The sequence below is a fragment of the Rhinoderma darwinii genome, chromosome 8 (assembly GCF_050947455.1).
Source record: "Rhinoderma darwinii isolate aRhiDar2 chromosome 8, aRhiDar2.hap1, whole genome shotgun sequence".
In the NCBI taxonomy this organism is placed as follows: Eukaryota; Metazoa; Chordata; class Amphibia; order Anura; family Rhinodermatidae; genus Rhinoderma; species Rhinoderma darwinii.
Window position 1 is genome coordinate 67,285,905 of NC_134694.1, and position 72,089 is coordinate 67,357,993.

Genomic DNA, 72,089 nt, shown 5'->3' on the forward strand with positions numbered 1-72,089 from the left:
CGTAGTATAGTGCCTCCCCACACAGTATAATGCTTCCATAGTGGCCCCTACACAGCATGACCCCTTAGTGGACCCCACACAGTGTATTGCCCCATAGCTGCCCCAATACAGTATAATGTCCCATAGCTCCCTCATCAGTATAATGCCCCCATAGCTGCCCCATGCAGTATAATGCCCCCATAGCTGCTCCCATACATTATAATGCCCCAATAGCTGCCCCTATACAGTATAATGCCCCTATAGCTGCTCCAATACAGTAGAATGGCAACATAGCTGCCCCATACAGTATAATGCCCCCATAGCTGCCCCATACAGTATAATGCCCCCATAGCTGGCCCCCATACCCAGTATAATGCCCCCATACCCAGTATAATGCCCCAATAGCTGACTCCTATACCCAGTATAATGCCCGCATATTGCATACTAAAAAAATAATAAATTAGATACTCAACTATCTCCGTTCCCACAACAAGTGGCGGAGATTCCTCTGCTCCTCTGGTTTGTGCTCTGAGTGGCCTGGTGCAAACTGGCACGATGACGTCAATGTGTCTGCGCCGAGCCGCTCACGGACGGTATTACATAGTGAATGCTGAAGCAGGGAGCTAACGGCTCCCTGATCCAGCACTGGATATGTATTGTATTGCCATACTCTGGAGAACCAGCTTCACATTTTATGGGGTAAGATTCTCAAGCGACACAAGCTGGGCACAGCATATTGTGCAGGCATATCAGTGGAAAAATTGCAATTTTCACTTTGTATCATCCGAAGCGTATTCATTTCAGGGGTCTAAATTCTCACTACACACCTTGATAAATGCCTTTAGAGCTATAGTTTCTAAAATGGGGTCACTTTTGTTTTGGTACATCAGGGGTTTTGCAAATGCGACATGGTGTCCGCAAACCATTCCAGCAAAATATACGCTCCTAAAGTCAAATGGCGCTCCTTCCCTTCTGACCCCTACCATGTGTATAAACAGCAGTTTATGACCACATATGAGTTATTTCCATACTTTGGAGAAGTTGCTTTACAAATGTTGGGGTGCTTTTTTTCCTTTAGTCCATGTAAAATTAAAAGATTTTGAGCCAAAATTACATCTCTTTTTTTAAACTCGTTTCATTAACTCACAATATGATACAATATGTACATCAATAAAGAAAGAAGACACAACACTTCATGAGTACATTTACAGACAAAAGTGTAGGGGACCCCTTACCCAGTCAAACCGGGAACATACACAGAAGTCCCACTTCTACGTAGCAGTTGGGGAAATTAACAAACTTTTGTGTCTCTTATGTATTGCATATATGTGGGGATAGTGACTGCCTCCATTGCTTGATATCGCACTCCTCCCATTCTGCCCTGGGTGATTTTAATTAGTTTAATGCTGATTTCTACCATTCTCAAGAATATGTAGGCTTAGTCCCTGTGTCGGGGTGTATGTGCAGCGTAGGGACCCACCTTTATAGAGGTCGCCTTGTCGTGGCAGGTGGGCTCACACAATTTGATCAAAATGTGCGCTAAGAACCTCACTATTGTAAGTAGATTGAGCAGCAATGCATATTTATTTATAGTGTTTAGGTGGCATTGGTGTTCGCAGAGTGCTGTCACCATTTTCATGTGTGCTGTATAATTTTGCAGTCACAGGCGTTCTTGCACCTGTATACATGTTTTGTTTCATTTTGATGGAATGTGCTGATCAAACTTTTGTGTCTCTTATGTATGCCTGTTTACACATACTATTCATATCAACTTACACCCACCAGTAATCACTTACTTTTCCACCTTAAGCCTAGCACTTTTCCTATCAACTCATGATCATTCAACCATACCTTGTTCATCTCTCCACAAAGTCCTTCCATTTATCAACGTCCAACCAACTATCTTTTAACATGCCCAACCTTTCAAAACACTCTATCACAGTTTGTTGTAGCGTCCCTGCCTGTCCTATTTATCACGACTTCTTTGGCTGTATACCACGGGGCTCCGTCTGTCTCTCTGCAATCTGAGTTCTCCATCATTAGGACTTAACCGCAGAAGTCCTTGTGGTACTACCGGTACCTCCTACAGGATATTGCCGACAAATATCCAATCTTTCTGTCACCGATGGACAGTCTGTCACCTACGGACAGTGATGTCACTGACGGACACTTGTAGTACCCCTCGCCGAGTAAGACGTCCCTGACATTCGGCCACAGAGCCAGACTTGACATACTGGTCAAGTATTAGTAACGTAAAGTATTAGTAAAGTATTTACCACAACGGATATAACAGGTCGTGGGCAGCATTTTTTTTAAACCTAAAGATACCCTGGAGTATAGTCACATAACATGACTTCAGGGCTCTAATTCCTGCCATGTACTTCTTACTTAAGAGTGATTCTAATTTGGTTTCCAAAAGATAAATATATAAGGCTGAGATGATTCCCCTGGGTCCCTGAGAGACAAAGATTCCAATTGAAGGATAATTTTATATGGGGCTTGTCATACCTTGGGAAAGCGAGTCAGATTCTCTAGGATCGACCATAATGTGTCAGTTGCTAAATAAGAGGCTAAATAGTATTCCATACTAGTAGGGGGTGAGGAGTTTTGTCCAGACATGAAGAAAGCAGAGAGGAAATATAAGTAGAAGTCAGGTAAAGCCATGCCTCCCTGGGTATTGGGTCTTTGTAAAATACTCACACTCAATTTATGTCTGGAGTTCCCCCATATGAACTGCAATTTGGAGAAAAAGGATTTGGGAAGAGGGCTGAAGCATGTTCAAGGAGATATCAGCCTTTAGGATGGAGGATTATCTTAACCAAGTTAATGCAGCCAGGAGTGGACTGAGGTAGGGTCCCCACACTTTACATTTGGATTCTACATAATCAATAAGAGGATAGATATTCTTCTCATGAGATTTAATGCCAAATTTAGTGATTATATATATATATACCTAGATACTTAAAAACCTCAACCACTGGTAAATTACAATGGTCTGAGGGCCAGTCTGAGTCCCAAAGAGGCATCAGGGCAGGTTTGCTCCAGTTTATATGGAGTCCTGAGAATGGAGCAAACTCATCCAATAGCTGGACAACCCTATGCAAGGAAGTATCTGGGTTGGCCATAAATAATATAAGATCATCGACATATAGGCTAATACAATCTTCCCTATCTCCTAAGGCAATACCGTGGTATATGTGGTAAGGTCTCAGCCGAAGAGCCAAAGCTCAATTGCCCGAGCAAACAGTAATGTCTATAGGGGACATCCCTGTCGGATGCTCATTCCCAAATCAAAGAAAACAGAACACTGACCATTGATTAACATACTGGCCCTAGTTTTTTTTAATAAATAGTGTAAACCCATTTGAGAAATTGGGAGCCAAAGCCAAATCATTCCGGACCGCAAACAAATATGGGCACTCCACGGAATTGAAAGCCTTGGTCGCGTCCAATGAGGCCAAGGCCCATTGTTCCTCCGTAGTCTTTCCGACATGGGAAATAATTTGCACTCTGCGGATATTATCTGTGGTACTCTTGCCTGGCATGAAAGCAGATTGGTCCCAGTGGATTATGCTAAAATTGGCAGAATTAAGACGGTTAACCAAGATTTTTGTCAATATTTTATAATCCACATCTAAAAATCAAATGGGTACGTAAGAACCAAATTCCAAAGGAATCTTAACAGGTTTTAAGAGCACCATGATTGTAGCCTCATAAAGAGAGTCCAGGAGCATTGCTGATTCATGGGCTGCCATGAACATATTGAGGAGAGACCGGCCTAGTGGCTCAGAGTATATAGAATACACCTCTAGGGAAAACCGTCAGGACCCGGTGATTTCCCCTTTGCCATGTCTGAAATGGCTTGGTCAAGCTCTTTCAAAGAAATGTCAGACTCTAAGAGCTGTCTATCTGAGTCAGATATTTTGGGAAAGGAGATTTCATCCAGGTAGACCTCAAGGTCAGCCTGAATATTAATATATTGAGTGGAGTATAATTTATCATAAAACTCTCTAAACCTAACTCAAAGTAGGATTGTTTGGAGAAGAATTATTTCCTCTGGGCTTTTTCATGCAATAGCGTCAAATATGGATGATCCAATCACAGTCAGGCCTGCTTGTTGGTATCATTGGGGTCAACAGATAAATATGAAAGAGAAGCATTTAGGCAACTCAGAGACAAAAATATGTGTGTAAAATTAACTTGCAACCCATTGCCCAAATTCTCCATAGAACTTACCAAAATCCTGACCAAAGCCTTGGACAAAGGGATCATCAACAAAAAAATATATGAGGGTCTAATGACTGAGGATCCAAAAAACCCCACACTATATTTCTTGCCAAAGATTCATAAAAATCCAATCGAACCCCCGGGACGCCCGATCGTGTCAGGTATGGAAGGCGTATGTGAACCGATATGCAAATTTGTAGACCACTATTTTAAATCTTTAGTGATGGAACTACCATCATATGTAAAGGACATGACGGAGACTGGATGGGATCCAAATTGAGTCTGACATGTATCTAGTGACTGCAGACGTTGAGTCACGGTATACATGTATCAAACATCAGGATAGTCTGGGAGCGGTACGCTTCTTTCTGGGGACCAGCAACCTGGATGGTGACCTATGTGAACTAATCCTTGAACTTTTACAGTACATTTTGACTCATAATGCATTTGTGTTCAAGGATAGTTTTTACCTCCAGATGCAAGGCACTGCCATAGGTGCGGCGTGTGCGCCGTCCTATGCAAACCTGTTTCTCGGTATTTGGGAGAGGCAGGTTTTTCATGGGGATGACGCTCTCGCCGCTGACCATGTGCAGTGCTGGCTTCGTTATATTGACGACATTTTGTTTGTGTGGCAGGGCTCAGAATGTGACCTGAGGAGGTTCATGCAGCAATTGAATTTAAATCAGGTGAATGTCAATTTGACATACACCTTTCACAGACAGAAAATTGAATTTTTGGATATTATGATCTTTACGGATGAACGCGTATTCCTCCAAACCGATGTTTTCCGCAAATCCACTTCTATCAACTCACTGCTGCATGCTTCCTCCTCCCACACACCGTCTACAGTGAAAGCCATCCCGGTTGGTCAGTTCCTCAGGATGAGTCGGATCTGCTCCACTGACCATCTTTTTGAACAACAGTCTGCAGACCTTAAACATAGATTCGAAGCTAGGGGATACAGCAAGAGATCCATCAAAGCAGGTTATCATAGAGACAAAAATACACCCCGTACGTATCTTTTAAGATCTAAAATTCGCAGAACAGGAGACACGGCCATAAGATTTATTACTACCTTTAATAACCGATGGGAGGATATGCGGACAATTTTGGGGAAACATTGGTCTATCCTTAGATCCGAGCCAGTCTTTGCATCCCGTCTTGGTGAAAGACCAGTGATGACGGCCAAGAGAAGTAGAAATCTATGAGATCTCTTGGTAAGAAGTCATTACACGCCAAAAAGAGTGAATCACTTTGGATCATGGGGACAGAGGGTAGGGTGCTACCCATGCGGCAATTGTGTCGCATGTCCAAACATCAGCAGAGCGACAAACTTTGAAACAGTCGATGGCACTAGATCCTTTGACATCAGAGACTATATTTCGTGCAGCACTACGCATGTAATCTATTACGCTGTGTGCGGATGTCCTAAAGTCTACATTGGTTTGACATCTAGGGAGTTAAGAATACGTACAAGAGAACATGTGAGGGATATCGTTGGAGCTAGTGCCATAGATGATTTCACAGAGATGAAAACACTACCAAGGCATTGTAATTGTATCATGGATGCAATCCAAAATCCCTGAAAATCCGTGGCATTGAACGTGTACGTTGTGGCGTCAGAGGGGGTAATATGAAGAAGGTGTTGGCACAGAAAGAGTGCAGGTGGATTGTCCAATTGGGGTCCATGACACCATCTGGACTTAATGAGAAACTAAGTTTTGCACCCTATCTATGAATAAGCTCTACCACCCATTACCAGCTCTTTTTACTTTATATATATATATATATATATATATATATATATATATATATATATATATATATACATATATATATATATATATATATATATATATATATATATATATATATATATATATATATATTAATCCCTTTTTATTATTATATGTGTGTCTTGTACTAATTTAGTATTCTTTTAAAACAGGTATTTGTTGTACCAGTTGACCTTACTTTAAGTGCTTATGTACGTGAAACAATATTCCAGGAATCCGGATGGCTTTCTACAACACGAATGGGACAATATATGTCAAATATGGAAGATTTGAATATGTGATATGTCAGGTCTTCGCCATGTCAACCTCCCCCTCTTCTTTTTTGTCTTCTCCCCCTTTTTTTCTTCCCTTTTTTATTATCATTATTCACTTTTAATTCGTATGTGTTTCACATACGATCTTAAAAATATTTTTGTGGCTATTTCTAACGAAATATCCCTTTGTGTTCACTTATTATAATTCTATTTATTAACCCCTTAATGACCGCCGATACGTCTTTTTACGGCGGTCATTAGTGGGCTTTATTCTAGAGCGCCGCCAAACTACGTCGCTGCATTAGAATAAAGTAAACAGAGCAGGGAGCCGTGAAATCTCCCTGCTCTCAGCTGCCAGAAGCAGCTGAGGGCTGGGGGCGTCCCTGCTCTGCCGGGTGAGATCGATATTAGTATCGATCTCACCTGTTTAACCCTTCAGATGCGGTGCACAATAGCGAGCACCGCATCTGAATGGTTTTGGAGAGAGGGAGGGAGCTCCCTCTCATCTCACTGACACCCGGCGATAAAATCGCCGAGTGTCTGTGTCTTCTATGGCAGCCGGGGGTCTAATAAAGACCCCCAGGTCTGCCAGCAGCGAATGCCTGCTAGATCATGCCGCAGGCATGACCTAGCAGATGCCTGTCCGTTTTAAACGGACAGGCAGTAATAAACTGCAATACAAAAGTATTGCAGTGTATTATAATAGCGATCGGAGTATAGGGAAGTCCCCTAGTGGGACTAGTAAAAAAGTAAAAAAAGTTTAATAAAGTTAATTTAAAAAAAAAAGTGAAAAAAAAAAAATGAAAAACCCAGCTTTTCCCCTTACAAAATGCTTTACTATTAAAAAAAACTACAATAAAGCAAAAAAGTTACACATATTTGGTATCGCCGCGTCCGTAACGACCCCGACTATAAAGCTGTTACATTATTTAACCCGCACTTTGAACACCGTAAAAAAATAAAATAAAAAACAATGGAAAAATTGCTGTTTTCTGTTAATCCTGACTTAAAAAAAATGTGATAGAAAGTGATCAAAAAGTCGCATCTACTCTCAAATGGTACCAATAAAAACTGCAAGTCGTCCCGCAAAAAACAAGACCTTATACAGCTATGCCGACGCAAAAATAAAAAAGTTACAGCTCTTCGAATGTGACAATGGAAAAATGTAAAAAATGGCTTGGACATTAGGGCCCAGAATGCCAGCAGGGGGAAGGGGTTAATTAGCTTATGTGGGAGGCATATTTGTGTTTATATTTACATCCTCATATATATTTTATTTTTATATAATTTTTATTTTTTTATTTTCTTTTCTTTACCCTCAACTGGGTTTTATTTATAATATCATGCACTTATAATTCACTTTTGTTTCTTAACACGAGTTTTTTTTATGAATCTCTATATTTTGAATTCGATTTTAAACCAGATCATAGAGTAGTCCACTTTCACCATTTTTGTTTTTAATAATATATTATGGACCATACATTGATGTATGTTGTCCCTTTCACTGGTGGACATGCATAACATACAGTTTCCTGACATATTCCAAATACACTGACATTTGACACTTGCCGTATTCCTGTCTTTTCATCGTCCTATCGGGTGCGCGCTCCATATGCACGTGACCGGGACTGTTGATGTCCCCGTCCGAGCCTCCCATAGTGTGGTGCGCATGTCCGTAATCCCTAGTACGCGTCAGGAACCCGGACGTGCGCCGCAGCACTGGAGGCCGGATGTGGGGCATGCCACACTTCCGGTCGCGTCAATGGAAGTGCGCCATTACCGACGGACGTAGAAAAAATTATCCACTTTAATTGTTAACACCCGTTCATAGACTATTTAACACACATATGATTCAGATACCTCCATACCCCTTAAGGAAGCGATTATCGCGAAACGCGCGTCGGGGTCCACACACAGATATCCAGACCATCAGGACGACCATTATGGGTAAGACTATCTGAGTCACCAATTGTAAAGGTTTTTTTGGCTATAGAGAGGACATACTCTTGCTATCCTTTTTCAAATACTATAGCCTATACCCAATTACTTATGTTACATCAGATAATCTTTTGCCCTAATCATATGCCCCTAATATAGGGTTTTTAGATTAATATATATCACATACCTGGTCCTGGTTTTTACCTGTGTGTAATACATAGAGTCTCTCCCTTCCTGTTCCTTTTTAACATGTATGTTTCTATATGTATTTAATAAAGATTTGTTATTCCTTCACATTATTTGGCATTAGACTCTGTCTTCTATGTGTTTATATATATTAAGGAGTTGCCTTTCCAACATTCCTATCAATTCTACCACGCAGCAGCGCCCCCGCAAAGATCCAATTTTTTCTCCCTTATTTCCCTCAAACTAAGCGGTCCCCTCGGGGTACCGACTCGGATCTGGCAGCAGCACTGTGGTTTTATCTATACGCCTTAAAAACATCCTACCTAGGTGAGCATGATACATGCCCTCTTGTCTCACCCTCTACCCACTGATCTGCACAAGGTGGCGCCGTGTGTTTTTTCTCTTTCTCTCCAACATTTAGGGAGGTTGTTCAGTAGGGACGTAACCTAGCCCATTTACTATCCTTGTATCTGGAATTATTAAAATTAATGTATTAGAACTGTCAGTTATTCACGGACAGCAAGCCGATCAGGCTCCGGTCGGGGCCTAATCGGCTTCCGTAATGGCCGACAGGAGGCCATTATTAGGCCTCCTATTGCCATAGTAGCAGTCGCCAGCCTTGCCATCGCATGGCAGGCTGCCGATTTGCTACAAACCACTTTCATGCAGCGATCGCATTGGATCGCTGCATCGAAGGGGTTAATGGAAGGAATCGGAGAGAGCTCCGGTTCCTGCCGATACATCGGGCTGTCCGCTGTAACATACTGCTGATGACGACGGCTCAGCTTCTGAGCCGGAAGCTGAGCCAGCGCCATCTTGCCGATGGTACAGGAAGCCTTTTAGGCCCCGTCGCCGAGCGGGGCATAGGAGGCTTCCATTGCTGGCAGACCGGGGGGATCGGATGCTAGTTCTGGTCCTGGCCGATACCTCAGGGAGCCAGCTGTAACATACAGCTGGCACCCGGCGGTGATGGTGCGGGCTCTGTTCTTGTACGATGTAATGGTACTGCACTTTGCGGGAATCCCTTCCCGTTTGCGCCGTATATATACGGCGGATGTCGGGAAGGGTTAAATTTTTTATTTTCATGGCCCAATTCTAATAAAATTTATGAAATACCTGTAGGGTCACAATACGCACTGCACCCCTAGATGAATTTTTTCGTGGGTGTAATTTCAAACCTGACATGGTGCCTAAACTATATTCTAATAAAAAGAAGGCCCCAAAATCCACACGGTGCTCCATTATTTTTGAGGACTGTGTTGCAGTCCAATAGCACACTAGGGCCACATATGGGCTATTTCTAAAAACTTCAGAATCAGCGTAATAAATATTCAGTTGCATTTCCATAGTAACACCTGCTGTGTTACAGGAAATTAATAATAAAAATATTGAAAATTCAAATTGAATATCTGCAAAAAAACAACATTTTTAAATTTCACTTTCACATTGCTTTCATTCCTGTGAAACACCAAAAGGGTGAAGAAACTTTCTAAATGCTGTTTTGAATACTGTGAGGGGTGCAGTTTTTAAAATGGCGTGATTTATGGACGTTTCTAATATATAAGCTCCTCAAAGCCACTTCAGAACTGAACTGGTCCCTAAAAAATAGACTTTAGAAATTATCATGAAAATGTGAGAAATTTCTAGTAAACTTAAAGAGGCTCTGTCACTACATTATAAGTGGCCTATCTTGTACATGATGTGATCGGCGCTGTAATGTAGATTACAGCAGTGTTTTTTATTTAGAAAAACGATAATTTTTGACGGAGTTATGACCTATTTTAGCTTTATGCTAATGAGTTTCTCAATGGACAACTGGGCGTGTTTTACTATATGGCCAAGTGGGCGTTGTACAGAGGAGTGTATGATGCTGACCAATCAGTGACCAATCAGCGTCATACACTTCTCTCCATTCATTTACACAGCACATAGCGATATAGCTATATCGCTATGTGCAGCCACATAAACACACTATAACATTACTGCAGTGTCCTGACAATGAATATACATTACCTCAAGCCAGGACGTGATGTGTATTCAGACTCCTGTCACTTCTCTGTGATTTACAGCACAGCAGGCGTAGTCTCGCGAGATTACACTGTAAGCTGTCATTTGCAGCGAGATCTGTGTAAATCACAGAGAAGTGCAGAGAAGTGACAGGAGTCTGAATACACATCATGTCCTGGTTGGAGGTAATGTATATTCATTGTCAGGACACTGCAGTAACTTTATATTGTGTTTATGTGGCAACACATAGCGATATAGCTATATCGCTAGTGCTGTGTAAATGAATGGAGAGAAGTGTATGATGCTAATTGGTCACTGATTGGTCAGCGTCATACACTTCTCTCCACAACGGCCACTTGGCCAAAAAGTAAAACACGCCCAGTTGTCCATTAACCCCTTCCGTCTTTGGCCACTTTTGACCTTCCTGACAGAGCCTCATTTTTCAAATCTGACATGTTTCACTTTATGTGGTAATAACTCCGGAATGGTTTTACCTATCCAAGCGATTCTGAGACTGTTTTCTCGTGACACATTGGACTTTATGTTACTGGCAAAATTTGCCCGATACATTCAGTATTTAATTGGGAAAAACACCAAAATGTAGCAAAAAATTGCACAAATTAGCATTTTTCTCAATTTAAATGTATCTGCTTGTAAGACAGGCAGTTATACCACACAAAAATGTTGCTAACTAACATCCCCCATATGTCTACTTTAGATTGGCATCGTTTTTTGAACATCATTTTATTTTTCTAGGACGTTACAAGGCTTAGAACTTTAGCAGCAATTTCTCACATTTTAAAGAAAATGTCAAAAGGCTATTTTTACAGGGGCCAGTTCAGTTGTGAAGTGGCTTTGAGGTCCTTAGATATTAGAAACCCCCAATAAGTCACCCCATTTTAAAAACTGCATCCCTCAAAGTATTCAAAACAGCATTTAGAAAGTTTCTTAACCCTTTAGACATTGCGCAGGAATTAAGGCAAAGTAGAGGTGAAATTTACAAAGTTCATTATTTTTTTCCAGAAATTCATTTTGAATCCATTTTTTTTGTACCACAGAAGGTTTTACCCAAGAAATGCAACTCAATATTTATTGCCCAGGTTCTACAGTTTTAGGAAATATCCCACATGTGGCTCTAGTGCGCTACTGGACTGAAACACCGGCCTCAGAAGCAAAGGAGCACCTGGTGGATTTTGGGCCTCCTTTTTATTAGAATATATTTTAGGCACCATGTCAGCTTTGAACAGGTCTTGTGGAACTAAAACAGTGGAAACCCTCCAAAAGTGACCCCATTTGGGAAACTACACCCCTCGAGGAATTTATTTAGGGGTGTAGCAAGCATTTTGACCTGCCAGTTTTTTTTGCAAAAATTTTTGGAACTAGGCCATGAAAATGAAAATCGACATTTTTTCAAATAAAATGTAGGTTTAGCTATTTTTTTTTCATTTCCAAAAGAACTAAAGTAGAAAAAGCACAGCAACATTTCTAGAGCAATTTCTCCCGAGTAAAACAATACCCCACATGTGGTAATAAACGGCTGTTTGGACACACGGCAGGGCTTAGAAGGGAAAGAGCGCCATTTGGCTCTTGGAGCTCAAATTTAGCAGGAATGGTTTGCGGAGGCCATGTCACATTTGCAAAGCCCTTGAGGTGACAAAACAGTGGAAACCCCCAACAAGTGACCCCATTTTGGAAACTATACCCCTTGAGGAAATCTAGGGGTGTAGTGAGCATTTTGACCCCACAGGTTTCTTGCAGAAACTTTTGGAAGTAAGCTGTGAAAATGAAAATCTAAATTTTTTCAAATAAAATGTAGGTTTAGCTAATTTCTTTTCATTTCCACAAGTACTAAAGGAAAAAAAGCACCATAAAATTTGTAAAGAAATTTCACCCGAGTAAAACAGTACCCCACATGTGGTAATAAACGGCTGTTTGGACACACGGCGAGGCCATTTGGCTTTTGGAACTCAAATTTAGCAGGAATGGTTTGCGGTGGCCATGTCGCATTTGCAAAGCCCCTGAGGGGACAAAACAGTGGAAACCCCCAACAAGTGACCCCATTTTAGAAACTATACCCCATGAGGAAATTATCTAGGGGTACAGTGAACAGTTTGACCCCACAGGTGTTTTACAGAACTTATTGGAAGTAGGCCGTAAAAATGAAATCTACATTTTTTCAAAGAAAATGTAGGTTTAGGTATTTTTTTTTCATTTCCACAAGGACTGAAGAAGAAAAAGCACCGTAACATTTGTAAAGCAACTTCTCCCGAGTAAAACAATATCCCACATGTGGTCACAAACATCTGTTTGGACACACGGTAGGGCTCAGAATGGAACTAGCACCATTTGGATTTTGGAATGGTTTCTGGGCGCCATGTCACATTTGCTGAGCCCCTGTAGTACTAGTACAGTGGAAACACCCCAAAAGTGACTCCATTTGGGAAACTGCACCCCCTGAGGAATCATCTAGGGTTATAGTGAACATTTTGATCCCAAAGGTTTTTTGCTGAATTAATTAGAATTAAGCCATGAAAATGAAAAATAATTTTTTTTTTTCAACAAGATGTCGTTTTAGATCAACATTTTTCATTTTTACAAGGAATAGAGAAGAAAAAGCACCCCAACATTTGTAAAGTAATTTCTCCCGAGTACGGTAACGCCCCATATGTGGTTATAATCAGCTGTTTACATATATGGGAGAATTCAGAAGAAAAGGAGCTGTATTTATCTTTTGGAACGTAGATTTTGCTGGAAGGGTTTGCGGACGCCATGTTGCATTTGCAAAACCACTAATGTATCAAACAAAAGTGACCCCGTTTTAGAAACTACACCCCTAAAGGCATTTATCAAGGGGTGTAGTGAGAATTTAGACTCCACAGGTGTTTTTCAGAAATGAATACGCAGTGGATGGTGCAAAGTGAAAATTGCAATTTCTCCACTGATCTGCCCATTCACCGCACAATATGTTGTGCCACTAGAGAATCTTACCCCATAAATTGTTAAGCGGGTTCTCCCGGGTATGGTAATGCCTTACTTGTGGCCATAAATTGCTGTTTGGGCACACTGTAGGGCTAAGAAGGGAAAGACCGCCATTTTGAGCATGGATTTTGCTTGGTAATAGTTCTGTTTGGCGTTTTGCTGGTATTTCCGTTTATAATGTGGGGGCATATGTAATCGGTGCGGCGTACTTCAGGGTATATGTAATCTGTGCGGAGTACATCAGGGCATAATAAGAGGGTACAATAATGGGGTAAATAATACAATTATCCATAGGTGTGTGTTACGATGTGAAGCGATCCGTTATGCGCAGGCCGGTGTCACACTGATAAACGGTTTTCTTTCTTATTCCCCTTTTGTAACGCTCTGCACCTTTTGGGGACTTTTTCTCCTTCGTAGTTTGGGAAATTTTGCTGGGAAAGTTTTGCGCTGATATAATACGGGCACCCTCGCTTCCAGCGGATGTGCTATGTCCCTTCCCTTTCCTAGTTCCTAAATACTAGGGCCCTGAAACTGAAGGAATGTTCCCCTCCGGCCTGCGCATTGAGATGTTTTTTCATCACCGCATTACTAGTGCCATAACTTTTTTATTTTTCAGTTGATTGAGCGGTGTGCGGGCTTGTTTTTTGCGAGACGGGCTGTAGATTTTATTGGTACCATTTTAGAACACATACGATTTTTTGATCACTTTTTATTTCATTTTTTGGTAAAGGAAATTACCAAAAACAAGCAATTCTGGAATAGTTTTTTATTGTTTTTTTTTTCGGCATCCACAGTGCGCCCTAAATTACATGTTAACTTTATTCTGCGGGTCGATACGATTACGGCGATACCAAATTTATATATATATTTTTTTCATGTATTGCAGCTTTTGCACAATAAAATTGTCAGGGATCATTACTATGTATATTGTTTGAAAAATATTATCCTCACACATATGTATATACATTTCAGTTCTTTGTGTAATATACTGATATATATATAACAAGTTCTTTGTTCATGTCGGACACACCTATGGAAGACACTGCCCCATGGAATGCAAGAAGAGTGAGTCTGAGAAGTTACAGCTGAGAAACCGGTGGGGGGGCTTCGGCACTCCCACATCTCTGGGGAGGAGGCATGTGTCTCTTTCTGTGTTTCTTTGTTCTGAATAAAAAGTTTTCAGTCTTATTCCTGGCTGACAGAGGGAAGTTGTGTACCAAACATATTTGGCTGGTTTACTTCTTTCCAGGCATGCCTTCAGCTTTCAATTTACAGAGGTGGTTATTCGGTGTGAAATACGGACCTGATAAAATCACTTTTTTTATAAAATCATTTGTTTTCTGTGTCTACATATTCTAAGACCCATAACTTTTTATTTTTGCGTGCACAAAGCGGTGTCAGGGATTATTTTTTGCGGGACAGATTGTCGTTTTTTATTAGTACTATTTTGGAGTAAATGTGACTTTTTGATCACTTTTTATAGAATTTTTTGGAAGGAGATGTGACCTAAAAACAAAGATTCTGGCGTTGTTTTTCATGGTTTTATTTTACGGCATTCACCGTGCGGTATAAATTACATAATTGTTTTGTAGTTTGGGTCGTTACGTACGCGGTGATACCAATTATGTATAGTTTTTTAAATTTTTACGGTTTTTCCCATAATAAAACACTTACTATGGGAAAAAAGTCAGTTTAGCTTTATTTTTATTTGAAATGTGTGTGTTTTTATTGTTTTACCACATTTTTATTATCTTTTTTTACTTGTCCCACTAGGGGACATGAGGGCCTGATGCCCCGATCGCTACTCTAATACACTGCACTACATACGTAATGCAGTGTATTAGCGCTGTCAGTTATTCACTGACAGCAAGCCTATGAGGACGTGCCGCAGGCCGTACAAGGCAGACTCGGACGCCATTTTCTGGCGTCCGATTGCCACAGCAACCCAGCGATTGCGTCACTGGGTTGCCAGCCGGGTTAAAACCTATCAGATGCTGCGCTCTAGGGGTTAATCTGCCGGATCGGAGAATAGCTCCGGTCCTGGCAGTTACAGGAGGGTGCCAGCCCGCACCATCACTGCGCCGTAACTGTACTGCGCTTTGCGGGAACACCTTCCCGACAGCGCCATATATATACAGCGGATGTCGGGAAGGGGTTAAGAAACTCATTAGCATAAAGCTAAAATAGGTCATAACTCCGTCAAAAATGATTGTTTTTCTAAATAAAAAGCACTGCTGTAATCTACATTACAGCGCCGATCACATTATGTACAATATAGGCCACTTATAATGTGGTGACAGAGCCTCTTTAAAGGGGTTTTCCACGTTTTGATAAGTGATGACCTATCCGCCAGATAGGTCATCAGTATATGATTGGTACGGGTTAGGGTGTCAAGACCCCGCACCGATCAGCTGCCGCGGCTGACTCCGGACGATATTGCCGGAAGCAGATGGCTCCAGTCAAAGAGCGGTCGAGCTGCAGTATTGTAGCCTTTTAAAGTGAATAGGAGCAGAGCCGCAGTTCTGTAGAACGGCCGCTATGCAGTTGTTGGAGCCATCTGCTTCCGGCTCCAACTACTACATACCGTTCAAAACATCCGGTGCCCGGAGGCAGCCGGATCAGCTGATCAGTGCGGGGTCCGGGTGTCGGACCCGCACCGATCATATACTGATGAGCTGTCCGGTGGATAAGTCATCAGTTGTCAGAAAGTGGAAAACCCCTTTAAAAGACTTGTTACGTCGTAGAAAATGAAAAGGCTGTTCAAAGATGCCAACATAAAGTAGAGATATGGGAAATGTTAGTTAGTATCTATTTCGTGTGGCATTTCTAGCTGTCTTACAAGCAGATACATTTAATTTTAAAACAATGCAAATTTTTTAATTTTCTTAACATTTTGGTGTTTTTAATAAACACAGAATGTATCAATAAAATATTACAACTAACATAAAGTCCAATATGTCACGAGAAACAATCTCAGAATCAAATAAGTAAAAGCATTCCAAAGTTATTACCACATAAAGTGACACATGTCAGATCTATCTATCGATCGATCGACCGACCGACCGATCTATCTACCTACCTACCTACCTACCTACCTACCTACCTATCTATCTATCTATCTATCTATCTATCTATCTATCTATCTATCTATCTATCTCTATCTATCTATCTAGTGTTAGCCAGAATTACATATCACATCATTCGCCATTTTCCTTACAATACATATTTTACAACAACTATACGTAATTCCAGGTTCGTAATAACAATTTCCCACAACAAATATGGCTGCTCGAGCTCTCACTATGTGGAGCCACGCGGCGCATGCTCAGCTTACTCTGTTTGTCGCATTGCCCTATGCGGAAGGATACTTTGCGTTTTACTTGCACACATAACGATTAATATCCTTCGACCGCCCATTCATCGAATTATTGGTTAAAAAATGTTTTATATTTGCATTTGTTATTAAACATTTGTTATTAGAAACCCCTTCCTATTACAATCACTAAATGGGACGCGCAAGGAGATAGCGTCCTACTTTTCCTAGAAGTAGATCCGGCATTCGTGCTAGGCGCCATTTCACCGTACTGAGTGAGGCCGGAACAGGTTCGTGTACGGACTCTCACCATCGACATGGCTGCATCAGTGGGTAGCGTTGCTGATAGTACAGGTAGGACGTGTTATTAGATTGTTTTTATTTATTTCGTATAATTCAATATAGAATCAACGGAGTCTGCGAATGGAGGGCCGCAAATTTCCCGGGGTGGGGTGACCAGATAACAAAGCGGCTCGTGTCGCGCTGGGGCTCCATTGGTCAGGATGATACATTGTATATGGCCGACACGTCCTGCAGACTGAGAGCACGTGACCTGTATTATTGGCATTATCAACCCTCTTACAAAGGTTGTAAAATATCAGATGGGAAAGTGTTACTACGTGATGCTTGGCAATATGTCTGCACCTCGTGTTAGTCCTGATCTAGCTGCGTTGTCTGTACATTACATTGTACACGTTCATGAGGCCACACATCGCATACAGTAATGTGGGGGAAGCAGATGCTGCAGGAACTAGAGACATGAGGAAGCCCCTTCCCACAGGCAGGCACTGGCCCTCGTGTATGTAGGAGACGTTGCAATAAGAAAATGAGCGCTTCTTCCATATACACGTGAGAATTCCCCGCCCTCCATATCAAACATTACACGGCAATGGTATCGGTCACCACACAGGCTTTACTTCTCCTTAGAATGTGGAGTCAATCCATAGTGTGCACCCACTAATGCCTCAGCATCTAATTGGGGGGCTAAAAGATTGAGGGCACAGTATGTAAATTGGCATACATCTGCCAGTTAGAAGTGCCCCACATGTTGGCTCCTAGCTGTGCAGATTGCTCATGTCTCCGGATAAGGGGGCTGTTTAGTGGATGCCTAGGCCCCCATTGACTCCAGGAGCCACTGCACTGACCTACCGAAATCAACCTGGCCTGGTCTAATGGCTCCTATGGCTACTGACCGTTTTCTTTAAAATTAAAGGCTCTGTCTGTTGAATATTAATCTGTCGTCAGACTACGCAGTCCTATGTGAGGAGAGGTCCGCTCTCCTATTCGCAAAATGGCGCAAATAAACATTGTGCCATGTGGCTTATAGGAGCGTTCTAAAAATACACCGGGGTCATAGTTGTAAGGCTTCGTTCACATCGGCGCTAGGGCTCCGTTCCGTCTGAACGGAGCCCTGACGGACGCAAATGGAAACCATAGGTTTTCGTTTCCATTACCATTGATTTCAGTGGCGATGGATCCGGTGCCAATGGTTTCCGTTTGTCTCCATTGGGCAAGGGTTCCGTCGTTTTGACCCTTGCACAACGGAGATAAACGGAAACCATTGGCACCGGATACGTCACCATTGAAATCAATGGTGATGGAAACTGAAACCTATGGTTTCAGTTTGTGTCTGTTTGTCTCTGTCCGGGTCGGAATGGAGGCCTAGTGCAGATGTGAACGAAGCCGGAGTCTGGTGTATTCATGAGCTGTGATTGACGGACTGTTGTGTATGCGGATACACGGCTGCCAGCCATCAATTACCGCTGAGTGGGAGGCATTCCCATGAATACACCAGACTCGTAACTATGACTCCGGTGTATTCTTTGAACGCTTCTATAAGCCAAATGACACAATGTGTTTTGTTTTTTTGTGCCATTTAGGCTTCTTTCACACTAGCGTTCGTATATGTTTACTTCTCATCTGCCAGAGGAAGAGAGGATCGATACATTAGACGAAAAGCAACGGTTCTGTAATTATTTCGTTTCACTTCCTTTCCGTTTGTCTGCGTTCACTCGGTTTCCGTTCTTTTGAATGGGAACAAAAGTGCGGACTGGAGACAAACGGAAAGCAACTGATACAAGAGAATTACCATTGAAATCAATGGTAATTCTAACGCAACCGTTGCTTTCCGTTTATTGCATCGATCCCCTCGTCCTCTGACGGAAGAGAGGTAACAGTAGTGTGAACTTAGCCTAAGGCCTCAGGCACACGACCGTAAAAACACCCGTTATTGCGGGTCGTAATTACGACCCGCAATAACGGGCCCATAGACTTCTGTTAGTCACGGGTACCTTCCTGTTTTCTCACGGGAAGGTGCCCGTGCCGTTAAAAAAATAGAACATGTTCTATTTTTTCATTTTACGGGCCGTGCTCCTATACTTTATATTGGGAGCACGGCTCGCAAAAGCGGCCGGCTGCCCGTGGCCGGCCGTGCTTGCCCGTGCTCGTAATTACGAGCACGGTCGTGTGCATGAGGCAGAGAATAGGCGAGAACCTGTCAAGTTGTGCGGCCCTCACGTAGGACAGTATAGTCTTCTGACAGATTCACGTCAAATCGCATATAATGGCAATAATGAAGACGGTGCAAGGTCAAATGAATTGGTTCCAGTGCTTAAAATATGTTGGTTCTGCTGCATGAAATAATAGTATTGTGGTTATAGACATAGGAATCCGGTCATTGGGCAAAACATTTAATAATGTAGCATTGATTCAATGTTTATGGGGTCATGCTCAATCCTTTTTTCACCTGGCAGATAAGCAGCATATCCCCCCTCTCCCTGTGTGAGTAAACATGCAGGCTGGACTGATCCCTTTGTGTGGGAGTGATGGCTGTTTAGTTTACACTCCTGGTTTTAGTGGACTATATACAAGGCCTGAGGCCCCATGTACACGAACGTAAAAACGCCCGTAATCACGGGCCCATAGACTTCTATTGGCCACGTGTACCTCCCCATATGCTTACAGGAAGGTGCCCGTTTCGTTGTAAAATATAGAACATGTCCTATTTCAGGCCGTAATAACGGCACGGGCAGGCCCATAGAAGTCTATGGGGCTCCCGTAATTACGGGTGACTACGTGTGTGCACCCGTAATTACGGGAGCGTTGCTAGGCGACGTCAGGGGATAGTCACTGTCCAGGCTGCTGAAAGAGTTAAACGATCGGCAGTAACTGTTTCAGCATCCTGGACAGTGGCTTCCCATCACAATATAGATCAACGTGTAAAAAAATAGAAGTTCATACTTACCCAGAACTCCCTGCTGCTTCCTCTAGTCCGGCCTCCCGGGTTGACGTTTCAGCCCATGTGACCACTGCAGCGGTCACGTGGACTGCCACGTCATCCAGGGAGGTCGGACTGGATGTCAAGAGAGGGACTCGTCACCAAGACAACGGCCGGGTAAGTATGAATTTCTTTTACTTTTTCTGCGGAAAGGGCTGCCCCTTCTCTTTATCCTTCACTGAGAGAGAGAAGGGGCTGCCGATTAGTGCAGTGCAATTTTGCAGCGAAAACGTGCTCGTAAATACTGGTGGAATACGGGTGACACCGGACCCGTATTTACGGGCACGGGTCCGTAAATACTTGTGCAATACGGGTTGAATATGTGTGACCAAGGACCCGTATTAACGGCAGTATTTACGGGAGGAAAAAAATACGTTCGTGTGCATGAGGCCTAAGCCAAGAGAAAGAAATAAATAAATCTACGGATGTTGTTCTAGGACCTAATGAAATTCTGTCTCCCTGGTAAAGGTCACTCCCAAGACATTATTATGAGTTGAATTTGATCTTCTCCATCCGTTAGCACGTTGTGGCTGCGGAGCAGAGAGGCTTCAGCCTAGGTTAAAATTGGAAAATTCTATTTTTGCCCAGGTTAGTACCCATTCAGAGAGTCTAATGAGTCTGCATACGGGAGTAGTATATTTAGTGCCAAGCATAAGATCTGATCCTGTCAGAACAATGAGAAACCTTTCCTAATGATTTTTTTTTTTTCGGACTAGTTCACTTGCCTTGTTCTGGGAATCTTAACCTGTTCTTGACACTAATTCCAATTGGAGTCAGGATGAGAGTGATGTGTCTGAATGGGGTCTAGTCTCCCACTCCTCCAAGACATCCCTAATGTTTTAAGATGCATAGGCCCTCCTGGGTGGCATAACGCTCTCGTTGCCTGCTGAGTACCTCCTCTATCATCTGTACATAGTTGTGTTCCGGTTATATGCCGATTTCTATACTAATGGCAATAATTGTACATGGGGTGAAGAGTAATCTGCAGTAATATACGCTAGAAGATCTACTATTATGACACTGCTTTAGTAGCAAGTTTTAATTTTTATTATATAATCTGGAAAATGGATTGATGATGATCTTCACTCGTGCAATACAACATAAAAACATCAGGCCTCATGTATCAAAATAGAAGTTTATTTGCCCATGGTACCTGTCACCAGAGGCTCGTTGTGTAAAAATGACAATTTAGACTGTGTGTTTTGCACCTAAGGTGTAGCTTACACTGCGTATTTTGACGCGGAAACTGTCGGCAGAGGTGTCTCTTTTTTTCTTTTTCTGGGCTGCTTTTGGCGGTTTGCAGAATAAAAAAGAAGTGCGTGCTCTTTCTCTAAGCGCTTTCTGCCCGTGTTTTTTGAGTGCTGTTTTTGCATTCAATTCTTTCGGCTAAAATAAAACTGCCGCAATAAAAAACACAAAAATTCTTAAATTGCTGCCATTTCAAAATCTGCCTCAATATTCTTTAACGAGTTTTATGCCCTGTTCACAGTGTTTTGTTTTTTTTGCTGCAGAAACTGCAGCAAAAAAAACTGCTGAAATTTACTCCCATTGATTTCAATGGGAGGTGGAGGTGTTTTTTTCCTGCAAGGAAAAAGAAGTGACATGCCCTATCCTGAGGCGTTTTCCACATCAAAAACCTCATTGAAATCAATGGGAGAGGGAAATAAACGCGTTTTGTCGCGATTTTTGACGTGTTTTTTGTCAAAACTCTTGTAGTTTTTTTTAATTTGTTGAAGAAATAGGTAAAGAAAAACACCTTGAAAATCCACGGCAAAAAAAAACCGCGTGTGGCCTTGTTCACACAAACGTGTGCGTTTCAGTTCTGTGTGACATCCTTGTATGGTGCGTGTCTGCGTGATTTTCGCGCATATGGCATAGTTATAACACTGTTTTTATGTTTAAAATCAGAAATGAAGGAGGTGCTTTTATTTTTGCCCTCATTTCTTAAAACTGTTGCGCGAATCACGCGCAGCACACGGAAGTGTGTCAGTGTGCCGCGCGTGATTTTCACACACCCATTGACTTCAATGGGTGTGTGATGCGCGAAAACCACTCAAGTATAGGACATGTGAGTGTCCGCTGCGTAAAAATCACGGACTGTCTGAACGGCCCCATTGAGTCACATAGGTCCGTGCGACGCGCGGGATTTTTACGCGCGTATCACAGATGTGGACTACGCTCGTGTGAAAAAGGCCTTAGGCTCTGCTCACATCTGTCTCGATTAACGACACATACAGAGATGGAATACGGCACATACAACCCAATAGAGAATGCGAACGGGAGACGTTCCATTCTCAGAAGCATACGCCGTCTGTGTGGGAACTTGTGATGGGGATTGTGTGAGGACACTAGAGGAGAGTGTGTCTACCCCAAATTTGCAGCATAAAGCAATGAGGATGCTTTACCACAGTGACCATGCTGCAATTTTTGGAATTGCTCCCTCTAGTGCCCAGCACATGGAAATGTTATAAATTAGAATCTGATTTATAATATTTCCTGACTTGTGAAAAAATGAAAACAATGCGTAATCACTCATACTAATTGTTTAAGTGAAAGAAAAAAAAATAATAATTTCTAGCGACACATTCCCTTTAAGGCCCTTTTACACGGGCCAATGATCGGGAAAGAGCGTTCATAGGCATGCATTCATCGGCTAGTCTGCTAGTTTATGCGGCCAATAAAATGGTTGCTAGTCGGCAGCCTTGCTCGTCTCCTTACATAAACGATCATTGCTTCTTGCAAGAAGCAAATGAGCGCCGATCAATAAGCTTTCTCGTTAGACTGTGCTCGATTTCACGTCCCATATTGGGTCGTGTAAAAGGACCCTTCATTTGGACTGACCTTTTGTTTCACTAATTTCATCAATTCTAAGGGTATGTTCACACGATTAATAAAATACGGAGTGGTTTTCAAGGGAAAACTGCCTCTGATTTTCAGCCGTTTTTTTTAAGCAACTCGTGTTTTTTACGGCCGCTTTTGGAGCTATTTTTCTATTGCGTCAATGAAAAACTGCTCCAAAAACAGATGCACTTATTTTTACGTGCCGTTATTTGAAAATGAGACGTAAAAAAATGCCCCGTCGGAACAGAATGCCGTATTTCCCATTGAAATCAAATGGCAGATGTTGGTAGGCGGTTTGCTTAAGATTTTTTTTTCAGCCGTTTTTCGGGACGTTTACCCCCAAAAAACGGCTCATAATAGCTTGTGTTAAAGGTAATGTGTCGCTAGAAAAACATATTTATTTTTTTTTAGTTGCGCCGTTCCCACACAGACGGCGTACAGCATAGTTGATGGAACGGGCCCCGTTCGCATTCACTATGGGACTGTATGTGCCGTATTCCATGTCTGTATGTGTCGATTAATGGAAAAAAAAATGGCAGCCCCCATAGTGAAGAAAAAGTGAAAAAATAAAAAAAAGTAAGACACACAAATAAATAAAAAAATGTTTAATAACACACTAAAGTCAAATTGATCTAAAAAAAAAATTCCCGTGACACTGGTCCTTTAAAGGGAATGTGTTGCCAGAAAAACATGTTTTTTTAAAAAAAATTAAACATTTAGTGTGTGGGTGATTAAACATTGTTCACATTTTTTTTATTTTTTTCACGAGTCAGGAAATATTATAAATTAATTCTAATTTATAATACTACCCATTTTTGGTCACTAGATGGAGCTGTCCCCAAAATTGCAGCTTTGCAAAATTGGGTAAAAAGCCCTCGCTCTAGTGAGCTCTCAGCATCCCCCCCTCCTTTATCCTGGCTAGTGCCGGGATAAACGAGGGGTTTGAACGGTGTAACCTCCTACACTGTGTGTCGCCATTTTTTGAGCTAACACACAGTGTAGTAGGTTTACATACAGTAGTAAACACACACAAACACGAACATACATTGAAATCTCTTACCTGCTCCTGCCGCCGCGGCTCCCTCCGGCCCGTCCGCTCCGTTTGCTGCCGCTGGTCCAAGTGCACAAATCCGGAAGTAGTAATATTACTGTCCGGCCGCGACTTCCGGTCCACAGGAAAATGGCGCCGGACGGCGCCAATTTCGAATTGGACTGTGTGGGAGCGGCGCATGCGCAGTTCCCACACAGACGCCGTACACTGAAGTCAATGGGACGGGAGCCGTTTGCAGTCCCTATGGGACTGTGGCTGCCGTATTCCATGTCTGTATGTGTCGTTAATCGACACACACAGAAATGGAACAAAAAATGGCAGCCCCCATAGGGAAGAAAAAGTGTAAAAATAAGAAAAAGTAAAACACAAACACACAAATGAATATAAACGTTTTTAATAAAGCACTAACATCTTTAACATATAAAAAAATAATTTATGATGACACTGTTCCTTTAACATACGCTAAGGCTGGAAGGCAATGTGCTATCTGAGTGTGTAAACATAGCGTTGTGGTTAACTAAAGGCCCTTTTACACAAGCCAATTATCGGGCAAACGATAACCACTGGTTCCTGATCATTGCCCTGTGTAAACAAGGCAATGATCAGCTGATGAATGAGCAAACGCTTGTTCATCGGCTGATCTGCTCTTTTATCCAGCATTAAATATCATCCTTGTCCGCAGGACATCTCCCTGTGTAAAAAAAGGAGTTGTGCTGCCGACATGATGGAAATGTATGGGGACGAAAGATCATAGTAACGATTACTCATCCCCCATACATAACCAAGCATTGCTCCTTGTGAAAAGAGCAAATGAGCGCTAATCGACAAGCTGTCTCGTTGATCGGCCCATATCGAGCTGTGTTCTCATACGGCCGAGCACCCGCTCCAGCCTTCACGGGACACCTGTTGAGGACTTAGACTGGGCCGCCATGAAAAGGCAACGGCCTAGCCTAAGGCCCCTTAATGACCGTTGTGAAAAGGCGTATTGGTGGTAACTAAGGGGTTAAATAAATGATATCATGCTTCATTAGTTGTCATATATTGGACAATATTCTCCTCCAGAAGCTCTGTCTTCATTGCTTCTTGGGATAATGTTATGTATGGAACGGTGATTCGCACACTCGTTTGTATGAGCCCTAAGGGTGAGCGTGAATTCAGACATGGATTTGCGATGTGGATTCTGCACTGAAAATCCACGTCAATTTATAGTTCAATTCACGTGGATGAAGTTTTGCAAACCCAATCCCCGTGTAGCAAAAAATATCTGCACCTAATTTAAGGAAATTCTGTGGATTTCACCCTTTGAGACACAACACCCTAAGGCCGGATTTACACGAGCGTGTGCGTTTTGCGCACGCAAAAGGTCCATAACAGCTCCGTGTGTCAGCAGCGTATGATGCGTGACTGCGTGATTTTCGCTCAGCCGCCATCATTATGACACTCTGTATATTTGTAAACAGGAAAGCACGTGGTGCTTTTCTGTTTTCATTCATAGTTTTTACTGCTGTTGCGCGAATCACGCGCGTCACACGGAAGTGCTTCTGTGTGCTGCGCGTGATTTTCACGCACCCATTGACTTCAATGGGTGTGTGATGCCCGAACAATGCACAAATATAGGACATGTCGTGTGAGTTTTATGCAGCGGACACGCTGCGTGAAACTCACGGACAGTCTGCACGGCCCCATAGAGTAACATAGTTCCGTGTGAGGCGCGTGAAAATCATGCGCGTTGCACGGACGTATATCACGTTCGTCTAAATAACCCCTAAGTGTTATTTGGTGTCTTCTCTACGGCAGGGTGTTTTCACATCAGCATTCGCTTTCCGTTGATGGGTGCTGTCTGAGCTTTCCTTCGGCGGAACCCATCAACGGAAAGGCAAACGTAACGGTTCAGTTTCTTTGATGGAATCAATAGCGCAGTAGACTACGCTATTGATTTCACCGAAAAGAAAACCCCGGAACGGAGAGAATCTGAAACCATTAGCAATGGAAGCATTACCATTGAAATCAATGGTAATGCAAACGTAAGCTATGTTTGCCTCTCCGTTGATAGGTCGCTCCAACGGAAACCGAATTCTGATGTGAACAAGGCCTTATCTAAGTGTACACTGCAGCAGTGCTCCTCAAACTTTGAGACAAGCCTCTTTGATGTACCCGCAGTTTTTGGTGAGGCACAGATTGGTAGACCGTTTTGACAGAGGTGATCCTACGCTGCACAGGCCTTTCTCTAGCTGTATTGGTCTCTGGTTTAAAATAATTGATTCCTCTTATTTTAGTGTTGTACTGGGTTCATGGGAAACATAAAAGATAAACTTTACATTTTGGCGTGGGCTACAACCAATACTGAGGGTCAAGCATTATGATATCCTAGATGGCCAGGGCCCAGTAGAAAAAGAGCGCACAGCCGCTTTGTTTCTGTTTGGCTTTTTCCGGAAAGCCGATGTAGCGAAGTACGGGCATTGATTTCCGTAAAAAGCCGAACAGACACAAAGTGGCTGAGCGCTCACATGAGCGCTTCTGCCGCTTCGTTTTAGCGATTGGTGGGGGTCTCAGTGCTCAGACACCCACCGGTCATAGTGACATGTCCTAAGAAGTTTGTTGGTTTAGTTACCCTTTAACGCCTGAGGTTTAGAACTAGCTGCGGGAGAGCTTTCTGTGGCTCTGCTCACACCACATTTTTGGCCTATGTCAGAAGTTTACTTCCGTGTAAGGAAAAACATGTACAGATGTGTAGACGTAGACTTATATTCAGAGTTAGTATGTACCATACTGGTAACCCTAGTACACTGTAACGTGTTTTTTTTTTTTAAATTTTTTTTTTTTTTTACAGTACTGAAAAGCATGGGCTCCTTTTCAGATTAACCCCTTAGTGACCAGCCCATTTTAGGCCTTAATGACCAAGCTATTTTATTAGTTTTTCTATAGTCGCATTCAAAGAGCTATAACGTTTTTATTTTTTCGTCTACATAGCTGTATGAGGACTTGTTTTTTGCGGGATTAGTTGTGCTTTTTAATGGCACCATTTTTGGGTACATATAATTTTTATATTAACTTTTATTAACCTTTTTGGGGGGGATTATAAAAAAAAACTGAAATTCCGCCATTGTTCTATGCGTTTTTAAATTGACGCCGTTCACTGTGCGACATAATTAACATGTGACCTTTATTCTATGGGTCGGTACGATTACGGCGATACCACATATGTGGAGGTTTTTTTTATGTTTTACGACTTTTGCACAATAAAAACACTTTTGAACTAAAATTATTTGTTTTTGCATCTTCGCTTTCCAAGAGCCGTAATTTTTTTATTTTTCCATCGATGTAGTGATTTTTTGGGCTTGTTTTCTGCGGGACAAGACGTAGTTTTGAATGGTACTGTTTTGGGGTGCATGGGACTTATTGATTAATTTTTATTATGACTTTTTTGGGGGGCAATGGAAAAAAATTGCAATTTCGCCATAGTTTTTGGCGTTTTTTTTTACGGTGTTCACTTTGCGGTTTAAATTACATATTAACTTTATTAATGGAGTCATTACGGTCGCGGCGATACCACATATGTATACTTTTTTTTTTTTTACACTTTTACTAAATAAAACCACTTTTTATGGAAAAAATGGTTTTATTTATTTTTTTTACTGTACTTTTTATTAATAATCTTTATTTCACTTTGATGACTTATTTTATTAGTCCCACTAGGGGACTTTACTGTGCGATGTTCCGATCGCTGCTATAATGCTCTGGTATACGTCGTATACCAGAGCATTATTGCCTGTCAGTGTAAATCTGACAGGCAATCTGTTAGGGCGTGCCTCCGGCGCGTCCTAACAGGCATATGTCCAGGGCAGACCTGGGGGCTTTTATCAGTCCCCCGGCTGCCATGACACCCCATCGGAGACCCGCGATTGCATTCGCGGGCCGCCGATGGGTGACAGAGGGAGCGCGCTCCCTCTGTAAACAAAGTTAAATGCCGCGGTCGCTATTGACGGCGGCATTTAACGGGTTAAACGGCCGCGATCGAAGTAAACTTCGATCGCGGGCGTTGGAGCAGGAGCTCAGCTGTCATCTGACAGCAGAGCCCCGGCTCCTGCCTGCACGGGAGACCCGTGCAGGACTTAGACTAGGCTGACGTGAAAAGGCGTCAGCCTAGCCTAAAGCCCAGTAGTGAATCACGTGAAAAGGCGTATTAGTGGTCACTAAGGGGTTAAGAACCACAAGAAAGTGTAGATGTGTCTTTTTACAATGAAAGTGCAGACATCTGTCTAAAGGGGGGAGGGGCCTTTCCACTTCCTGTATGTGGCTGTGTACTAATGGTGTTTTTTGTTTTTTTTTCTTAATACGTTATACAGATGTTGGTACACAGTTATATCCCTACACCGTGCATCTTTATTGTAGGACTATGAATATTGGCTCCCCTGCCCCATAGTGACAGCGACATCTAATGTGTTTGACAGAGGGAGGGAGCTCCCTCTGTCACCCGATCGGCGCCCCCGCAAACAAGTCGCGGGTCCCCGTTGGGTTTCCATGATAACCGGGGGCCTAACAAAGACCCCCAGGTCTGTTTTCAGCAAATGCCTGTTAGGCGATTGCCGGAGGCATGACCTAACAGGTTGCCTGTCAGTTTTACACTGACAGGCAATAATGCTTTGGTATACAAAGTACTGTATACCAAAGCATTATATATGCGATCAACAGATCGCATAGTGAAGTACCCTGGTGGGACACACATATGGTATCCCCGCGATCGTAACAACTTGACCAATAAAATGAACACATTAATTAAACCGCCTGATGAACGGCGTCCAAAAAAAATGCAAAAAACGACAAAATTCTTTCTTTTCTCCCATTCCCCCCATAAAAAATAAAATAAAAGTTAATCTATAAGTCCTATGTACCCCAAAATAGTACTAATGAAAACTACACATTGGCCCGCAAAAATCAAGCCCACATACGGCCACATCGACGGAAAAATCAAAACATTACGGCTTTTGGAATGCGGCGATGCAAAAACAAGTAAAGTTAACATGTTATTTACGCTGCATAGTAAACGGCGTAAATTTATAACGTGAAAATTAATGCCGGAATAGCTGCGTATTTTCAATTCACACACACACACACACACACACACACACACACACACACACACACACACATTATAAACCCTAATTGATTACTAACTAATTGTCCTAGTCTGAGTACTGTCTACCTAAACTATAACTAGCTGCCTACACTAAGCTATCTATGTGGAGGTGTTTTTGTGTGTTTTTCACATACATTGTGTCTTTATACGAGACACACAGCAGCTGCTCGGCACAGCTTCTTCTCCCCCACTGTCTCAGAACGATCTGACAGGGAGGGAGGAGAAACATTGTAACGAACAGCACAGAAAGTCTGTTGCTGCAACAAACTTTGCTGTGAACACCATGATAGCTTTATCATGGTGATCACGTCATCAGGACCGACACCAACCCGGTCCTGATGTCTTCTCTCAGCACTTAGGCTGCTAGTAGCAGCGTGTGCTGAGAGATTCAGAGCACAGGGAGAGCGCTGTGCACTCTGTTCTGGCACCACGTGAATTAACGGGCTGCAGGAGAAAAGCCCAGCACGGCAGCCCGTTAATCTACGTGGGCTGGTCGTGAAGGGGTTAAACTAATTCGCCTAAATCTAAAATTGTTCATATCTTGCTAAAAAATGATCGTTTTTCAAAATAAAAACCACTGTAATCTACAGCGCCGATCATATTATGTAGGAGATGGGGCACTTCTAATCTAGTGACAAAGCCCCTTTAAAGAGGCTCTGTCACCAGATTTTGCAGCCCCTATCTGCTATTGCATGTGATCGGCGCTGCAATGTAGATTACAGTAACGTTTTTATTTTTAAAAAACGAGCATTTTTGGCCAAGTTATGACCATTTTCGTATTTATGCAAATGAGGCTTGCAAAAGTACAACTGGGCGTGTTGAAAAGTAAAAGTACAACTGGGCGTGTATTATGTGCGTACATCGGGGCGTGTTTACTACTATTACTAGCTGGGCGTTCTGATGAGAAGTATCATCCACTTCTCTTCACAACGCCCAGCTTCTGGCAGTGCAGATCTGTGACGTCACTCACAGGTCCTGCATCGTGTCGGCACCAGAGGCTACAGATGATTCTGCAGCAGCATCGGCGTAGCTACTTACCTGCAAAACCTGTTCTGTTTCAGGCTTGTGACTCTGGTAAATGGCAGGAGCGGTATACATTGTTCTGGGAAGTTTAGCACTTTGTAATCATGAGGTAGGATTGTCACGTCAGCAACACTATAGTCCCATATTGCCTATATTCGCCATAGAGTGGGGATTCCCTGCTTGGGACGCTTCTGTGAGCCAGAGCTCCCCACTCTGGAGTATTCGACGTGACCATGTATTAAATGTCAGTCATTTCTCTAAAAGGGGACCATTTAATACTACATTTCTGACCATTGACAATCAACTGATAGCCAGGGCTTCTTCATCCTAAAACGGTTTTGTCCAGATGGGATAACTTTTGTTGTGTTTTTTTTTTTTAAAGTGTTTACCAGCAGTCACTGTCAGCCAGGATATGGCCAAGTTGCATTCCAACTCCCCATTGGGAATATTAAATATCACGTGAGGATGCATTTGTTAGGGGCTGTTCACATCCCGTCTTTTTGGCCCCCATTTGATGTATACGCTGGTGAATGCTCTTGATGTATATGTTACTTAGGCTGTGATGGATGCCTAACTGCGGTATCGGGCACTTTAAATCTCACCCACTCAGCTACTACAGTATTCCGTTGCTTAAATACGTTGCGGAAAATCCGCAGTATTGCGCTACGTATGGACATACCATGACATGAAAACTATTTCAATGGTTCAATGTTCGCCATGTACCCTATAATAGGTAGTTTATCATTTCTTTGGAATGTACTGGGAAAGCTTTTTACCTTATGTCTGCTGTAGAGAACCATGGTAATGATGTATTTTCCCCTTAAGCATTATCCCTATCTGTGCATCCACTTTCTTTTTATTTTGTTTCAACCATTAGTGCCTTTAGTTCCCCTAAAATTATTCACTTTGTGACCACATTTATGCCCAAGGGCCTATTAACATCACCGTTTGCTTTCCGTTCAGGGCTTCCGTAGGAGGTTTCCGTCGTGGAACCCCACAACGGAAAGTCAAACGAAAATCACAGCTTCCGTTTCATCACCATTGATATCAATGGTGACGGAAACACTGCTAATGGTTTCCGTTTGTCACCTCCGACGGAAACTCTCAACAGAAAGCGAACGGCGATGTGAACAGGCCCTAACGCATACGTATGGCAACAGCAAAATCACTTTGTAATGCTTGCCTTTATAATGTCTTCATGTGAAAGGAGCCACCTCAGAGAGGTTCGAGCAGGGGTGAACAATTACTGTAGACTTTAGGAGTGAGTTCGATCACTTAAAGGGCATGTGTCGCTAGAATTTTTTATTTTTTTTAGTTAAACCATTATTTTTTTAAGTGATTACACATTGTTTTAATTTTTTCACAAGTCAGGAAATATTATAAATTCGATTCTAAACCTCATTGCTTTATGCTGCAAATTTGGGGTGGACACACAATCCCCCCTCCCTTATTCTGGCTAGTGCCAGGAGAAGGAGGGGTTTGAATCTTCAAACCTCCTACACGGTGTGCCGCCGTTTTCTGAGCGACTGCACAGTGTAGGAGGATTAGGTACAGTGCTCAGCAGACCGTATCACACGAACATAATACACACATCACATACATGAACATAAATTACCTTCTCCTGCCGCTTCCGCTCCTATTCCTTGCGCCTTTGCTTTGTTGAACATATGGCCATATGAAAATGGCGCCAGATTTCGCTCTGCGAACGAGCTTAGTTTTGGTCTGTGTGGGAGCGGCGCGTGCGCCGTTCCCACACAGACGGCGTACGCTTCAGAGAATGGAACGATGAAAAAAATGGCAGCCACCATAAAGTAAAAGTAAGAACAAAGTAGAACATGAGAACGCAAATAAAATTTATGTTCATATCATATTAAAAGCAATATGATAAAAAAAAAAAAATCATGACACCTTCCCTTTTAAAGGGAAGGTGTCACGAAAATGATTTTTAAATGTTTTTGATTTTAGTATGTTATTAAAATAAATTTTTAGTTTTACTTTTTTCTGACTTTTACTTCTCTATGTGGGCTGCCATTTTTTTTGCATCTCTGTATGTGTCGATTAACGACACATACAGAGATGGAATACGGCACATACATCCCCATAGTGAATGCGAACGGGAGCCGTTCCATTCACTACAGTGTACGTAGTCTGTGTGGGAACGCCGCATGCGCCGCTCCCACACAGTCCAAATGGAAGGTCTTCGGCAGTGCGACATCCGGCGCCATTTTCATGTGGACCGGAAGCCGCGGCCAGACAGTAAGATAACTACTTCCGGTCGCGGCTTCTGTCAATATGTTCCGGAGCAAGGACTAGGAGCTGAGGGAGCGGCGGCGGCAGGAGCAGGTAAGTGATGTTTGTGTATGTTCGTGTTATAACCACTGTATCTAATCCTCCTACACTGTGCATTCGCTCTAAAAATGGCGGCACACAGTGTAGGAGGTTTGAACATTTGACCCCCTCCTTTCTCCTGGCGCTAGCCAGGATAAAGGAGGGGGCATTGTTTGAGCACACTAGAGCGAGTGTGTCTTCTCCAATTTTGCAGCATAAAGCAATGAGGTTGCTTTACCACATGCCAATGCTGCAATTTTGGGAATTGCTCCCTCTAGTGACCAGCACATGGAAATGTTATAAATTAGAAACTAATTTATAATATTTCCTGACTTGTGAAATATTTAAAAAAAAAAATGATGACAATGTGTAATCATTTATATACTGTTTAACAAAAAAAGAAATAAAAAAAAAACATTTTCTAGTGACACATTCCCTCTGTTTTGATTTTTTTTTGTTTGATTTTTTTTTTTGAGTAGCCAGAACTTTTTTAGACACTAGTATAAAGCTCAAAGTGGATTCCGAATTATTTCCTAACATGTTGTGTAGTTCTGCAACAGGGATGGTCATGTTCTGACACTAGGTACATTTATTAGAAAACCCTGCGTTTCCAATGCACTAATGACATTTAGTTAGTATCATGCTTTTTTTTTTTATTTGCGAAGCATCTCCTTTTAGTTTTCATCATTTGTTTTTTTTTATTTTTCCCAATATTTTTTATTTTTTTATTTCCATTCTCTAATTTTCCTTTCCCCCGGATGTTTGATAATTCTCTAGAACCAACGAAACGTATGCTTTCCTTCCAAGGGTTAGCGGAGTTGGCTCATCGTGAATATCAGGCAGGGGACTTTGAAGCCGCTGAAAGACATTGCATGCAGCTTTGGAGACAAGAGCCTGATAACACTGGTGTTTTACTACTACTCTCTTCTATTCACTTCCAGTGTCGCAGACTGGACAGGTCAGTATTTCTTTCCTATTCTGTATGCATGTTATTTATCTCACTACTTCTGGTTGCTGAAATTCTAGGAAGGGGGACTTTTAGAAATTGTTACGACATACGGGTTGTCAAGATGAAGGAAATTTTAAAGCGGTTTTCAGAGAATCTTTTAAGGTTTATTGACATCATAGAAAGGTTGCCAGCTTGGGACCCCCATCTTTGTGCCAAAACAGAAAATCTCTCTGAGATCGTCTTGCTCTGGCCGTCCTAATTCGTCCATGCAGCACATGGATGACTATTAATTTTGATAACCGCTGTGTAACTGTACATTTTTCTCTGCAGAGGAAACTTTTATACTAGACGCAGGGTGAGGGAAGACAGATTTGCGTAAATCAGCCAGCTCCATATTAAAGGGGTTGTCTTTGTGAGACAACCCCTTTAAGGTCTCTAATCGTATATTAGACCTTAAACATAAGCTTGCTGTATAGACTATAATAGCCTTTGATACCCCCTCCTTGTCTATTTTATATATATATATACCCCTCCCCTTTAGCGAGGAGTTTTTTTTTAATATATATTTGTATAGACTTCGCTAATACATTGTATTACTTATCCTGTACTGCTCCTGAGTTAGTTAGTGGAATATTCCGCCGTGGATTTTGCCACACGTCCGCGTCAAAATATGCAACTTTTGCGTGCGGATATGCTGCAATTGTCAACCTTTTCGTTGCAAGGGATAATGTCCGCTGCAACAGTCCAATGTGCCATAAAATCTACAAAGAATTTTTGTGGCGCATAGAAAATGGGTTTTACTACTGTAATTTAAGGTGGAATTCTCAATAAAAATCCGCAACAGATCCATGTCGCAACATTCCCTTGGGGTATGTTCACACAGATTTTTACAGGCTGAATATTTTGCCTCAAAATTCCATCTGGAATTTTGAGGCAGATTTTCATCTGCATGCTGTTTGCTGCGTTTTTTTTGCCCGCTGGGTCCAGGTGCCAAAACCTGCTTCACCTTCAGCTGTGATCGGCTCTCAACGTTAAGCTTAAAATGGGGTCATAGATGTCCCATGTGGGCTCGGCGATCACAAACGAAGTTGCAGCTCCGGTCTCGGCTGAGCATGCATGTGTGTGGTGGGTTGGGAGGAATAGCTGTCGACTGAATGAACGACCAACCGCTATCTAAGATGTATGGCCATGTTAAATGTGTGTGTTTTTTGCTTGTCTTTTGCAGGTCAGCACATTTTAGTACACTGGCAATTAAGCAGAATCCACTACTTGCAGAAGCTTATTCCAACCTGGGAAATGTCTATAAAGAAAGAGGCCAGCTGCAGGAGGCCATTGAGCATTATCGGCATGCACTACGGCTGAAACCGGACTTCATTGATGGCTATATCAATCTCGCTGCGGCTCTTGTGGCAGCTGGCGATATGGAGGGTGCAGTGCAGGCCTATGTGTCAGCTCTTCAGTACAATCCTGTAAGTTATACAAGTACCTATGACATCTCCAAGTTGGTGTTGAGAGCATTTCTCATGGCAAATTACCCCTTTACTATAAAAGCCGCAAGTGATTGCCATGGGTCTGGCTTCTGAGACAACTGGCATAAAAGTTTGTACTTACCTCTGGCCATGGTCGTAGCGACTCATTCCTCTGCTCTGAGTACAACCCGGCCTCCTGAGATGATGCTGTATGTAGTCCATGTGGCCACTGCAGGTTTTGGCTGCTGCAGTCACATGGGTTGAAACATCGTCCTTTTGAGGCAGGGCTGCACTCAGAGCAGAGAATCGGGTCGCTACGACAACGGCCAGGGGTAAGTATGAACCTTTTTAGTATGTAAGTATGATCTACTTTTCTGCCACAAAAATCGTAACATTTGCCTATTTCTGGTGTGTTTTACCTCCCAGTGAATTCAGTGGAGAGAACCTGTAACAGAAGAGCAGTGATTTCACAACATAAATTGATATGCTGCTGATTTAAAAAACTCAATGCAGGTCAATTTATGTTTAAATTAAAGGTTTTTCTGCAGATTTTTCCCTGCAGTGTGTGGATGAGATTTGTTCACATCTCATCCACTCTGCTGCTACTGTACTACAATGAAACCCGTTGTGAAAAATCTTCATTATTTACACTGTCCCTACCATAAAGTTTTCTGACTCCACACTGTACTGGCTTCTTGAATAATGAAACTGATGGATGAATTCCGCATTTTAGTTTAGTATTTCTGCAGGTAATTATTTTGCCTTTCCTTATATATTCACTACTCCATTTCTATAAATGTTTTTTTTTTTTGTTTTTTTCCTGCCAGGATTTGTACTGTGTCCGCAGTGACCTGGGTAATCTACTTAAAGCCCTGGGTCGCTTAGAAGAAGCTAAGGTACGTTTCTAGTTTCCTGACACTAAACTTTTTTTTTTATTGCAGCATCAGTGCACTGAATCATCAGTTCTGCCACAGTTTAGCATTATACAGTGTATACTGCGGAGTGTTAAAGGAATGAGACTATAAAGAACCATAACCCAAGGAGTATAGTGGAATGTGCAGCACCTCCAATAGTGAGGAGCTGTCCAGATGTTTGGTAAACCCATGTGCAGGTTTCCAATTTGCAGAGGTACTTAATTCTTACTGCAACTTAAATTGTCAGCCATTTACAATTTGGTCTTAGTCCACAAGGTCATCTCAGCTGATGAACTTAGAGGCACTACAAACTCCAACCAAAGAGCCCACTTCTCTTATTTTATTTTTTTAACTCCCGTTCCCGCAGTACATGTTTCTTCTTTATGAAAGAAAGGCTGTTTGAAAAAACAACGGATCTGATTGAATTTTTTTTTTAATTTTTTTTTTTACCATCATTAATGGATGGTCTATTAAATAAGGATTGAGGCTGGTTTGTATTAAGAAAATGGACTGATGGAAAGAAAATAATGGCACATTAAGGTGGCTTCTAGCAGTTAATGTTCAAAAGAAAACCGTCATAATTGAAATGTCTAATACATTTGACAGCTGTGCACTTGGTTGTGAACTGTAATCGTGGATTTCAGCAGTCTTGTTACAAGCCACCTTGTGCGTCTTGCGCTGCTAGGGAAAGGAGTTAGGAGAAACGCGAGGTCAAGTGTGAATATCCTCTGTTACTCCAAACACCACGCGCGTGCAATAGCATGGAGTGGTAATGCCGTTTAGCTGTCTATTTGTCATGAGACCTTTTAAGTTAGTGAAACTGAATTGTATTAATGGTGGGATCTCTGATACTGATCTAGAGGTATCTTTTTTTTATTCTAAGAAGTGGAATCAGTAAGTACGTAAAGTTGATTTTCTCAACTTTTTGTGGTTCTCAGCCCATCATATGGACAGCTAACGCATTGCACTTCACCGCTGCTTTAGCGTCACTGGCATAAGAGCGAACCGCGCCTGCGTAGGATGCTGATTTCTTTATTTCAGAGTTCTGGAGGCACCTAGTGCGAAAGACTTTTCTTTGGCAAGGAATTAAGGAAACCAATATTTCAATCAAATGACTTTCTTTGTAATCAGTGCATTTCCAATATCAAACCAGCTGTTTCCTCGTAATAAAAGCAAATTTTATCATCTGCCTTTGAGAGCCTTTCTTCCAGCCATGCACTTTGCCACCACCCCTGAACTTCCTGCATGATCAACATGAAAGCCAGCTTTGTCCTTGTCTAAATCATAGAGCATATCCAAAAGCATTTCACTTGCTTTGTTGAGATCTTTTACTAATGATATTGTTTTATTTTCTCTCTTGTTTTTGGTTTTTACCACTGATATTGTATTTAGAAGGTTTCAGGTGGGTGAAAACTGCTATTCCATGCGTAAGGTGCCTCGCTGAAGGGAGCTCGAGGCCTGGATCTAGGCAGACATGCACCTCCTCCTCTTCCAGCAAGGAACGCACCGAAAAGTCACATGAGAAATATGGTAACGGGTTTGTAACTGCCACAACAAAACCATTTGCTCCATGCCTGAATCCTTCTGTCTTGTGGCTTCGAAAACGGCTTAAAATGTATTATTTACAAGCAATTAAAGTACAAAATTATATACCAATGGCCACAATTCTTTAAAGGAAAATATACTATATAAGAGAAATTGGAGCTAGTTTAGATGTAAGCGTCTAACTCTTACAGATGTTCATTATTTTTTTCCTTTTTTATTTCTTCTTTGTTTGGACTGATCGTTCTGCTCCTCATCATGCGCCGTGAGCCTGCAGTAGCGCAAAGGCTGCGCTGCGGATTGCGCTGTGCGTGGGGAGGAATCCAAGTGGACAGTCAATTTGATGGTTAACCTGTAGTGTGTTAAATATTGGGTTCTGTTATGGGCGGGAAGGATTGGGGTTTTTATTTTCCCTCCTTTTTAGTTACTCTTGTACATTGGGGTTAATGAATCAGGTTGGCTGTTTACTTTTGCCAGCGCGTCGGCGATCTGCGGCAATAGCGTAGTACTGCTGTTCGGAGCGCTTGCGATTTTTGCGCTTGCATTACAGGGACCCGGACCTGCTTGCAATCTTATCATTTCTGGTTTCTGTGCCACCATTTGCTTTCCTGACGGAGTTCACCAATGCTTATTAGTGAAGTCTTAATATGTCTAGTTAGAACACCTTATAATACATTTATTATTTAAGTAAACCATAAATGGAAACAAGTACAATTAGTAAAATTTTAATGTAATTCATAATGGCTTAACTCAGAAATGGTTGCTTGCATTTGGGTGTGGGTTTGCGCTGGCGTAGGATTCATCGACTTGCGCAGATTCAAGCGCTGGCGAGCCTATGCTGCAGGTTCACTTTTTGCGGTTTGGAGAATGTATTCTAATGTGGCTTTCTTGTTTTCTCAAAAATCCCATCCTTCTCTTCCTTTCCTCTGCTTAAACCCTTCAAGGCTTGTTACCTAAAAGCAATTGAAACACAGCCAAACTTCGCAGTTGCATGGAGTAATCTTGGATGTGTATTTAATGCACAAGGAGAGATCTGGCTTGCCATTCATCATTTTGAGAAGGTATGTACTGCTTTTATATGCTGACATAATTGTCTTAAAGGGAGAGTGACTAAAACTGAAGTTTCCCAATTGGTTCATTGAGGAATTTGGTTAATTGTCACCTACTCGTGTTATATATTAGTCTTCGGTCACACGATTTTTGTACTCGAGTCAATTACGATAATCCGGTGTCACTCACCAGCACTTCCTGTGTGCTGAAATTGCATGGACTATTCCACACAGGCTCTCCACGGGCAGACAATGACAAACTCCTATCACAGTTACTGATGATTTATAGGGGCTCCTGTCCACACAAGGTAGATCACAGCTCAGGCTCTTTGGCTCTAGAAATATGGTCTTTTAGCTTATTCAGGAAAATATTACGAGAAGGATAACATTGTCCTCCCAGCAGGCAGAGAGGGTACTGGTTTCACCAGCTCATGTGATGCTATACTGAGGCATTATGGGATGATATTACCGCACAGAGAAGGAGGAAGCAGGGTGAAATTTGAAATTCTAGATGAGTCTGATCAAAAGCCGGGAAGTGAAGACGATATTTAAAAAGTCCTGAGCTGGGTAGATCATTAGGTGGGGGGTGCAGTGATGTAAACGTGTTTCTGTTTCAGGTGTTATTTAACCCCTTAACGACCAAGCCTGTTTGGGCCTTAAAGGGGTTGTCCGGGCATGGACTGGTTTTTCATACTGATGACCTATGCACAGGATGTCATCAGCATATAATCGGTGGGCACCCGGACCCTGCTCCGACTGCCGGAAGCAGATGACCCTGGGCACAGTATAGCGGCCGATCTGCAGTATTCAAGCTCTGCTCCTATTCAAGCGCATAGGAGTAGAGTTGCAGTTTTGCAGCATGGCCGCTATGCAGTGTACGGAGCCATCTGCTTACGACGCTGAACAATGCATATTAACCAGGGCCCGGAGGCAGCCAGGACAGCTGAATATACTGATGACCTAGCCATCTATCCTGTGGATAGGTCAACCGGTCTGTGCCTGTACAACCCCTTTTAATGACCAAACCATTCTTTTGATCTTTGCATTCCAAAAGCCATATGTGTGGTGTTTTTTTTTTTCTCTGCTGTGGTTAAATTAACATGTTAACTTTTGTTGAATTTAATTTTACGGGTCAGTAAGTGGGGTTTTTTGTTTTGTTTTTTTAATACGCCATGCAGTATAAGTAAGTTTATTGTATGGGTCGCTACAGATACGGTATAAAAATGTATTATTTTTTTTTAAATTGAAATAAGGGGATTGGTGGTATTTCTATTTAAAGAAAATAGAGAATATTATTTAACGCAATTGTCACCTAATAGGAAAACAGACACGGCAGGCTTGGGGCCCTTTGCTAGGCCCCCCCCCCCCGGCTGCCATGATACCCAATCGGCACCCCGCAATCATGTTGCGCTCCCTCCTTCTGACACACACACACACACACACACACACACACACACACACACACACACACACACACACCCACCCACCCCCCCCGTAGATGCCCCGGTTGCTATTGACCATGGCATCTAAGGGGTCAAACTGCCGGCAGTTGCTGCAGGAGCCCGGCTGTACAACCGTAGTCAAGTTAATACTGTGCAGTACGTATAAGATCCCTGTGACTGATATATCTGTCGTTTTAGGGGTAAAATCTGAAAAAAATTAATAATTTGGCATTGGCTATTCTGCCTCTTTTTATTGTTTTTATGTTGTAACATGACTGTTGGCACATGCACCACTTGATTAAATTTTATTACTTGCTAACTTATTTGTTAAAATATTGAAATTTAGTAAATATAAGTATTTCAGAAAAGTCTGCTTCTAAAGGACAGTTTGTGCTTAGTACTAAGGGTTGTGGCAGGGGATAGACTTACCAGTCCCGTTCTGTGAGCTTGTGCGGCCCACCACTTCATGGCCGAACTGTTTTAAGCTGACGTAACGATCATTGCAAATGGCTTTACAATCATGAACGAGAATCGTTTTGTGATTTTTTTTTTTTCAGTTAAAACAGTAAGGCTATGGCTACACGTAGACTTTGGCCCAGACATGCATCGCAGGTGATGCAAGTCAATGAGGCCATGTTGCGACCCACAGGTTGCCACGAACATGACAGTCTCAATAAATCCAGCAGGTGTTGCAGCAAAAGTCGACAGGTAGCCCTAAACTAAAGGTTAAAATTCAAATGCTGACTAGGTCCATTGAGATTGCTGTATAGTAATATTTGAGATTAATTATTTGATGTCTAACTAACTGTTTCATTGGTTTCTAGGCAGTAACTCTTGATCCTAATTTTCTGGATGCCTACATTAATTTGGGAAATGTCCTTAAAGAGGCTCGTATTTTTGACAGGTAATAACTGGCATGTTGAAATTTCCTCAGTATTATAATGCAAAGATATTTCTGTAGAAACCAGTTATTTTTCCTTTTCCTCCTCAAAACACTCTGGTGCTTCTTGACTTCAGCCCCCCACCCAGTCATATTACTTAAGACGGGCATGGACTATGTCCACAGACATTATATAGTTTTGTTATGAGATTTCTCCCAACAGAAACCCAAACCAGAAGAATTTATCCAAACATTTTAATATATAGATACTGAAATGGTCACTATCCTTTGGTGAAACTTTGCATACATCAATGTTACAAGCGAAAACTTTGTAATGTATATCCATGGAGAAAAATGGCTCTTTCTCCACGTGTAAGGATATTCTTCCCCTGCTCACTGAAGAATCTGGTTGTATGCTTCCCATTGAATTCTATGGAGAAGCGAGGGAGATGCTGGAGAGACAGATGCTGCTGCAGCTTCTAGTAAGGGTCATATCTCACTCCAGTGCTGGATTTTCATTTACACTGCTTATTACTTCTATGTGAGGTCTCCCATGTTGCTGTTTTTTCTAAGCAGTGGGCTACATACAAAGATTTTGGGGAGCAGGATGTCCTCATGCCTGTGTGAGCAGTGTATAGAAGACATGATAGACCTTAGGCTCCAACCACTTGCTCTGGAAAAACTGAGAATTGGAGAGGGAGCTGCTCAAAAATGCAGAATACAAGTCCAGAAATAGTGTTGTTCCTCATGTACACATATGACAGCTTATTCTAAAAAATCGCCTGAAACAGGTATTCTTTAACGCAACTGTCACTTTGCATATGATTTCCAGGCCGAATAGCTATTGAGTCAAAATATTTTTTCAATTACTTTCACTTTAAGATGAATGGGGTAAGTAATCGATTTGCACCAATATTTTGGGGGTAGAAAAGACACAAATTATAGCGTTCGCCATATTTGCGCTTAAATTTTCAACTTTTCTCTCCTATCGCCACTCTTAAAGAGGCGCTGTCACCAGATTTTGCAACCCCTATCTCCTATTGCAGCAGATCGGCGCTGCAATGGAGATAAGAGTAAAGTTTTTTTTTTTTGTTTTTTTTTAAAAAACGAGCATTTTTGGCCAAGTTATGACCATTTTTATATTTATGTAAATGAGGCTTTCTAAAGTACAACTGGTCGTGTTTACAGTAAAAGTACAACTGGGCGTGTATTGTGTTCGTTACATCGGGGCGTTTTTACTTCTTTTACTAGCTGGGTGTTGTGTATAGAAGTATCATCCACTTCTCTTCACAACGTCCAGCTTCTGGCAGTGCAAAGACACAGCGTGTTCTCGAGAGATCACGCTGTGATGTCACTCACTTCCTGCCCCAGGTCCTGCATCGTGTCGGACGAGCGAGGACACATCGGCACCAGAGGCTACAGTTGATTCTGCAGCAGCATCGGCGTTTGCAGGTGAGTAGCTACATCGACTTACCTGCAAACGCTGATGCTGCTGCAGAATCAACTGTAGCCTCTGGTGTAGCCGATGTGTCCTCGCTCGTCCGACACGATGCAGGACCTGGGGCAGGAAGTGAGTGACGTCACAGCGTGATCTCTCGAACACGCTGTGTCTTTGCACTGCCAGAAGCTGGGCGTTGTGAAGAGAAGTGGATGATACTTCTATACACAACGCCCAGCTAGTAAAAGAAGTAAAAACGCCCCGATGTAACGAACACCAATACACGCCCAGTTGTACTTTAGAAAGCCTCATTTACATAAATATAAAAATGGTCATAACTTGGCCAAAAATGCTCGTTTAAAAAAAAAACAAAAAAAAACGTTACTCTTATCTCCATTGCAGCGCCGATCTGCTGCAATAGGAGGGTTTGCAAAGTCTGGTGACAGAGCCTCTTTAATGTAGATGGGGTTTAAATGAGGCATTGCCAACAATGTTCTGACAAATTTATTAAAGAGGCTCTGTCACCACATTATAAGTGGCCTGTATTGTACATGATGTGATCGGCGCTGTAATGTAGATTACAGCAGTGTTTTTTTATTTAGAAAAACTATCATTTTTGATGGAGTTATGACCTATATTAGCTTTATGCTAATGAGTTTCTCAATGGACAACTGGGCGTGTTTTACTATATGACCAAGTGGGCATTGTACAGAGGAGTGTATGATGCTGACCAATCGGCGTCATACACTTCTCCATTCATTTACACTGCAAATAGCTATATCGCTATGTGCAGTCACATAAACACACTATAACGCTACTCATGTGTCATCACAATGAATATACATTACCTGCAGCCAGGACGTGATGTGTATTCATTCTCCTGACCACTTCTGTAGCGTCTGAGTTACAGCATAGCAGGTGTAGTCTCGTGAGATTACGCTGTAAACTGTCATTCACAGCGAGATCTCGCTGTGCTGTGCTGTAAATCAGAGACGCTACAGAAGTGGTCAGGATTCTGAATAGACATCACGTCCTGGCTGGAGATAATGTATATTCATTGTCATGACACATGAGTAACGTTATACTGTGTTTATGCGGCAGCACATAGCGATATAGCTATATCGATATCGTTAGTGTAAATGAATGGAGAGAAGTGTATGATTCTGATTTCATACGCCTCTCCACAACGCCCACTTGGTCATATAGTAAAACACACCCAGTTGTCCATTGAGAAACTCATTAGCATAAAGCTAATATAGGTCATAACTCTGTCAATAATCATTTTTCTAAATAAAAAACACTGCTGTAATCTACATTACAGCGCCGATCACATTATGTACAATATAGGCCACGTATGTGGTCACAGTCTCTTAAAGGGAATGTGTTGCCAGCAAAACATGTTTGTTTTTTTTAGTTGAACAATTAGTGTGTAGGTGATTAAACATTGTTCAAATTTTTTTTTTTTTTTTCACGAGTCAGGAAATATTATAAATTAGATTCTAATTTATAATATTTCCCAGTGCTGGTCACTAGATGGAGCTATTCCCAAAATTGCAGCATTGCATGTGGTAAAGCAACCACATTGCTTTTTGCTGCAAAATTTGGAAAAAAGCACTCGCTCTAGTGAGCTCTGAGAATCCCCCCCTCCTTTATCCTGGCTAGTGCCGGGATAAACGAGGGGATTGAACGGTCTAACCTCCTACACTGTGTCGCCATTTTTTGAGCTAACACACAGTGTAGTAGGTTTACATACAGTAGTAAACACACAAACACGAACATACATAGAAATCTCTTACCTGCTCCTGCCGCCGCGGCTCCCTCCGGCCCGTCCGCTCCGTCTGCTGCCGCTGGTCCAAGTGCACAAGTCCGGAAGCCGCGACCGGAAGTAGTAATCTTACTGTCCGGCCGCGACTTCCGGTCCACTGGAAAATGGCGCGGGACGGCGCGCATTTCAAATTGGACTGTGTGGGAGCGCCGCATGCGCCGTTCCCACACAGACGGCGTACACAGAAGTGGATGGGACGGGACCCGTTCGCAGTCCCTATGGGACTGTGGCTGCCGTATTCCATGTCTGTATGTGTCGTTAATCGACACATACAGAAATGGAAAAAAAAATGGCAGCCCCCATAGGGAAGAAAAAGTAACACACAAACACACAAATTAATCCAAACGTTTTTAATAAAGCACTAACATCTTTAACATATTAAAAAAAAATTTGTGATGCCACTGTTCCTTTAAGTTTAAAGTCGGAAACTGGCCGAAAGAAAGTGCATATCTACGCCTGTTTATATCAGGCATAGATTTCATTTTCTGGCTTTTGCACAGCCCAAAATGCACCAAGAGGTCTGTGCCTTTTAATAAATTAAGATTAAGTCTTCATAAATCTCCCCCAATGAGTCTAAAGGCTGGAGCGGCAGTGAGCGCTTTGACCAATGAGATGGTGTTCTTCAGCAGAGTACGTGAAGTCACGTGATCAACCAATCCGTTACTGAAACCCCTGTGTTCTATGTTGGCCAAGCAAGGTGAAGCCTCTAATGAGTATTCATGAGCAGCTATTTTGTTTAGATACATAGATATAATTCAGGACAGCTGCGGTGTTAGTTACTGGAAGAAAATCAGTCACACAGAGTAGAATTTTTGTCCTACGATTCTATAATGATCACTCCAAAGAAAGAAAAACAGCATTTTAGTGACTGGCGCTGTAAGTCATTAACCAAAAAAATGGGCCGTACTAATATACACAAAAACAGGCTGTACTTACCAAATGGGCAGGTTAACACCAGTTCCCAACAGGAGGCAGACAAACCACAAATGCTACATAGGGGGAGAGTGCTCAGGTATAATATGCTAGTGATATCCACTCCCACTAGCCGCTCAGTGTTATCACTGCCCACAACCAAAGCTGCAAACAATGTGTAGGTCACACGGAGTAGCACATCTTGCCGGATCGCAGCCTATTAGTCACGCCCATACTATTAGATCAGGCGGGCTGCCCTGTACGCCACACCAAACAATGACACACTCTTGTCCCCCAGCATTACGAGACCGGTCTTCCCCCTGAAAAAAGTATACATTATAAACATGAGGTATTCGTAGATATTTTGGCCAAATTACACGAGCTCGCCACCAACGTCAAGGGTACTCACCGTCTTGTGAGGACATGCACTAGAACTTTTCGTTCCCTATATTGTAAGTCGAGATAATTATTGTCCTGTTTTTCTTAGACTGCGCCAAGTCCTCAGTAGTCCACACTATTGTATTGGCTAATAATAGACTTTTTGTAAATAAATATTTGTCTGTCGTTTTGTCTTGTAGAGCTGTGGCAGCATATTTACGAGCTCTCAGCCTCAGCCCAAATCATGCCGTGGTTCATGGAAATTTGGCTTGTGTCTACTATGAACAAGGGCTTATTGATCTTGCCATTGACACATACCGAAGGGCTATAGAACTTCAACCACACTTTCCTGATGCCTATTGTAATCTTGCCAATGCTCTCAAGGAAAAGGGCAGTGTAAGTAGAAACTGAAATTTGGATTATGTTCTGTAGCTTTTCTCATTCATGAATAAACCTCTTAGGCGGGATTCACACGAGCGACTTCGGTCCGTGTGTTGGCCACATTTCCTGGACCAAACCCACTGCAGGGAGCCGGGCTCCTAGCATCATAGTTCTCTGACGCTAGGAGTCCTTGCCTCTCCAGAACTACGGTTCCGTATTGAAAACACTATTACAGTATGAGACTGTTTTCCAGCAGCGAGGCAGTGACACCTAGAGTCATAGATAACTATGAAGCTAGGAGCCCGCAGTGTGTTCGGTCCAGGAAATGTGGCCGATATACGGGACCATCTATCACTGACCGAACATGTTCTTGTGAATCCGGCCTTAAAATATAGCTCGAAACTGGAGCAGAAGAACTTTTCTACGTATAATGTATTTTACTTTTTAGTTCAGTGATATACAAAATGATGCCCTGAGTAGCTCTTGCTTTTATTACCATAGATATGCATTTTCTAATCTCTACAAAAAAAAATTCTTAAGGTGGTTGATGCTGAAGAATGCTACAATACCGCTCTTCGCCTCTGTCCAACTCACGCTGATTCTCTCAATAACCTTGCCAACATTAAGCGAGAACAAGGAAATATTGAGGAGGCTGTGCGTCTCTATCGGAAAGCTCTCGAGGTAGATACTGATTAAGTTGTTGGATACTTTTCCTACATTTTTTTTTTTTTTTTTTAAGTTATTAAGTCAACTGGTCTTCTTAACGTCCTGCACTTTAGGTGTTCCCAGAGTTTGCAGCAGCTCATTCTAATCTGGCCAGTGTTCTGCAACAACAAGGAAAGCTTCAAGAAGCTCTTATGCATTACAAGGAAGCCATTCGGTAATACAAGCTTGCATGATAGTTAGTAGAATATTTTTTGTGTTCGAGTGCATGTTTTCTGAAGAATCCATTTGCTTTTCAGAATCAGTCCAACATTTGCTGACGCTTATTCAAATATGGGTAACACATTGAAGGAGATGCAAGATGTCCAAGGAGCATTGCAGTGCTATACCAGGGCAATTCAGATCAATCCAGCATTTGCTGATGCTCATAGTAACCTTGCATCCATTCATAAGGTGAGTGACTGTTTAGTCATGAGTTCTACTATTGAAAGCATTGGACCGTGAACATGTGTTCCTTCTAAATGTCTACCTTCCTTTCCCCAGGACTCTGGTAATATCCCAGAAGCAATTGCTTCATACAGGACTGCTCTGAAGCTGAAACCGGACTTCCCGGATGCTTATTGCAACTTGGCACACTGTCTTCAGGTAAAAGATGTTTTTAAGATAAAACACTGTGTAATCTTTTCCCTTATGATATGTCAGCTCTTCATCGTGATGAAGCAGGAGCAGCAGATCTGTTTAAAAAAAAAAAATTTACAATCCGTTTGAAATTAAGGATTTAAGTCTGGTATGAAGATTAGCTTTTTAGGCCTCCTGCCCACTTGAGTTTTTTTTCACTGATGGCACTCTGAACCCATTCATTTCAATGGACACTTCCATTATTTTGACTGATTCGTTGTTCCGTCAAAAGTAGAGCATGTCCTACTCTGGTAAGTGATTCCGTGACAGTGGGGCCCATAGAAGTCAATGGGTCCGTCAAAAAAACGGACGGTGCATGAATGGCTTCACAGACACGGACGGCACGCGGAAGGTTCAGTTTTTGACGGATCTGTTGCCTTCACAGACTAGGGAACGTGACACATTCAATACCTTCCGTTTTCTTAACGGAAACACGGAAGCGAAACTGAAACACCGTCCGTTAAAAAACGGAAACACGGAACGGACACGGAGTACACACAGATACCAAAACGGACCCACGGATCCGTCAAAAACGGCAGGGAAAACCGTGATGGAAGTGTGCATGAGGCCTTAGTGTTTTCTTTCATACATTCTCAGATTATGCAATTGCAGGTATAGGAAAGGGGAAAAAAAATGTTAAGACTTCGTTTTAATTGGTGTTTCAGACCCATAATTTCCTATTTTGTAGCGTATATGATAACTGATTGTCTGAATTCATACAATTCCAACCTTTTTACCCAAATATATTCATGGTATTTAAATGTTTTTCAGATTGTCTGTGATTGGACAGATTATGATGAGCGGATGAAGAAACTAGTTAGTATTGTTGCAGATCAGCTGGACAAGAACAGACTTCCATCTGTACATCCGCACCATAGTATGCTGTATCCATTGTCCCACACTTTTAGGAAAGCTATTGCTGAAAGGCATGGAAACCTGTGTTTAGACAAGGTGAGATTATGTTCATGCTAGTCTGTAGCATTCTGCTTATGAATTTGAGCTTGTACGTTTTTCCTGTTTGAAATTTCACAACTAAAGTGAGTATTTAAGTGTGATTACTTATATAATGTGGTTGTCCTGCAGATTAATGTTCTTCATAAGCCACTATATGAGCACTCAAAGGATTTGAAGGCCAGTGATGGAAGACTAAGAGTGGGTTATGTGAGCTCAGATTTTGGAAATCATCCTACCTCTCACTTGATGCAGTCAATACCTGGCATGCATAATTCAGATAAGTTTGAGGTAAGATGTCACTTAACATGTTTGTGTATCTTGTCTTTTGTACAGAATCTCGCATTATACAGGATACATGTTGCACTGTTTGGACATAGCCCAAAAACTAAACAATCTGTGGCTTGCTGTGTTATAGTAAAACGACTTCAGACTAACTTCATTGTTGTTTTTCCCCAGGTCTTCTGTTATGCTCTTAGTCCTGATGATGGTACAAACTTCCGTGTCAAAGTTATGGCAGAAGCAAACCACTTTGTTGACTTGTCCCAGGTGAGAATTCTTGTTACTCTAGTAACTTTTTTTTTTTTTCTGTTTTTTTTTTTTTTTTTTTACACATTTTATTTGCTCTTATTCTGTATTTTTTTTTTTAAATCTTAATCTAAACATGTATTTTCTAGATTCCTTGTAATGGAAAAGCAGCTGATCGCATACATCAAGATGGAGTCCATCTTCTAGTTAACATGAATGGCTACACCAAAGGAGCACGAAATGAGCTATTTGCTCTGAAAGCAGCCCCAATTCAGGTATGGAAGGTGTATAAGTGCAGGGTGTTGAATAAAATATAGAATTACAGGGGTTCTCCGGGAGCAGCCCCCCACCGATCTGATATTGATGACATATCCTAAGGATAGGCCAACAACATAAGTCCAGGAAAACCCCTCTTAATTATTACAGATAATTGCATCAATGACACCCCTCTTAGGTCATGGAGTGCATTGACATCTATATCCTCGGGATTACTGAAACTTGGATTCATATTTACAGATGTTTATATCCTTCACAGATTTCATTCTACATGTGCAAAGGCTCATGTTTTTGAGATTATATATATATATATATATATATATATATATTAGTAAGAATACTATGTATATTCTATATCTGTCTCATAAATGTAGCAATGGCGGAAACAGGAATGTGACAATTTTTCTTGTTAATGTCCACAATTGTTTAAATAATTTGAATTGCGTTCATATTTTTTAGGCTATGTGGCTGGGTTATCCTGGAACAAGTGGGGCACCATTTATGGACTATATTATCACTGACAAAGAGACCTCTCCAGCTGATGTGGCTGAACAGTACTCTGAGAAAATGGCATATATGCCCCACACATTCTTCATTGGAGATCATGCCAACATGTTCCCTCATCTAAAGGTACAATAATTATTCTGAATACACTGCTGAACTATGTACCCTAGCATTGTCTTAAAGTTATTCTTTAGGGGTTGAAAAGCTAATTTTTGTTACATTTGCGTGGCATAATTTATGAAAACCATATTGATGTGTAGCTGTTGACACAGATCAAAAACCTATATCTAAATCCCTGTCCCTTTTTATTCATATCGCTGATTACTTTAGTATTACAATCCTGGGGCTCTGGAACATTATTTAGCAAACTGTCCACATCTCCTATTGCCCCCTTTAAAACACTTCCAGCCCACTGACTTTAACTGTACCTCCATTTCAGTGGTAAATTCTCGCGAATGGGCTTGAAGTTACGTCCATGGAATGGCGCAGGCACAGGAGCTATTCCTGCACCATCTGCAGGGGGTGCCGGCTGTTCTATACAGCCAACATCCCGCTGCATTGGCCGGGGTTAGAGTTACGTCGGGTCCCGTCGGTTTTACCACGAAGATGCCGTGGTCAATAGCAGCTACGGCATCTAGGGGGTTAGACAAAGGGAGGGGGCTCACTCTGTCACCCCATCGGCAACACGATCCCAGGGCATCGATGGGTTGCCAAGGCAGCCAGGGACTAACCAAGGCCCCTATGGCTACATGCCAATTAGGCCGAGCTAAAGTTTGACACTGACAGGCAATAATGCTTTGGTATACTGAGTATACCAGGTTACAAAATAAAAAAGGGTATGTAGTATAAAAAAAAATAAAAAATTAAATAACCCCCCCCCTGAAAAAAGTACACTCACGTAGGATCAGCACTGTGATTATTTGCCTATGAAGGCCGGTGCTACGCCTCCAAACAAGGAGTGACGCCTCCTCGTATAGCGTATATCAAAGAGAACGAAGCAGCACTCATAAAAACTTGGGTTTATTCAACCAACATCCACTACAACGTTTCACCCTCTCTGAGGGCTTTTTCACTTGAAAAAACCCTCATAGAGAGGGTGAAACGTTGTAGTGGATGTTGGTTGACTAAACCCAAGTTTTTTTGAGTGCTGCTTCGTATAGCCACCTAAACACTATAATTAAAAATACATTGCTGCTGAATCTTACAATAGTGAGGTACTTAGCGCACAAAATTGTGATCAAATTGTGTGAGCCCACCTGCCATGACAAGGCCAACTCTATATGTTGGGTCCCTATGCTGCTAATAACCCCCAGGACTGGGACAAAGCCTACATCTATCTGGGGATGGTAGGAACCAGCGTTTTAAACTAGTTAAAATATAAATAAACCACTTTTTCTTACTATATCGGAGTGCTGTGGGATTTCTTCTATATTTACCTATGTCCCCTGGATCAGGATTACCTGCCTGCACCCACTACCATCTTGGAATTGAAAATTGAGTGCTGCTCATTTCTGTTTGCGCATATAAATGCGCTTCATATTGCGAAAAACTCCAAAAAACAATGGCAGAATTGCCAGTATTCCTTTCCTAACCCCAATTTTTTTGTATGCACCTCAAAATACTTTGATTAAAGAAATGACTCGTCCAGCAATAATCAAGCCCTTGAAAACTGCTATTGTGCAAAACTAGTACAACTTAAAAAAATAAACCTATGCGTATTTGGGATCGCCATAATTGTACCAACCCATAGAATGTTTATATATTAATAATTAGCTTTTATGTAACACAAAATGATGCCATCAGAAAAGTCCCGCAAAAAAGCAATTGCTCATACGGTTAAGTCGATAAAAAGCTTAAAAAATAAATAAAATAAGGATCTTAGAAGGTGGTAATTTATAAAAGCAGAAAAAAAGTGGCTTTGTCAGGCCAAAACCAGCTGCAGCGGGTAGGACTTATTTTTCCGATCAGACGTTTATGACCTATCCACAAGGTATGTCATAGATGCGGGTTTCCACCTTTAAGATCCGCACCTATCTCTAGAACAGGCCCCCTAAACCCCATTCTGCTGTGTTGTGGCTGAAGCGTGTGATTCCTGACCACGAATTACGGAAGCAGCGTAGCTCGCTGAGCTAGACTGTTTCCGTTAATCCCATAGTAGCGAATGGCCGTTATGGAAGCAGCGTAGCATGCGAGCTATGCTGTTTCCATAACTACCATTCAGTTATATGGGACTTATGGAAACCGAGTAGCTCAGCGTGCTACGCAGTTTCCGTATTTATGGTCGGGAATCACACGCTTCAGCCACAACACAGCAGTAGAACAGGGTTTAGGGGGCCTGTTCTAGAGATAGGTGCGGGTCCCGCGTCTGACATTTTATGGCATATCCTGTGGAGATGTCGTAAATGTCTCTGATGGGGAAATCCCTTTAAGCAAGAAACGAAGCAACTAACTTTGATTTTATATATTTTTTGGTTTGGTACAGAGATTTGTTTTGATTGATTATTTCTTCTTTTGCAGAAAAAGGCAGTGATAGACTTCAAATCCAATGGCCATATCTACGATAACAGAATAGTTCTGAATGGGATAGAGTTAAAAGCATTTTTAGAAACTCTTCCTGATGTAAAAATTGTAAAGGTCAGAATACATTTTACAATATTTTTATAAAGTTTGCTTTTCATTTTGAGATTCATTGTCTCCATAGATTTTACAGCTTCTGTACCTCCGTTAAACAGTTACGTCTTGTTCACACTCTGTATTTTCAACGTGTATTTTGACACGTTTACATGCCGAAATACACCTAAAAAAACCACTTGATTTAATTGACTTTAATGGGTGTATGCTGTAGTGCCGATGGCGCGGTTTGTTTTTTCAGTAGCTTTGGTTTTTTTTTGTTACATGTGTAAAATTAAATTACACGTCAAATAAATAAGCATCATGTCAATTCTTGGAGCATTTGTGTTTTACACATCGTTTTTTGTTTTCGTTTTCTTTCAGCCTTCTAATTACGCCAAGTGTACATAGCCTAAGGGGATCTTTAGTAAATACTACTGAGGGTAGGGGGGGCGAGCAACCATTGGTGACCTACTGTTTGATCCATTAGGTGGCACTATCGTGATCCAATTTTTATTTTTTAACCCACCTACAGGGATTGTGATGTTGGCATTATACTTGCCAATTTTTATTTTATTTCTAGATTCAGTATTACCTAAATCGTATTAGAATTATTTACTATTAACCATGTTTTTATTTCTTTTGCATGTCTGTCCATTTTTTAAGTTTTTGACTGTTTGCTTACCTTTTTTTTTTTTTTTTTTATAGATGAAAGGCCCAGAGAGTGGTGACAGTGCTGATAGCAACTCTGCATTAAACATGCCAGTTATCCCCATGAACACCATTGCAGAAGCCATCATCGAAATGATCAATAGAGGACAAATCCAAATAACAATCAATGGATTTAATATTAGCAACGGCCTGGCAACAACACAGGTACGAGTATATAAACTTCTACCCCTAGCATTTAAGTGCTTCTTTCCTTTTTTGGAAATAAGTTTCCTCTTCCTATTTGCACAAATAGCATGAAGATCTACGGAACGTTTTTTTTTCTTTGTATATTACACTATGAAAACTGTCTTGTTTTTTTCAGATTAATAATAAAGCGGCTACAGGTGAAGAGGTTCCGCGTACCATTATTGTTACCACACGCTCACAGTATGGCCTGCCAGAAGATGCCGTGGTGTACTGCAACTTTAACCAGCTTTACAAGATTGACCCTACCACTTTGCAGATGTGGGCAAATGTAAGTATTTGACTGAAAACAGGAATCGGTTGGAGGGTGTAAATAATAGGTCTTAATAAAGGGAGGACCTGGTCCCTGTGGTCTGCAAAATCTATTAGGAGGGCAAATAACAAATACTTTTCTCCAATCAAATGTGTTTTTATTTTTACAATTTTATAAATACCACAATTCGTACTAATGCATGTTTTCACTATTTTATACTTTTTTTGGTTTCTTTTATAAATTTGTTACTTTTTCGTCATTTTAAAAAGTATTCATATTCTTCCATTTTAGATTCTGAAGAGGGTTCCAAACAGTGTTTTGTGGCTGTTAAGATTTCCTGCAGTAGGGGAGCCGAACATCCAACAGTATGCACAAAACATGGGGCTGCCACCGCCCAGAATCATTTTCTCCCCAGTTGCACCAAAAGAAGAACATGTTCGAAGAGGACAGTTGGCTGACGTCTGTTTAGATACACCATTGTGCAATGGGCACACCACTGGGATGGATGTCCTTTGGGCAGGAACTCCAATGGTCACTATGCCAGGTAAGGAACAATCTCGGTGTTCAGTTTTTTTTTGTTTTTAACTCTGTAATGTTGATGGTGTCATATATTCTGATATCATGTAGATCTGTCTAAATATCACATTGATTGGACTGCAAATCCGGCTTCTGGAGCCGTGGTGCCAGCTCATAGATTTCAGTCAATCGAGCACTTCTTAATGACTCCTTTAAAATATCTTGTGCTACTGTGAGGTTGGACTTCTATGTATGTATTTGTTTCTAGGTGACACACTTGCATCTCGGGTTGCTGCTTCACAGCTCACATGTCTTGGATGTCCAGAATTAATTGCTAAAAGCAGGCAAGAATATGAAGATACAGCTGTGAAACTAGGCACTGAATTAGAATTGTAAGTAATGTGAACGAGAACAAAATTGCACGGTCATCTTTCACTCTTTCGTTGCTTTGTCAGATGTTCAACAAGACCTATTAATTAACAATGTGTCTCCATCTTTGTTCATCAAGACTTTCTTATTCCTACAAATTAACCCCTTGACGACACCTCATACACAGCCGAAACCACGGCAACGGGCGGAATCAAAGATTACTTTGATTCCGCCCATTTAACCCCTCAGATGCCAAGGGGCAATTGCGACAACCGCATTTAAAGCGTTCGAATCAGGGGGGCCTGGGGGTTTAGGAGACCATCAGAAAAGCGATATACTGCAAAACTAATATATTGTAGTATATCATGCAAGTGATGCAATGTTCGCCGGTTCAAGTTTCCTAAGGGGACTAATAGGCTATGTTCACACGGGGTCTTTTGCCGAGTTTATTGACGCGGAAACCGCGTCGCAAAACTCGGCAGAAACTCCCCGAGAACGCCTCCCATTGATTTCAATGGGAGGCGTCGGCGTCTTTTTCCCGCGAGCAGTAAAACTGCCTCGCGGGAAAAAGAAGCGACATGCCCTATCTTCGGGCGCTTCCGCCTCCGACCTCCCATTGACTTCAATGGGAGGCAGGAGAAAGCGTGTTTTCTGCCCGCGGCGCTCAATGGCCGCGGGCGAAAAACGGCGCGATCATTGCTATTCACACGGAGTATTTTGGGGGAGGAATATCTGCCTCAAAATTCCGTTTGGAGCTTTGAGGCAGATATTCCTCCCCCAAAATACTCCGTGTGAACATAGCCATAAGTTGGTTTTTTTTTTAAGCTACTTTTTTTTCTGGAACATTAAAAAAAAAAAAATTACGTTAAAAAAAAAAAACTTTCCCATATTCCCCCTCCCTAAAGCGATGTTCAAAAAGATACGTTCACATAACTGGAATCGCCACGTCTGTAAAAGTCCGAACTATTGCAATATATAATTATTTAAGATGCTCTGTCACCACATAAGTGGCTTATCTTGTACATAATGTGATCGGCGCTGTAATGTAGATTACAGCAGTGTTTTTAATTTAGAAAATAGATCATTTTTAACGGAGTTATGACCTATATTAGCTTTATGCTAATGAGTTTCTTAATGGACAACTGGGCGTATTTTACTATATGACCAAGTGGGCGTTGTACAGAGAAGTGTATGACGCTGACCAATCCGTGACCAATCAGCGTCATACACTTCTCTCCATTCATTTACACTGCAGATAGTGAAATAGCTATATCGCTAATTGCAGTCACATAAACACACTATAACGCTACTCATGTGTTATGACAATTAATATACATTACCTCCAGCCAGGACGTGATGTGTATTCAGAATCCTGACCACTTCTGTAGCGTCTCTGTGATTTACAGCACAGCGAGATCTCGCTGTAAATGACAGTTTACAGCGTAATCTCGCGAGACTACGCCTGCTGTGCTGTAAATCACAGAGATGCTACAGAAGTGGTCAGGAGAATGAATACACCATGTCCTGGCTGGAGGTAATCTATATTCATTGTCATAACACATGAGTAGCGTTATAGTGTGTTTATGTGACTGCAATTAGCGATATAGCTATATCGCTATCTGCAGTGTAAATGAATGGAGAGAAGTGTATGACGCTGATTGGTCAGCGTCATACACTCCTCTGTACAACGCCCACTTGGTCATATAGTAAAACACGCCCAGTTGGCCATTGGGAAACTCATTAGCATAAAGCTAATATAGGTCATAACTCCGTCAAAAATGATAGTTTTTCTAAATAAAAAACAGTATCGTAATCTACATTACAGCGCCGATCACATCATGTACAATATAGGCCACTTATATTGTGGTGACAGAGCCTCTTTAGCCTGCTCGGTGAATACCGTAGAAAAAGAAAAGTAAAACACCCAAATTGCTGTTTTTTTTTGGTCCGCTTAGCTCGTGATAAAAATGGACTAAAGTCGCATCTCACATGTACGCCAAAATGGTACCAATAAAAACTACAGCTTGCCCTGTAAAAAATAAGCCCTCACATCGCTCAGTCGATGGAAAAATAAAGTTATGGCTCTCAGAATATGGCGACACAAAACAATTTTTATTTTCATAAAAATGGTAAAATATATAATAAAAAAAACCATTACATTTGGTATCACTGTAATCGTATCAACCCGTAGAATATAGTGAACACGTAGCTTTTAGCACCTGATGGACGCCGTAAAAACAAGACGCCCCCCCCCAATAAAAAGGGGCGTAATCGCTCTTTTTTTGCCCACATCGCCCCACAAATATTTTTTCACTTTCCCAGTTATTGGGACCATTTATTACTACCATGCTCAAAGAACTTATTGTTATTCCTTATCTATAGAGCTGTTTAATAAAATAATGCAGATCTAATAAAAAAATAATTGTTTTTACAAAACAGCCTGAAAAAGATCCGTGCAAAGGTGTGGAGACAAAGAATATCTAGTCCCCTCTTCAATACCAAACAGTACACTATGGATTTGGAGAGATTATACTTACTAATGTGGGAGCGTTATTCATCTGGTACGAAAGCCGATCATCTCATCAAGCCTGTGGAAACCACAGAATCTGCATAACCAGGAGGGACCTTCAACTTGGATATTCGTTGCGATTTACGTTTTTACAGTGAGGTCATCTTACTGTGGAGACGCATGAAAATCAGTTGTTTTCTTTTTTTTTTTTTCTTTTTGTTTCTCGCTCTAAACTTACAGGGATTCTTGCCAATCGCCATCCAGTTATGACTCTGTGGACCGTTGTTTGTTCATGGGAAAATTTTAGTTTTGTCTTGCAATATTCATATTTCAAGTTTGGGCTTTTAAACATGAGTTTGTGTGTGTCTGTCTGTCAGCTCAAAACATTAATCTCAGCTTGAATCTTGTAGCTAACTGTGCAGGTTGAAAGAGTTAAAAAGAATCACATAGCATCATTAATGGTGTTGTAGTCCTTTTTATAGGTTTTATAAACCACTTGTAGCCTTTTAATGTCTGGCATTTGTTTACAAGCAGGCCTGTTTGTGTGTGCTTTGGTATAAATGAAATGTCTCCCTTCAGATATCTGCTTGATTTGACATTTACTCAGCCTGTCTTCATATTAAACCCATATTAGCCCAACTTATTAAGTTGTAGAAATGGAAGGCGCTCAGCTGAAATTTACCGTGCTGCTGTCCTGTGAAGGAGCGTGAAATACACATACTGCAAACTCTAAATGGTGTCCCATGTATTCAATGGACTAAAAGATATATTTGGTGTATGTACTTGTACTTTGCACGCAGTGGACTCCTTAAAATGTTGCTCATAGAAAAACTTGATTGGGAAATATCTTCTCCATTTTTCATTGACTTTGTATGGATGCAACACATTGTGTGGAAAATAAGCATGTGCCGCAAACGATTAGATAAGTTACTTCGCCTCTGCACATTGCCTATTTGATTTAATAAACTCAGTTGGCTTTTTCAGCTGTATAATTGTCACTTTTTATTCACATGTTTAAATTGGATTTTTTCTTGTGTTCAGTAAAATAAGTGGAGATTTACATTGTGTTTCATTCTTTTCTTTACATATAGCCATTTACTGCGTCATTTTGTTTTGCTCTTTTTGTCTTTAGACCGTTCAACTACAAATCTGCTAAGATCATACACACTTAGTTATAATTGTATAAACACAAGTTACAGCACTCTACTACTGGTCTTATCAGTGTATAAATCAGTAGTACGTGTGAAGATATGAAACGTAAAAAAGGCTGTCTGCCTTTGTCAACCCTAAAATAATGTACAGCAAAACTGGGACATGGAGGAGTTGCAGAATTGACCTGTTCCTTAGTGTGTGAGAGGCAGCAGGGAAGCGAGCTTCAGGGGGAGACATCGGATGGTCTCTGGTGCCAGCACATGTAGTTCCTTTGCATGATTTCAGACCGCAGGACATCCAGGGTTATCCTCCCAGTGAACAAGACCAAGGCTATTCAGGCTGGGATTGCTCTCCGTTGCCAGGATGCTCCCAGTTTCTATTCGCTGCTTAATAGGGTTGTCACAACACCAGAATTTGGACTTCAATACCGATACTTTGTGTAGTATTGCGATTCTCGATACAAAAATGATATTTTTCCAACAATAATGAAAAAAAAAGGTCTTCCATTTTCTGATGTGAGGCACATGGTGCGATGAATTTTGAACCTCTAAGTGCCTCACATTAAAAGTAATTAACCTAATCCTGTTTCCCAGTCATAATTGACAACCGGTACATGACAGGATTCACTACTATTCTTGTGAGGTACATGGAGGTTTAAAATTCATAATACCACGTGCCTCACATTAATAAGTGAAAGCAGTTTTGTGTTTTTTTTCACAGCATACGCATCAATGACGCTTAAATTTGTTGCGCCGGTTTTTACGGTACAGATTGTGTGTGTTGTGATGTATTGACTTTTTTTATTTTAATATTTATTGTAAATGTGTGTAATATCCCTTGGAAACCCTGCATGGACTTCCCTTCGTTTTTTGCATTAAAAGGCTAGGTTCACACGACCTATTTTCAGACGTAAACGAGGCGTATTATTCCTCGTTTTACGTCTGAAAATAGGGTTACAATACATCGGCAAACATCTGCCCATTCATTTGAATGGGTTTGCCGACTTACTGTGCCGACGACCTGTCATTTACAGCTGTCAAACGACGACGCGTAAAAATACAGCCTCGTCAAAAGAAGTGCAGGACACTTCTTTCAGACGTAATTTGAGCCGTTCTTCATTGAACTCCATGAAGCACAGCTCAAAATTTATGGCTGTCAGAGAAGCCTCGCAAAATGCGAGGAGGAGCAATTACGTCTGAAACGAGGCAGCTGTTTTCTCCTGAAAACAGTCTGTCTTTTCAGACGTAAAAGCCTCTCATCGTGTGCACATACCCTTACACTAAAAATCATCAGAACTTGACATTTTAGAACCGCCACTTTCTTCTGAGGCTCCATCCTCTACCGCTTTTTTTTAATTTTTCCTATTCTGTAAGTCCATAATAAGTCTTACACTTATTATTTGCAAGACCCATAGATGCTATTCAGTGAATATCGGGTTTTGTGTAACCTCTTCTAAGATCGTTTTCCTTTCTGCACATTCTGTGCATACAGTTGCAAGAAGCGGTAAGTGAATTATTTTAGAATTATCTGGATTTCTGCATTGATTACTAATAAATTGTGGTTTGGTTATGTAGGTTATAATTGTAGACAAACACGATCTTACCAAACTAATAACACAGAGTTGTACTATTCATTTCTTTTATTGAGCACATTGAGTAATAATCCCCAGTGCAGGGAGAAAAATTACGTGAACCCTTAAATTTGATTACCTGTAGAACCCCTCTTAGCAGGAGAATGTTGAAATTCTTTTACATGTGGATAAATGCTAGATAATATGCCCCAATATTTTTATTATGGCTGTTTTTGTATTTATTTTTTTAACACCATCTGTAATCATTTTAAAATGCAAATAGCCATAAAAAAAATAACACATATTCTAGATTTTATCCACATATAGATACGTTTTCCTTTAGTGTGTTATAAAAGGCCATATGTTAGGGATAAACTAGTGAGAGCAGACGTAGGGAGTGACAAAGATACTACCCCTTTATTTATTTTTAAAAAAAAACAAAGATAGGAGTACATATCTTTGTTTAAAATGTATACGTTGTTTCAGTGTAGTAAGAGGGGATATATTTTTTTTTTCCCACCCACATACAGGAAAAACATTTCTTCTAAATGGATTTTTTTTACTTGTAATTTCATAGTGTATATACTTAAATGTCCATGTGGATTACTTTGTGGGACAAACTTCCCAACGAATAAAAAAATATTTCTAAACATAAATCCACTATTAGGCCGTTTTCTGGATGACAGCTGCCTGTCTTCAACATTTCTTATCCTTTTAAAATATCCGCTCTCATGATGGGTGACTTTAAGGGCTGATTTACACGAGCGTGTGCGTTTAGCGCGCGTAAAACACGCTGTATATTGCGAGCGTTGCCATTGCGTTTGTCATGCGTATACGCAGCGTTGTTGAGTTTTTTTAACGCGCTCGCGACCTGCGTTTAAAACGCGCGTAAAAAACGCAGAGGTAGTTAATGCGAGGCCAGCCTACAAATAGGCCTGCTGGCCCAACCCCTGCTTGCTGGAAAAACTGGTTTTGCGCCTTAATTGCAGCCTCTGCAGAAACCCCAGTGTGTGTGTCATCAGTTGACACGTGTTTTGACTTGCAAGGCACAGTTATGCCTTCTCAGTCGCTGACACGTGTGCTTCTTGCGTGGATGATTTTGCGTCGTTTTGGCGAACGGCGACCCATGCTGCAGCACCAGACGCGTGGAAGAAGTCGCATTTGGGTTCATCCACTTGTGGCCCAACGAACCTCCAAAGGGCATTTTCATACTCTCTATGAGGACGTACGTCGGCACCCCAAAAATTTTTAACCGTTCTGCCGCATGTCTGTGTCCACATTTGATCTTCTGCTTGCGCAGATTCGCCCTGGAATCACCTACCAGAATACCAACATGAGACGCTGCATTTCCCCAGAGGAACGCCTGCTTGTGACCTTGAGGTATGTGTGCAGTTACTTCTTCAATGATGCTGTATGTTTTACAAGTCCGCCCTAACGTGTTGTTAATTGGTTTGGTTTTCTCTTGCCTTTAGATTTCTGGCCACAGGCAATAGTTACCATTCGTTATGTTTTGCGTTTCTTTTGGGAGAGACCACCATTTCCTTAATTGTCACAGCCACCTGTGTTGTGCTGTGGCAGAGCTTAAAGACCACGGTCATGCCTCAGCCCACGACAGAACAGTGGCTATGAATTTCGGAGGGATTTCTTCGAGCAACTCAATTTACTAATTGTATTGGTGCCCTAGACGGCAAACAAATTCGGGTGAAGAAGACCCCACGCAGTGGCTTGCGATACTATAACTACGAACAGTTTTTTTTCTATGGTATTGTTGGCCTTGGCGGACACAAATTATTGTTTCACAATTGTTAACATAGGCTCGTATGGAAGCTCTGCAGATGCCCGCATATTCCGTTCATCAAGAATGGGTGAACGACTTTTGAATAATCGACTGGCGGTGCCTGAACCTTCCATCCTCCCTGGCTCCAGCGGCCTACAAAATCCCATATGTCATCGTTGCGGATGAGGGGTTTGCCCTGACAAGGCAAGTAATGCGGCCTTTTGCAAGAAGGGGCTTGGATGAGTATCGCCGCATGTTCAATCTCCGCCTAGGCCGAGCTCGAAGATGTGTGGAATGTGCCTTTGGCATTATGTCGAACAGGTGGCGGGTCTTTCTGTCTACAATGCAATTGTCCCCGCAGAATGTGACACGTGTCATACAAGCGTGTGTCGTTCTGCATAACCTGCCGCATTCATGATGCTACCTTTGATGCAGAATATATACTAACACATGCAGCCACCAGCGACACTGTCCCGGCTATTCCTCCAGGGAGATCTCTCACATCCGGACTTAGAGTGCGGTATAGTTGAGTATAGTGTTGAGCAATCTATAAGGGTTATGATGGCCGCGTGTAGGCATGCCACCCTATCCTCTGGGACCCTCCGCAGCAGGGGAACAATTCCCTGGGCAAAGAAGTCCTGCTCGTCCTTGTCGGCCGCTCGCCGAAGGTAGTCCAGTACCCGAGTATCCACCTGGGCCCCGGCGGATGGCTGCTGACTGCGTTGGCGTCTTGGTGGTTGTCGCGGGGGGCGTAGAGAGTACGGCAGGGGCCGACTCTACTGGGGCCGGGTCCTGGGGTGTTGGCTCCGGGGTAAGGGGCACCACGCGACTGCCGGGAGGTTGCGGCCCAGACTCGGGCAGGTCACTCTCCTCCTCTGTATCGTTCAAATTGTCTGTGGTTCTGTAATTGGAAAACATAATAAGAACCCAATAGTGATCATTGCCCCAAAAAACAGGATGGCGAACATGACCTGTGCAAACAAACATTTTACACATGCAATAGCACATTTACTTACGAACGCATCTCCATGTTTTCCTTGAGGAACATCAGGTTCTTGGTGTATATATAGGGCCGCTTTTGGGAAGCCCCATCCCCACTGCTGCCTCTGTCGCCCATCTCACGGCGGAACTGGTCCCTACAGCTCCGCCAGTGGGTTTTTATATCCAGGAATGTAGGAGGAAAAACAAATACATGGTCACACATTGCGGTAACGCACAAAGAAATCGGCCGTAAAATACCTGAGGGGCCCTACACAGCAAATGACATGCTACACGGTGATGCGTCAGCAACACAAAACGTAAGTTGGGCATTTAGCTAAAGAGACAGACAGGGACACACTACTTCAATAGGGGTGACATTGCATCGTTTATAAACACATGTATACTCACCCATCCTAGTGCGGTCGTGGGTCCTGCTGCTCTCCCATTCGGAGCTAAACAGCGCCTGGGCTATCTGCTCCCAGGCGTCGTCCTTGGCCGTGCGGTCGTGATAGGACTCCGCGCGGGTGTCCCAGATTTCTCCCTTCTGCACCAGGCTGAGAAGCCTCTCCACATCCAGCCCACTCGGCATGCCTGCAGTTGTCTGGGTGGAGTCTTCAGTCTGGCCCACTCGCATAGGAAACGCAAGCACTTCCTGGTTTGTGCTTGTTTGGCCAGCGTTATAAACTCTTTTTCATGAACATAACAAGTGATGCGTGAAAAACGTGCATGCAATGCAGGTGCTTCCGTGTGTCATGCGTGTTTTTCACGCACCCATTGACTTCAATGGGTGCGTGATGCGCGAAAAACGCACGAATATAGGACATGTCGTGAGTTTTACGCAACGCACTCGTGCTGCGCAAAATTCACACACTGTCTGCACTGCCCCATAGACTAATATAGGTGCGTACGACACGCGTGAAAAGCACGCGCGTATATTACGCTTGTGTAAATGATGCCTAACATCCCTATTGACAACCCAATCTCCTCATCTAACCTATGTTTCTATGCTTCTTCCTTAGGCACTTTTACCACTTACTAATTCTTCTACACAGGAAGAAGAAAATTTACTTGATCTTCCGACTATGCTCAGTTTTTTATTTTATGGACTCTCTCCTCTCCTGCTCACTGACCACAACCTTCTCTTTACTATCGAAAATACTCTGCCTCAGAGATACACCTACCCATCACACATACAGAAATCTACATGCCTCTAAGGCAGGGGTCTCAAGCACGCGGCCCGCGGGACACAGAGCCGTTAGTTTCGGCTCTGCTCCGAGACTCTGGAATTCCCTGACATCGCTGTCCACATATGAACAGCGATGTCTGGGGCTTCCCCAGAGCAGGAGTCCCGGGCAGAGCGCTAGTACAGGCTCTGCTCCGGGACTCTGTGGAATTCCCTGACATCGCTGCCCATATATGGACAGTGTGTCAGGGTCTTTCCCAGAGCGGAGTCCCGGGCAGAGCGCTATTACGGCTCTGCTCCAGGACTCTGGGGAAGCCCCTGACATCATTGTCGATGTATGGACAGCGATGTCAGAGGCTTCCCCAGAGCAGGAGTCCCAGTGATGTCAGGAGAACAGCTGGAGTCCCAGGAAGAGCCTACTAGCGCTCTGCCCGGGACTCCAGCTCTGGGGTTGCCCCTGACATCTGTCCATATATGGACAGTGATGTCAGGAGCAGAGCTGGAATCCCAGGCAGAGTGCCAGAAGCGGCTCTGCTCCGGGACTCCAGCTCTGGGCAAGCCCCTAACATCACTGTGGCAGCACCCACAGAGGGAACTGCGGCAGCACCCACAGAGGGCATTGCGGCAGCCCAATCTTGACGTGTGCTAACTGAGCCGCCGGACTGCTTTTAGTGACACTTAAACTGGAAAGCTGGATTGTTGAAATAAGCACGTGGAGAAATATCTAAAATTTTAAACCTAGCGGTATTATTATAGTAATGTAGTATTATTATTATAGTAATATAGTGTTATAGTAGTTCAAATAACTAATTGATTAACAATAATTTTGTATTGTATCAAATTTGAAAGTAATGCGGCCTGTCAACTTCCCATTTTTCTATATGCGGCCCACTTACCCGGCCGAGTTTGAGACCCCTGCTCTAAGGGCTTATTCAGACTAACATACACAGTCGAGTCACATTATTATGACCACCAGCTAATATCCAGAGTAACCGCCGTGTGCAGCACGGACAGCAGCTAGACGGGCTGGGAGTGAGGCGCTGGCAGGTTGTCTCATGTATCTGGAGCCATGCTGATTGCAGTGCATCCCACGTTTGCTGGAGGGTGCAGTGGGGAGGATCCATCAAGTGAACAGGATGATTGAGGTGGTCCCACGGATGCTCAATTGGGTTCAAGTCTGGTAAATTAGGGGGCCAGGGAAGTACTTGGAAGTCTTAGTCGTGCTCTTCCAACCACTGTCAGACATTTCTTGCTGGAAGATTCCATCTGCTCAAGGGAAGACAAACAGCATGTGTGGGTAGATGTGATCTGCAACGATGGATTCATACCCAAATCGGTTCAGAGTGCCTTCCACATGGATGTGTGGGCTCAGAGAATGGCATGAAAAAATTTTCTCCGACCATAACGCTGCCGCCACCAGCTTTTGTTCATCCAGCAATGGTTGCAGGGTGTTCTCTGATGTTTCTTGTCTGACTTGCCAACATCCATCCTTTCGATGAAGCAGAAAAGGTGACTCGTCGGAGAAGGCAACACTTTGCCAATCATCAGTGGGCCAAATCTGATACGGCTGTGCAAATTGAAGCATATTTTTCCGATGCACCTTTATTAGCGTAGGAGCAGTAACCATCCTTCTGCTTCTTAGCCCCATACGCTGCACTGTTGTTTTAGACACGCACCTGGTAGCCCCTTGGTTGATTTTTATGGTGAGCTGCTCCACTGTAGCGTGTGGTTTGACCCCCACGCACCTTTGTAGCTGACTCTCACCTCTCACATCAATGGAACGTGGTGCACCGCAGTTTCCACGTCGGTTATTCCCAATGGTGCCATTTGTCCACTTACCACAGCAGCACGCGAACAGTTCGCAAACTGCGCTGTCTGAGAAATACTGCCAACCTTGGCCCGAAAGCCAATAATCATCCCTTTTTGCAACTCTGATAAATCGCTCCTTTTACCCATGGCAACAACGAGTGATGTATTTAGACTAGGGATGCACGATGTATCGAAACTTCGATACTGTGCATCCCCAAACGGTTCGATACTTAGCTGTGCAGCCGCACAGCTCAGTATAGTAAGGGTATGTTCACACGCTTAACAAAAAACGTCTGAAAAATACGGAGCTGATTTCAGAGAAAACAGCCTCTGATTTTCAGGCGTTTTTGAAGCTGAGAATGAAATTTAGAGCTTCTTTTGAGGCGTATTTGAGGCGTTTTTCATAGTGTTCAATGGAAAATCAGCTCCAAAAAACGCCTCAAGAAGTGACATGCTACTTCTTTTTACGGAGCGTATTTTTACGCTCCGTTTTTTGACAGCGAAGCGTAAAATAAAGGCTCGTGGGAACAGAACATCGTAATTCCCATTGAAAGCAATGGGCAGATGTTTGTAGGCGTATTAGGGGCGTTTTTTCAGGCGTAATTCGAAGTGTAAAACTCCCGAATTACGTCTGAAACCACTGCGTATGAACATACCCTAACACATAAATGTATGAGAGCGGAGCTGCGGCTGTGTAATACAGTCATTGCCCTGCTCCTGAATCCTGACAAGTGTGCGCCGTCAGGATGATGCGATACTGCCGGCGCTGTACTAATGATCGCCGGCACTGAAGACAACATGGCGGCCGCACTGCAAAACACTCCTGTGTTCTGTATTCGGTGCCTGCGCCGCCGCTCATTAGTTTAGCGCCAGCCGCATCACCTCATGCTGACCGCGCTCGCACTTACTGTCAGGAGCGGGGCAATGGTTATATTACACAGCCGCAGCCCAACTCTATAACGGCGGAGATCAGAGAAACCGCTCATCTCCGCCGCTATTCCCCTGAATACTGCGATCACAGTGGACTGCAGCATTCAGTGTGAAGGGGGGGGGGGGGGTGCCCCTGGATCGCGTTACAGTGAATTCCTGTGAGGTGTCGAGGGCCACACCATATATGGGCAGACAGCCCAGGGTCTATCGAAGGACCCCAGGGCTGTCTTACCATATTTCTTGTTGTTAGTGCATACTTAGTTATGTCCTAACAAGTGCATGTATACTATCCGTACACAGGCTAATGTACTGGCATATGTCTAATATATGCCAGTATATTAAAGTTTAAAAATAAAGTAAAAGCAAAGTAATGTTAAAGAGGCTCTGTCACCAGATTATCAAATCCCTATCTCCTATTGCATGTGATCGGCGCTGCAATGTAGATAACAGTAATGTTTTTTTGTTTTGTTTTTAAAAACGATGATTTTTGGCTAAGTTATGAGCAATTTTATATTTATGCAAATGAGCCTTTCTAATGGACAACTGGGCGTGTTTTCTCTTATTTCCAACTGGGCGTGTATTGTGTTTTTAGCAACTGGGCGTGTTTACTTCTTTCACTGCACAATCACACTGTCCTGTGGATCATGCTGGGCTGGAACAATGAGAAGTGTATGACGCTGATTAGTCACTGATTGGTCAGCCTCATACACTCTTCTTTACAACACCCAGTTGGTAAAAAGTAAAAACACGCCCAGTTGTCCATTGAGAAACTCATTAGCATAAATCTAAACTAGCTCATAACTTGCTCAAAAATGATAGTTTTTCCAAATAAAAACCACTGCTGTTATCTACATTACAGCGCCGATCACATTATGTAGAAGATAGGGCACTTATAATCTGGTGACCGAGCCTCTTTAAATTAAAAACATACACATACGCCTTTTTTTTGTCTTTTTTTTTTTTTACAATAAACATTAAAATAAGGCCTTATTCACACGAACGTTATACGTCCGTGCCACGCACGCGATGTTCACGCGCGTCAAACGGACCTATGTTAATGAATGGGGCCATTCAGACTGTCAGTGAATTTCTCGCAGCATATGTGCGCTGCTTAAAACTCACGACATGTCCTATATTTGGTCGTGTTTTGCGCAACACGCACCCATTGAAGTCAATGGGTCCGTGCAAATCGCGCACGGCACACGGAAGCACTTCCGGGTGCCGCGTCTGATGCGCACTAAGGGTAGTAAAATAAATTAATGAAAACAGAAAAGCACCACGTGCGTTTCTGTTTGCAAATGTAAAACCAGAGTGTCATAATGATGCCGGCTGCGCGAAAATCACGCAGCCGCGCACGATATGCTGATGCCACACAAACCTTTTGCGCGCGCCAAACACAGGATCTTTTGCGCGCGCAATACGGACAGGTCCGTGTGAATAAGGCCTTAGTCTCAATACATAAAACATACACATATTCGGTATTGGCGTGGCCGTACTAACCTGCACAACAGTTTTTTTGCGTCATTTATGATGTGTACGATGTAAAAAAATAAAATAAAAACTTTTCACTTATTAATGTGAGGAGCGAGGTGTGATGAATTTAACCTCCATGTGCCTCACATTAATAGTAATTAACCCCATCATGTACCTCTCACATTAACCCATTATGACTGAGAAACATGATGGGGTTAATTACTATTAATGTGAGGCAAATGGAGGTTAAATTCAGAATCACACTTCGCACCTCACATCAGAAAATGGAAGAAATTTTTTTTTATTATTACTGTTGGCAAAGTATCGAATTGGTATGGAAATTGCAAAACGACACAAAGTATCGGTATCGAAGTCCAAATTGGTATCGTGACATCCCTCGTTCAGACAGCCTATCGCACACCTTTTATACCCACCAAACTAGCCCACAAAACATAACTTCGTTCATGGGCTACACGCTGCCGACGTCAAAAGTAGGAAGTGGTCAAAATAACGTGACTCGACTGTATATATAGTCACACGGCTGCATGTATTTCTATGGGGCTGTTCACAGGGCTGTTTTAACGAACCGTGTGAAGGGCCCATGAAAAAAATAGGATGTCCTGTTTTTGTCCGTTTTCACAAATACTTCAATATACTCAAGTCCATTAGGGATCCGTGAAAACAGGTCCCGCACTGGTGCGACACAGACTTGAAAAACAGATGTTTTTCACGTCCGAGTTTACACTTGCTTGTTTGAATAAGCCCTAACACTCAGCAACTCATAGAGACAGTCTGTAGTCTTCGTTGTCCCCTATCTCTTCCCTCTTCTGTCCCAATCTGGCTGCCAAATATTTAGCTAAAACTCTGAAAAGTAAACTGGATTAAGCAGCACCCCCTAAAATCCGAATATCCTGACACAGGTGGCGAAAACTTAGGCACACGCGCCAATCTCATTTTCTTCAGCAGTGCTTGTGCGGAATGTCTGTGGAGAAAACTTGCAACTCTGCCCTTCACGATGACAAGCAAGACTATTTAACCTCTCTCATCTCTATACTATCTAATAATCCAAAAGAAATCTGATACTTTTCACTCCCTCTTTAGTCCTAAAGTGCAGGCGCCTATCACCCTAATAGGGTGTATCCTCTTCCCTCCCACACTCCCTCTTTACTTTCAGCATTTGACCCAATACCAGAAGAAGTCTCTAGGCTCCTCTCTCTTCTTGCGTTCTACCTGAATTAGTAATAATATTCCCTTGTGCAGTCTCTCTTCCCAGCTGTTACTAGTCACCTAACAAAAATATTTAACCTCTTCCTCCGTGTTCGGCCCTCTCCTCTGTTCTTTTTACACTGCTCATATTGGACAAAATATTAGCAGATTTGGCTTCCAGTACCATCTCCACACTGATGACGCCCAATTATATACCACTTCCTGTGACATCACCCCTGCTCTAATACAAGACACTAGTGACTGTTTGTCTGCTGTCTCTAACATCATGTCCTCTCTCTATTTTAAACTGAATCTTTAAAAAACTAAGCTCCTTGGGTTTCCACCATCTACTAACCTACCTAAACATGATGTTTTCATCTCAGTGTGTGGTACTACCATAACTCCTAGGCAGCACGCCCGCTGTCTTGGGGTATGTTCACACGAGGGCGTCCGTTACGGCTGAAATTACGGGGATGTTTCAGCCTGAAAACATCCCCGTAATTTCAGCCGTACCGGCATGTGCAGGCGCTTGAACGCCGCGTCCATTACGGCCGTAATTAGCGCTGCTATTCATTGGAGTCAATGAATAACGGCTCCAATTACGGCCAAAGAAGTGACAGGTCACTTCTTTGACGCGGGCGTCTATTTACGCGCCGTCATTTGACAGCGGCGCGTAAATATACGCCTCGTGTAAACAGACAAACGTCTGCCCATTGCTTTCAATGGGCAGATGTTTGTCAGCGCTATTGAGGCGCTATTTTCGGGCGTAATTCGGGGCAAAAACGCCCGATTTACGTCCTTAAATAGGCCGTGTGAACATACCCTAGGGGTTATTTTGGACTCCAATCTTTCCTTCACTCCTAAATGATGTTCACTTGGCTTATTTTGGAGCGTAAAAGGCTTGTTTTATGCTCCAAAATACACTTGAAGTAATCCTGCAAACAGTTTCCCATTTATTTCAATGGGAAATACACTGTGCTGTTCACGTTAGGCGTATTTTTACGCTGCTGGATTAAAAAAAAAAAAAGCCTCAAAAAAGGAAGTAGCATGTCACGTCCTGAAGCGTTTCTGGAGCTGATTTTCCATTGACACTACAAAAAAAAACACGGCTCAAAAAGAGCCTCAAAATAAGTTTCAAATAAAAATGTTCAGCATCAAAAATGCCTTGAAAACAGCCTCGTAATTTTCAGCCACTTCTTTTTTACGTGTGAACATACCATTATGTTCAATTACTTGCACGCTCATGTCTCTTGCACCTATAAAACATCTTCAGAATCTGCAATTTTCTAACTGTGGAAACAGCCAACATTTTTAGGCTCTGTTCACACGGAGTATATTTGAGATTGCAGCCTTGTTCACACGGCTCTAAAAAAAAAAAAAATCTGTGTGTACGTGTAAAAAAAAAAAGCTAGCGTTTTTGTGAAGTGCTTTTTAAAATACAGACTATGGAAATTAGGCGCGTTTTATGTGCGAAAGAATTGTCCTGGCGCTTCTTTTTTTATGCAACGCGTTTTTGTTTTTTTTAAATACACTCACATAAAAAAAACACGTATGGACTAACAACACGCTTTCCCATTGATGTCAATAGGAAACTTTAAGCAAGCGTTTTTTACGTGTTTTCGGCACGTAACCGGGCCTAATATAGCACGTTTTACACTCCAAAATACCTTATTAATCCCTTAACCCCTTCAAGACGCAGCCTGTTTTGGCCTTTAGGACACAGCCGATTTTTTAAAATCTGACGTGTTATTTTATGTGGTAATAACTTCGGAATGCTTTTACCTATCCAAGCGATTCTGAGATTGTTTTCTCGTGACATGTTGTACTTTATGTTAGTGAAAAAATTTAGTTGATAAATTTGGTATTTATTTCTGAAAAACAGCAAAATTGAGAAAATTTGCGAAAATTTGCATTTTTCTAAATTTAAACGTATCTGCTTGTAAAACAGATAGTAATACCACACAAAATAGTTACTAATTAACATTTCCCATATGTCTACTTTATGTTTGCATCGTTTTTTGAACGTATTTTTATTTTTCTAGGACGTTACAAGGCTTAGAACTTTAGCAGCAATTTCTCATATTTGAAAGAAAATTTCAAAAGGCCATTTTTTCAGGGACCAGTTCAGTTCTGAAAAGGCTTTGAGGGCCTTATATATTATAAAGTCCCCATAAATCACCCCATTTTGAAAACTGAACCCCTCAAGGTATTCAAATCAGCATTCACAAAGTGTTTTAACCCTTTAGGCGTTTCACAGGAATTAAAGCAAAGTAGATGTGAAATTTACAAATTTTATTTTTTTTGCCGAAATTCATTTCTAATACGTTTGTTTTTTTTTGCAACACAGGAGGTTTTACCAGAGAAATTCAACTCAATATTTTATTGCCCAGATTCTGCAGTTTTTAGAAAATATCCCACATGTGGCCCTAGTGTGCTAATGGACTGAAACACAGGCCTCAGAAGCAAAGGAGCACCTAGAGGATTTTTGGCCTCCTTTTTTTTAGAATATATTTTAGGCACCATGTCAGGTTTGAAGAGGTCTTGTGGTTTCAAAACAGTGGAACGCCCCAAAAGTTATCTCATTTTGGAAACTACACCTCTCAAGGAATTTATCTAGGGGTATAGTTAGCACTCTGACCACACAGGTTTTTCACTAAATATATTGGAATTAGTCTGTAAAAATGAAAATCTACTTTTTTTTCTGAAAAAACATAGAAATTTTTAATTTTTACAAGGAATAACGGAAAAAAAGAACCACAACATCTGTAAAGCATTTTGTTTGGACCCACAGCAGTGCTCAGAAGGGAAGGAGCGCCATTTGGATTTTGGAGCACGGATTTTGCTGAATTGGTGTTCGGTGCCGTGTCGCGTTTGCAATGCCCTGGAGGGACTAAAACAGTGGAAACCCCCCAATAGTGACCCCATTTTGGAAACACACCTCAAGGAATTTTTCTAGCATTTAGACCCCACAGGTTTTTTTGCAGAATTTATTAGAATTAGGCCGCGAAAATGAATATCACAATTTATTCCACTAAAATGTTGAATTTTCGAATTTTCACAAGGGATAAAGGAGAAAAAAACAACCAATTTTTGTAAAGCAATTTCTCCCGAGTATGGAAATACCCCACATGTGGTCATACATTTTTTTTAATCAGAAATGAATTAACCCCCGTCCCCCTCCCCGATTTTGGGCAATCCTGCTTTCCCACCGGGACTGGACAGTGGCCCATTTCAGCTATGGTTGAGGGCAGGTAAGGGACGGGAGGTGGATGTCAAGCGCTCAACTACAGTCTTTGTCTGACCCAGTCCCTTTCTCGGCGTGGCAGGTTACCCAGTTGCAACCTTTCCTGGCGTCATTAGAACATCCGGCGGTGCAACCGCGAGATTGCTCCCCGTTTGAACTCCTATGTACAGGCACGGGCACGATTCGACACTCGTCCAGACTTTATTCTCTCTTGATCTCACCCTCCAATCTGCCTCCACCCCCTTACCTGCTTAGCTGGGAGAGGGATTTGGGCGAGACATTTACCCCTGAACAAAAGGAACGCCTGTTCACCATTACGCATAAGTCCTCTTTGGCCAGCAGATTTCAGGAGGCAGGGTTCAAGATTCTGTCCCGTTGGTATAGGGTGCCTTCCAGATTGCATGCAATGATCCTGGCGGCCTCGCCATTATGCTGGGATGCGGTGACCATGTGGGTACAATCATGCATATTTTTTGG

At 42.2% G+C, this 72,089-nt stretch overlaps 1 protein-coding gene across 2 annotated transcripts; it reads left to right on the plus strand.

The window, feature by feature from the left end:
* The first annotated feature begins 16,895 nt into the window (after nucleotides 1-16,895).
* OGT (O-linked N-acetylglucosamine (GlcNAc) transferase) lies at nucleotides 16,896-57,347 on the plus strand. 2 transcript variants are annotated; one of them, XM_075835707.1, is made up of 22 exons: nucleotides 16,896-17,033; nucleotides 33,114-33,294; nucleotides 34,511-34,754; nucleotides 35,582-35,650; nucleotides 38,155-38,271; nucleotides 40,526-40,605; nucleotides 45,335-45,530; nucleotides 46,056-46,196; nucleotides 46,295-46,395; nucleotides 46,478-46,631; nucleotides 46,722-46,823; nucleotides 47,628-47,807; nucleotides 47,940-48,098; nucleotides 48,267-48,356; nucleotides 48,485-48,610; nucleotides 49,071-49,241; nucleotides 51,633-51,749; nucleotides 52,434-52,601; nucleotides 52,759-52,911; nucleotides 53,185-53,437; nucleotides 53,678-53,801; nucleotides 56,218-57,347. In XM_075835707.1, exons 1-22 carry the CDS (start codon nucleotides 16,997-16,999, stop codon nucleotides 56,390-56,392), a joined length of 3,138 nt encoding a protein of 1,045 aa, XP_075691822.1. In that variant the 5' UTR covers nucleotides 16,896-16,996; the 3' UTR covers nucleotides 56,393-57,347. The 2 variants fall into 2 exon arrangements, with proteins under 2 accessions (XP_075691822.1, XP_075691823.1); XM_075835708.1 differs by having other exon boundaries at nucleotides 16,897-17,033; nucleotides 33,144-33,294.
* The last annotated feature ends 14,742 nt before the right edge of the window (nucleotides 57,348-72,089 follow it).

What these genes read in the sequence shown, in the direction of transcription:
- OGT (XM_075835707.1), top strand. Translation starts at nt 16,997, where the DNA reads ATGGCTGCATCAGTGGGTAGCGTTGCTGATAGTACAG. An exon ending in TCCAATGGTCACTATGCCAG is followed by an intron (nt 53,438 to 53,677) that starts GTAAGGAACAAT and finishes ATTTGTTTCTAG; the next exon opens with GTGACACACTTGCATCTCGG. An exon ending in CTAGGCACTGAATTAGAATT is followed by an intron (nt 53,802 to 56,217) that starts GTAAGTAATGTG and finishes TTTACAAAACAG; the next exon opens with CCTGAAAAAGATCCGTGCAA.